We start from the raw sequence: 72,089 nt of genomic DNA on the forward strand, positions 1-72,089 counted from the left end.
CAAGGAGCCTACTTTGCAGGAAATTGAAGTTCCAATTTCATCACGTAAGTAATATGTCGTCTTCCAGCCTCCCTACTCTCCAAATATGGTTCCTTGCGACTTATGGCTGTTTTGAAATTGAAGATACCGTTGAAATTTTTCTCTACACTCAAAATCCCATTTTGATCCCAAGAGATATCGTAGAACGCAACAACCAGAAAGGAACACCATTCCAAAAGAAGTCTTCCAGGAGTGTTTTCGGCAGTGGAAGGATCGGTGGGCTAAGTGTGTGAAGGCACAAGGAGCCTACTTTGCAGGGAATTGAAGTTCCAATTTCATCAAGTAAGTAATATATTTTTCCTGCCCAAAGGTCGAATACTTTTTAGACAAGCCTCGTATATTGTAAACCAAAATGTTTTAAATATTAGCAATAAAAGAGTTTAACAAATCTTTTTATAAAGCACTAAATACAGAAAATAATTTTTGATTAGAAATATGAAAGTCAGCATAAGATCAGAGAACCTGAAAAACCTGAAACAGTGTTTTAAAAATAATTAATTAACACTCGTTATTATAAAAAAGAATATTTCTAATAACTCATTAAGTAATCTTGAAGTGTATCTATCAATGGCAGAAACTTTTGTTTTCAATTTCATATACTTAATTAAAAAAAATATTTTCTATGTTTTAGTGAATTATAATAAAAAGATATAAAAATAAAAAAATAATAATATATATTTTTTATACTATATGAAATTTTGTTCTATGAATGAGTATGATGATTAATAATCCTTTTAATCAGTTTATTATATAATCATTCATAATAAGGAATTATCTATCTATTATTTAACCAATCCTAATCATATAGAAGGGATTTCTGCATGAATTGTGATTTCATATAAATATACAATTGATAAAGGATTACTAAAAATAAAAAGCAAGAAAACTATGACCGTTTTTTTTTTCTTCTCTCACCTGAAAATTTTCAACCGTAAATGAAACGCGGTGTTGTCGTAGGAGTCAAAGATAAGACTTATCAGATAAGTTGAAAAAATCGAACTTTATCGATAGTGAGTGAAGGCTTTTGCTCGAGATATACCCTTTATTTTTCTTTTGAATTTACGAGTTTAGTGCTACTACTTGCCTACTTTTTTTTTTGAAAAAATTTATAAATTTGGAATTTAATTGATTTTTTTTTATTTTAGTGACAGCCGAACCATAAATTTGCATCAAAATGTATTTTAGAAATTATTTATTTAGTTTTTCTCTGATTATATTGATTTATTTCGCTTGTTATTGTGAATCAGGAATAAATGATATCTCTGAAAATAATTTCTTGGGATTCAATTCACCTGAAAGTTTGTTTCTAAAAAACAGTATGGATACGACGTTAAGTGCAGATGATTATATTGGCTGGGGTGATTCTAAGGAAGGTAAGTTGTTTATTTATTTCCTTATTACTTTTTATTCGAAGAAAAATCCGGAATGATGACATATGATTCAAAGTGTAGCTTATATCTAATAAACTCAATCGAGTTTCTTATGATTATTTATCCAAAATCAATGTTAGTTTTCGAACTTATGAAGTAAATTCTTTTTCTTCAAAATATAACATACATCTGTTATTGCTTTTGAAAATGATGTCTCGCTGTGTCTAAATTCATGACATGTAAATATATATTAAAAAAATCACCTTATACAGTTTTACTGAATATTTTCTTGAAAATTTAACCGTTTTGAAATGAATACTTTCTTTAGAGGCTGTTGACTAATGATTTTTTACAGAAAAGAGTCAGTTAAGTTCATACTTCAAAATGAGGTGTTACGTAAAAAAAGGACTATTGACCTAATTTAATTAATAAAAAAGTTAAATAAGTTTTTATTGAAAACATTTTTTATATCAATACTCATTATGAAATACATTTTCAACAAGAATTTTCATTATATTTAGAATAAAATATTCTTGCATATTATAAAAACATTTTTACAAGATACACTCGCATCCACAAAATGATAAAATATTTTGTAACTAGCGAAATAAGTTGACAATATTTAACGTGAAAACTTCCGTAACAATTGTTTTTAGATATTTAAAAGTAATTTCTTTATTCAAGATATACATTTTTTTGCATATAAAGCAATTAAATAGCAAATCATTCAACTCTTCACTACTTCTTCTGCCCATTCTGTCCCATGTTAGTTTTATATTAGTGGTCGGTTTTGGACCAGTTTATAAAGCAAATGAGGGGGGCAAGATGTATTACCAAGAATACATTCGGGGGAGAAATTAAGTCATATAGACTTAACAATGATAAATAAGAGGAGAGTTTAGGAGGAGGAAGGTTTCACTTGACCAATCCGTATGTAAACAAAGATTTCGTAAACAAATTTAAACGTAAACAAAAAATATCATTCAAGTTTTGACTACCTACAGGAGTCGGAAGATTAATGAATCAATTGAAATGATTAAGAGAAAAGTAAGTATACAACTTTCAGGAATTAATTTGTGGATGGAGGAATTTGCTATTATATATATTTTATTATGAATTTTAAAAAACAGCCTGTGATTATAAAAATAATTGCTAAGCTTTCTTTGAATATGCATACTTCCAGAAGCCGTTGATGATTATCTGGTTCACGAGGAATGTTTGTTGTGTTTAATTATACTTGAACTCGTATGTATAAATTAATGTTTCATGATTCCTTTATCAATTTATTAAGCACCAAATTATAATAGAAATGTCATTATATTCTGTTTATTGTGCCGGGAATTTTTGTTTTGTTTATCGTGTAATGAATTTCCTGATGGAATAAAGTCTCATGACATTTCAATGTCTACCATTTTTAATTTTCAGTTGATTTTACGGCATTTGTGTTCTCATTCTAATTCTTCAGAGAAACTGTGCAAATAATAGACACAATCGTCTTCTTTAGCTTTCCAGAATGAACGCTCTTACATATTTGAGGGGACCACGAAGATGGTTTGAATTTCAAATCAATAATGAAATTTACTATTGAAAATTAAACAGTAAAATATTTTTAAAAATTGTCAAAATGCATTTAAAAATCTGATGGCATCGATTAAAAAGATAATTCATTAAATTCTATTAAAATGTAACAATCCTTTTTGTATATTAATATTTTTGTAAGCTATTGCAGAAAATATCAAAAGATTAGATCCATTTCAATTAAAGTCGATATGTGCTACGGATTCCCTCTTCCAAAATATATTTGTACCACATTCGATGTCTCTTAAGTCAGAAGACCTGCTCTATAACATGTTATTATCAGTAGAGATATAACAGTATAATTTTGAGTGAGCGAAATTGACTGATTCTATCAATTTTGTGTTAAGAACAATGTACTATTTCTGTATTTAGCTTTAAACTATCAAAAACCAGACAGTTTTTTTATCGAGACATTTCAAAATGTCTCGATAAAAAAACTGAAATGGATTGAATAAAATGAAAAAAAAATATTAATAAAACTTTTAAGTATTTGTCTAAAACTCTGTTTTGATCTAGCTGAATATGTTTTTCAGTAATTGGTTATAAAAACAGACAGACATAATGCGAAAAATTTTCCAACACAGGAGGTCTCAAAAGCGAAGATTCGTCAAAATCCGAAAAAAATTCGTCAAGATCCAATCAAAGTTCGAAATTTTTATGATTACAGCAGTTTTCGATTCGTACGAAAAATACTTCAGTTGTTTTTTTCATGTTAAAAGAAGGTCATTGAGATGAATTTTAATATAAACGACAATAGTAATTTACGCCACATAAACATATTAAGGAATGCTGTTACGTAAAATATTAGTCAGAATGACAGTACTTTCTTATTTATCGAGGCAACGTAATTTTTATTGTTTATTCTTTTTGAACTCATATTATAACATAAAATTTGTATTACTGATTATAAATCTTATCTTTCGTGACGTGTTTGCCATTTCATTGCATGACGTCGAAGAAATTCAATGGAGATTTATAAACAAAAACTGATTGTTTTAGTTACTGTGATAGTACTAGCATCAAATAATAATATAAATAGAAGATACGATCAAGCCTCTTTTATACGTTTCTCATTTATACGTCTTTTCATCAAAATTCTGATTTATTTGTAAAATATAATATTAAAACACTTGGTTTATACGACGAAAAGCTTCGACTATAACTCGTTTCTGCTATTGAAGAACGAAATCTCTTGATAGCTGATATCACTTTCGATAAGTAAATTAATTCTAGTAAAGATATCACATTTTCAGAATAATTCTCAATTGATGGATTAAAATAAGACGAATTGTCTGGTGCTAATTTATACGCTGATAAAGAATGTTAAGACGTTATCCACTTTCTTTTAAAGGCGAATTGGATTCCAATGAAACACTGTTTGTCATATTGCTAGTCAAAGCCTTTTATTACATTATCTTGGTTCAGAGAGCTGCATTTAATACTCATCAACATATATGATTAAAATTTTTTTTAATTAAACGCCTACCTGCTTGCACGCAAATATAAAAACATAAATAATAAACATAATTTGTACTCAAAGCAGTTCGTAAAAGTGTGATTTTTTTTCACTTTTTTTATTCTTGTTTAATTTTAAAATTCAATTGCTGCTGTCAGTGCTCTATAGTAATACAATTGTACTACCTTTAAAACTGTTATTTGAAATGGAATTTGCATTAGTAGTAGTAAATTAGTAATTATCGGAGATGTTTATTAAAATTAGCATTCTGAAGACAAATAAATAGTGGCTTATTATAATTAAAATATATTTGAATATGCGTATATTGCTAATTAATAGCTGCATTAAGAGAAAAAAAAGATAACAGTAAGACCTCATCATGTATATGATTCTTCTTAATGGAATGGAGTTCTATGACATTATAGAATCATTAATTATAGACCTAATTATCTAGAAAATCTATCTCTTAAGTTCACATTATCTTTCATTGTTTTGAGACTTCTTTTATTTTTATATACAGAATGCCAATAAAAAAATATTATTTTACCTTAGCTTTTAATCACAAAAAATAATCTGTCGGTTAAATATTTAGAGAAACAATGAAAAGGGCTTGGAATTCGTCGCAAATATGAAATAAATTATTGAAAATTAATCAGAAAAAGGTGTTTTTATTTTAAATTATTGAAATGCAGGAAGATCTCGAGGTAAGTAAATTAATATCGTTAAAAAGAAAATTTATTGAATTTTAAAACGATATGAATTTAATTTTTGTACTTTAATGGTTTTGGATACATCATAGAACAACTGCGAAATGTTTACAAAATGTCGTTCAATTTTTAATTAATTATAATTTTTAAAAATTGTTTGAGGTGCACATTTGTGTTCTTCAAAGTTCATTTGTGTCAATTTTTATGGCTCTAAATCAAGCAATCTAACAAAAGCTTTCTCTTTTACTATTAACAAAGATTAAAAAAAAGAATTCGGTCATTCTGTTAAATATGGAATAAAATGAAAAATATTTGAATGAATGTCTTATATTATGGAAATTCTTATTACAAAAGTGTTCGAAGTTGTGTAAAAACTGATTACACACATATTATATTCTTTTAACACATTATATTGTTTATAGTTGATAAAGACATTCCATCAACATAACCTTTACTTTTATCTAGTCACATGCACATCAACAATTTAATTTACAAAAACGTGACTTTTGTTGAAACGTAATTTTATTATTTTTTTATCTTCTCTTTAACTTGTATTTGGATAATAATTATTTGTTTACAAAATTTAATTCAGAATGTTCGAGACAAAAATAGAATATGAATTACAATTGAATTGATTTTCGAACAAACTGCTTTTGGTTTTCACTTATTCTTTGAACAATATTTTTATTACTTAAATCTACAGAGTGGTTATAATTAAACTTTCCTATAAACAGCAACATACAACTCAAACGGTGGAAAGAATTGTAACGAAATTTGGTATACAGACTATACACGAGATGTACTCACGGAATTTGGAAAAAAAAAAAAAGTTCCAAAATTTTCACCAGATGGCGCCTTTTTCGGAAAAACATTAAATTGAACACAATAAACGAGTCAGACGGAATACAGAACCAATAGTAACGCTTATTGACTAATTCCTGATCATCTTGTAATCGAAACACATTAAGTAAAGGTAAGGAAAAAATATCTGTACGTGGTTTAAGGAAAAAAAAAAACAAACAAAAACAGTTCAGTTGCAAAAACAAGAACAGATTAGGACGAAATTGCACAAGAAGAGCTGTTGTTAATCGTATATAGGACGATGTAGGGAAAGATGCTCCATGTGACCACCCTCATTCACCTGCAAAATTTCAAGTCGATGGACAGTGTGTTCAACAGCAGATCGTAACTGATCAGTTGTGATGCTTCGCAAATGAAGCGTTATGGAGTACTTTAAGTCTTTCAACGTCGCTCGCAACACCTGCACGATACACCAGACTTTTTAAGTGGTCCCATAATCAAAATTCGCACGGACATAAAATATGACAACGTCTGCAAACGCTTCATACCCTAACCTGTTTTGCATAAAGCTTCCACTACTTCGCAAGCATGCAAATCTCAACATTTTTTTTTCTTCCTAGAACTGACAGATTTTTCCGGTTTTACATTTTATTCCCATAATTCTTGTTATAGATTGTTTATATTGTTTCTGCCTCATGTTTTGGTCTTTTATTGTGTTGAATTTAATGTTTTACAGGAAAAGGCGCCCTCTAGGGTACACATTGGAACTAAATTTTTTTTTTCCAAAACTCCACGAGCGCATATCATGTATAGTCTATATACCAAATTTCGCAGCAATCCGTTTACCCGTTTGCGTTGTAGGATACTGTTTACAGGGGAAGTTTAATTATAGCCACCCTGTATTACATAAATTATTATATTCATTCTATTACATCAACGTTTATCTTTCAACATTTATCATTATGCTTGGCGAGATTGACATACTTACAAACGATATTTCTTGGAAATAAAACGGCAAACGATTTTCTTGTATCTAATAATAATTTTGATGTGTAATAAACGAACGAATAATAGAAATAAAATTTATTCGTGCATGCAGATTATCGATAAATATTAAGATATAAAAATATCGAAGTGGAATAATGAGCACATATTTGCATTGAATTATATTTTTCGACGATAAAATGACGACAATCTAATCGAAAACATGTGTTATCATATTGAAAGCAACGGTGGTAGGAAAAATAAATGAAAACTTATTTCGAATACAAATGAAATTCGAAATTCATTATTTAGAATATATATATTTCAATTAGCGATTATGAACGTTCAAGATAGAAGAATTTTCTTTTTCTATTAGTAAAAAAGAAAACTTGCCTTTTTCGGTTTTTTTAATGTGCATTCTTTATGATTACATTTCTATTTGATTGGCTGAATTTTCTTTTAACAGAATATAAAAATCCCATTAATAAGCCGAATAAATTTTGAATTAAAAAAATGTTCTTAGTTCCGAATTGTGTTCGTAAGATAAGCTTATTATAACCTTATGTTTTTAACCATTTTTCAGAAATGTTTTTTTAAGATTCTTATTTCACTCGACGAAGTTTCTGCTACTTTATTCAATCTATACTTATATAAAGCTCAATGTGTGTGTGTTGGTGCTCTACAGAAAAGAAAATTTCACCTATAGCTACCAAATTTGGTAAGCGAATAACTTGGAGGTCGAGAATGTGCACCTGGGGTCCCTTTTTTTGAAATTTTAATTAAAATTTCAATTATTAATTAAAAACTAACTTTCCCGTCAAAAAAATCAACGTTTCCCCACCGCCAAATGAGTAAGGATTCAGTATTTTTACCCCACGCTAATGAGGCTTAGGCTTAACATTTTTCGGTCGATTATTTGAAACGATTCTGTTTATTTTCTTAATGTTTGATGCATTTAAAACTAAACGTTGTTAATTAATTGATCTTTGAGATTCATTCTGAAGTACTTTTGAATTAAAATAAAACAGAATAAAGGAAATTAAAAATTTCTAATCTGCATAGCGTTACCCCAACTGGCGTAGAAAAATTCACGCATTTGCGTTACCATAACTGGCATTGAAAATTCACGCATGCGCATTGTGATCTGATTGTTTACATATATTTTCAACCTAAGCGGACTTGATTTCAATTATTTTTTGGTTAGTTGTATGCTTTTGTAATTAAATTGTATTTATGTTAGTTTAAGTTCATCGTTTTTTAAGTAAATTTTTTTACCTGTTTTCGACCGATTATTTTAAACGATTCTGTTTATTTTCTTAGTGTTTGATGCATTTAAAATTAAACATTGTTAATTAATAGCCATGCTCATGATGAATCTGAAAAAATTTTGTTGACAAATTCTGGATATATTACATAAATTAAGAAAGATATTCTTTAGTGCCGATAAGGTTTAAATGCTCAGTGACTCTATTATCAGTAATCAGATTATTAAAAAAAATGCTTTGTTTTAGTAAAAAATATTATTATATTAATTGCAGATTAATCCTTTCCACTTTAATTTAAAGCATAAATTCTACGGGAGCTAACAGAAAATTAGAGAGATACAGATTACATTATGACTGAAGGCCTTTATAATATTATGAGTGAATTGAAATTTGAAGTTTTAAAATATTTTAATGAAGAAGCTATTAAAGTAGAAATTACATAAAATATTTAATTATTAAAATTTTAACGAGCATAAAAATCGGCGAACCGGCTGGTCGCCAAAGGCGGCTAGTCATAAATAAAATAAAATAAAATAACATAATAAAATTTTTTTTCCTTAATAAAGTTTGAACGCATTATAATATATAATTTACAGACGTAAACTGTACAACCGGATCCGAAGATTTATCTTACATCTGTAATTTTTAAGATGCTGTGTAAAGTTTTTTTTTTATTAAACATTGAGTACATATAATTTTAAAATTATTATAATTTTTATTACCGTTTATATTAAAATCACTTGATGTTTCATCATTTTTGTCAGAGTATTTATAAATTTTGTTGGGTTTCAAAAATGTATCTTTACTGTCATTTGTCATTTTAAAAATTTCATTTTCTTCTACTGTATTCATTTTTAGTGATTTTTTTTTAATTCTGATTTTTCGTTGCAGTTTCATCTGCAACGAATGAACGAAGATTTACTGTCCTATATGCTGCAAATTATTATTTCAAAAATGCTAGCTACCATTTTTTTGTAATTATAATCAATCAGTTTATTAACAAATTTATCTTTGTTTAGATTATTTTCATTTCTTATACTTGTTTTATATTATTTCTTGACATAAAAATCAGTTTTCTAATAATGCCGTCAATTTCTATTTTTGCAGTCTAATTGTTTTGTTTTGTTTTCATTCAGAATGCAAGTGTGAAAACGGAAAATGTGAAGTGGAATGTGCCGAATGGAAAGATGGTGCATGTCTAAAAACCAAACAAGTCTGTGTGTGTGACCCAGAGTTTGGAAAATATGACGATCATAGATGCATTTGTAATTATAATTTTCTTCTTATGACAATCATACCTACATTTGCAATTATGATTTTTTTTATTATAATTTTCTTCTTATGACGATCATGCATGCATTTGTAATTATAATTTTTTATAATTTTCTTCTTATGACGATCATGCATGGATTTGTAATTATGATTTTTTTTTATTGTAATTTTCTTCTTAGGACGATCATGCATGCATTTGAAATTACAATTTTTTATAATAATTTTCTTTTTAGGATGATCATATATGCATTTGTAATTAGGATTTTTTATTGTAATTTCAATCTTGTGACAATCATGCTTGCATTTGTAATTATAATTTTTTATAATAACTTTCTTCTTTTGATGAAGTCACATACATTTGCAATTATGATGTTTTATTGTAATTTTTCTAATGACGATCATACATGCATTTGTATTTTTGATTTTTTTTAATTATAATTTTCTTCTTATGATGATCATATATGCATTTGTAGCTAAGATTTTTATTGTAATTTTCTTCTATGTCTAACATACAAAGAGATTGTATTAGAAACATTTGAAAGATTTATCCTCGATGTTTTATTTAATTTATCCGTTTTTACTTCACTGAGAACATAAACTATAATATTGAAATTTTACCCCTGAATTGTTCTGTCCCGGTGCATATAATTGCACAATATAAAAACCTAGCAAATATAACTGATATGAAGACTTGACACTAATATCACTGATACGTATGAAATTTTAGATCAAATCAATTAACTCAGTATATTTTCTCTATGTGGTTATGAACTTTTATATAGGTTAGGGTCAATATAATTAATTAGTTATTATATGGACCTTTGCTAGTTATTAATAATGACAAGGATTAGTATCAATAATAGAGCGCAGTTATAAATAATAATTGTCAATTGTGAGAAATTAATGAATCGCTCTTATCAATTTTCTATAATAAAAATGCCCACCAAAGACTGTAACGCAGGACGGAGTAAAAAATATCCCTGCCCATTTGATTTGTGTCAAAACTGGATGCACAAATGCCAGTTTCGGTTTTAGCAATGACGCACACAACTGGCTATTATTTGATTGCCATATTAATTTAAATAGAAATTTCAAAAACCAGCAATATCACTCATGTACATATTATATACATTATATGACAAACAAATTCTAAAATAAATATATGATATTTAAAATCATACAAATAAAAAGAGCTAATATATGTAAACTATTATAATACATTTTTTGTGAGGAATTTTATTTTATACTTAATTTCTGAAAATTATGAACATTTATAACCGACAGTTTGAACGTTTGAAGAGTAGTGAGTGTTTGACAATTTGCTTCAATTATTATTAGTTATTCAAAGACGTTACATGCTATATGCTGTTACCGCTTCGTTGGCGCTTTTTGTTAAAGAATGTTGCAACCATGCGCTGACTTGGCTTCAGCGATAAAATTTATTGTAACCCTGCTGAAATGGGATCAGTTTTCAAAACAGTTTCGTATTGACTTGTTGCGGGGTCGGTAAACCTCGATGAAATAAAAAGTTGGCTTTTGAATTGTCGTTTGATTTTAAATAAGATTACAGTTCACTTATTAAAAAATTGAAATGAACCAGCTTAAACTTATGGTAAATTCGTACCATATGCTATTATATGTTAATTAATGCTGGAGATACAATTCATTCAATATAGATTCATTTAACTTCATTTCTTTCCTCTTTTGTATTTTCATTGCATTTTCGGACAAACATTTCATAACCAAAAAAAAAAAAAAAAAAAAAAACCCTGCTTATTTTAATCCCATATTATTTAGTTTATTTTAGTCACCTAGAATTTCTCAAGCATCCAATGTTTAAAATCAAAAAGATTATGTATACATTGACTGGTACGGTATGTAAAAATATGTTAATAGATTTTAAAGTGTAGACGATTATAGGAAATTCAAAATACTATATTAAGAACGGATTCTACAAATATGCTAATACGAAATATAAGTGTGAAATAATAAAACAATTTCATGTTAACAAGATAATGCTTATAGGCTGTCATAAGTATCTCCTTGACATATTGAAAATAAACATTAACATTCATGGTTATCTGTAAATGAAGCTGCGAAGGATGTAAAAGATCCTTCTAAACACTCCCATTGGATCTAGAGCTTTTTGAATAAAAAGTGCTCAATAAGAAAAAGATTTCAAACTTTTGATTAGATTTTGACTGAAAAATAATCGAAATTTTACTTTTTTTCTCAATAACTTCTAAATATATATTCGTTTCATTTTAAAATTCAAAGTAAAGCTTTTAATGATCTCAGTTTTAACTTCGTCTATTTTTTCCAAAATTTTAATAGAATTGAAGAAATGAATTTTAAGTATAACTTATATAATATAACTTATATTAATAACTTCCGTTGTTTTATTTGCTGGATTTATACTCACGCATGTTGCAGGGATATTTAATACGTTTTTTTTTACCTCTGATATTGTTGTTATAATGAAGAGAAACTTTTAAACATAAAACAAGGATAAACGAATCAAATCTAAAACGGTATTATTTTACGATGTTGCTAATCTCTTTTAATAGGTTATTTGTAATATTTACATAATATTTTATACGTTATCAAGAAATAAAAGTTTATAAAAATGCTACTTTAAATTAATAGAATTGCACAAATGAAACTTTTTCAGCATTTTTAAGTGTCGGAGTTTTTCAGATTGTGATTGTGGAAAAGGTTTCAATTGCACGATCGACAAAGAAAGCCGAGGTGATACCAGGATATGCACCTGTCCTGAAGGTTACTATGATTATGCTAAAGAATGCGCACGTAAGAAATTTTACTTACATATAATCAATAAAATTATTTGTAAGCTTTTTGTGATATTCGGCTTAACATACTTATTCCGTATCTAATCAATGTCTATAGAGTTCTCATTAGTTTGTGTCACGTACGGAATGTGTATGGAAGAAGAAGTTTTAAGAAATTTTATTTACATACAATCAATAAATTTATTATTTGTATGATTTTTGTAATTGTCAGTCTAACATACTTATTCCGTATCTAATCAATGTCTATTTAGTTCTTATTAGTTTGTCACATACGTAATATATAGTGAAGCTTCAAGATTATACTAATAATTATGGGGGCAGTAGACTTTGAACTAAGCAAAAATGAATGCAACTATGAAATTTTCTTTTTTAGTGTTCTTCAACAAAATATATGTTTATATTTAACTAATATAATATTATGAAATATATTATTCAATAATATTAATATTTGAAAGGCTTAGAAAAAAAGTAAATTTTAATGACTTTTTCCAAAACTATTTTCTAACTATTTAAATATTTTTAAATGCTCCAGATGTCTTAATTTTTGGGAAAATTAAATAAAATTATTAATGAAGATTTTAGTTCAACATTAAAGGAAAACTGTGTATGCATTTTATGTTTTGAATTTTTTTAGGTTTTTAGTTCAGAAAAATATAAAATTCTTATGAAAATTCAGTGCATACATATAAAAATATTTCTAAATAATTAACATTTAATTGAAATTATAAAATCATAAACAGTTTTGTTTCAAATATATTTATATGGTCTAATAGGGTAAAAAAGAATAGAAAAATGAAAATTTAACTCGACCTGAAATATTTTGAAATTGAAAAATTATATTTTTTTATACAATAAATTTCGTTTTGAAAATGTTTTTTTGAAGATATTTGACGCATGTATGCTTTAATACATATACATAAAAAAATTTCATAACCTTAAGTGCATAATTATGGAAAATGCCAAATGGAATCCATCGAATCCTTAAGGAGAAAGTTACAGAATTTCACGGCTAAATTTATAGTTATGGCAAAATTATCGTATTTACACAGAATGCCCAACAATTATCTTTAACATTTAAAAAGTTATAGATACTGACAAAATTGTACTTCGGTTTCCTTATTCAAAAAAGTATCAACATTTTATCATGAAGCACTGAATGGCGATAGTTCATTGGTTCTGTCATTATTGTTCTAGATTGGCTTTACTACAGGAAGCCGCTAAAGTCGTTACATGGTTTTTTTATAATTTAAACATGTCATACATGTATGTTATAAACTTTGGATCTCTGCCAGTGGAAATCCATCTTCAAACCTGATAATTTTTGAATTTATAACAGATTTCGTAGATGTGTCGATTCTGTATTGCTCCATAGAATCTAAGAGAAATATTTTTATTTTTTTATATTTTGTGTGGATTTAACAATGCAATTTTATCAACAATATTATGAAAAAACATTGTTGATAAAAACTTTGAAGCCCAGTTTCATGCATACAAAAAGTTACCGCACTCCTTTGTATTGTTAAATGTATTAAACAAAAATGCATTTTGTGCGTCTGTATACATATACAGATATTACGCACTTATAATCTTGTCATCCAGATGGATACATACTTCTCAAATCGCACATGCACCAGAATATACATAATACTTTTACTAAATTGTAGGGGTGGATAAGAATAATTAATACAAACTACGTCCTTTGACGGGGAGGTTTGAAGAGATCGAATCAGGCTCAAAGAGTCGCGAATCATGTTTTGCGTGTGGTGTTCTGTAATCGGTGCCTAGTTTTGTTTAGTTATATTACATCCTGCTTTTAAAGCAACACTAGGGCTATTTTGGGACGGCCCTCGTCATTTTGAACCACAGTCAGATGATGAGGTCGGCACATGAGCTCGTACACCCCTATCCAAACTTCCACATCATACCAGCGGGAGGTCGTTTGGACCCACGGATTTAACGTGCACCAGCCCCTCTTCGGTGGAATCGGGTCTCGAACCTGAAGCCCTCCGAACCCGAAGCCTTACTACCAAGCTACTGCGGCCTGGTGCATCTACTGGTTATATCTGTAAATTATTATATAAAGTCGTCAATTCTCTTTCTTTCTGTGTTTCTTTCACAATGCTTTTAGCTACAAATATTTTACGCCATCGATTTCCGTTATACGTATATTGCACCGATGCCATGTATGATTTTTCAATATTCTGATCAATTTACACAAAAAAAGGCATTATCCTTCAAAAATTGCGAAATTTTTGTTTGATAACTGTAATTGTGGCAGCTCTATAGTTTAAAATCATAGCGAACTTCTGTACATACCTTCAAAAAACAATATCTGAACTTTTCTTCCGACTGGTTGAGTGGATAGGCCAATGAGCTTTCATAACTAGGGGAATTTTGTTATCTGTATTTATCTGTGATATAGCATAGTAAAATGATAAATCTATTCCTTTGCTAAAACGGAATTTTTTTTTCACCTTTCAGCTTTTTGCAGTAAGAGTCGACCCTGCCAAAATGGAGGGACGTGCTTCAACGGGAGGTGTCAGTGCATGAAGAGTACGCATGGACCATTTTGCGAACGCATCTTCCATTGCGCTTTTGAGTGCAGGCCGAGGCTGATTGTGGATTGCGTCTACAATCAAAAGGACGAAACTTTTGCGTGCCTGTGCAAGAATCGATCCCTTGTGTTCGATTACGACGAATGGGTCTGCAAACGTAAGTGAAATAAATCACAACGATATTTATGAAATTGCATTTCTTCAATTTAGATTCCGGAGGTGAAAGTGTAACAAAAAATGAATAGATGTATATGGTAACTTTTATTTTTTAAGCTTTATATTGACGCCTAATACTCTGTGCATGTCCATTTATATCACATTTACAGAAAAAAAAAAACATTTTAATGCGGGTTGGTTGGTTTTATTGGCGCAAGAGCCATTCTTGGTTATACTGCGCCAAACGTATGGTAGAATTTCAATGCAGGATTACCTAGGCAGCTATTTAGTATCTCTGGACTTAAGAAATTACAGGTAGATCGATTAAAAAGATGTTTTTAGTCTGATTGTCAAATATATGAATTTATTTTCCAATATATATATATTTTTACGATTGAGTTTCAGTTGGCATTTTTACGTTTCATTTACTGTAAAAATTTATAAATTTATGAACATTGAGCCTTTGCCTTAATAATTGTATGTGACTGGATGTTTTACACAGTCATCTAATAATATAAATAAATATAATTATGACACACTCACACACACACAATATAACCAAATTTTGTGCACTTATTATTTAAGGCATGGAAAAGAATTGTGTCATTTTTTTCAAAAATTTAAAAAATTAATTAGAAATTAAAAATACTTTGTTTTTTAACAATTAGAACTATTCTATAGTTTTTTTTAAATTTCTCTTCCTCTTTAAAACATTTTTTCACAAGATTTTTCGTGATTTTAAAGGGCTAGTTTAACTATACTAAAATAAAATCTTAGTTTGAATTGATTTAATCTAATTCCTCATACAAAGACAACCTTTTTTATATTTCTATATTGATGAACAAATTTACTATGCTAATAAAACAAATATTAATTCTATATGGAGAAAATTAATTACCAACAGTCTTTAAAATTCGTTTGGTTCAATTGCTATTCAAATTTTAATTAAAAACAAAATATAAAAGGATTTTATATATTATAATATTTTATAAATAAATAGTTTTTACTTTAAAATTATTATTCACAAAAAACACATTACTTCCGGGCAACTGCTGGTGTATCAACTTTAATACCTAATAATAACATATACTTTTCACAAAGCTTCTAAAATAATAAAAAAAAATTATTTAATTAATAATATATCATTCAGTTCAAACTGTTTTGAAATGTGGCACCATTTTATTGAAACTGGAATCTCAAAACATGTACTGCATAGGAATGCAACATGCTTAAATCTACCACTGCACTTTTTATACAAAAAAATGCCAGCCTTTATATAATAGCATTTGAATAAACCATAACCATAACCGGCTAATTCGACCCTCCACTAAGTCACGTGGATAAATCTGACTGACCAGACAACAGCAACAGCAACACTGGAAGGAACTAAGGTTGAGTCCTAAGGGCCATCACCAGCCACGGTAAAACCCATCCAGTGGGAAGCATGCCCCATTATTAATAAGAGTTAGCCGACCCCCACCATTTCTATACCCACCAGGGTGGTGAAAACCAACCACCACACTGGAAGTTTCTTATCCCCCCCCTGATGGGAGATCATGTGAATAAAAGCGAAAGTGAAAATTCTGCTTTAGAATGAATGTCCAAAAAAAATTAGTTAATTGGTGTTTTTTTAGATAGTTATATCAAATTTAGCAAAAACCCGAGAGTAAAAAATTTAAAGTAAACATAAAAATGATTTTAATTTCTGATTTATTTAGTTTAATTGGTTTATTTTTCCATTCAGAAACTGTAGCTTTCACATTTTTAACTGCAAATGGTATAAGTCATATCACTGACTCTCTGACCCGCCCAAAGGCACACGGATTATGAAAACTGAATAACCGGACCACCGCAACAGCAACACTAAAGGGAACTGTGGTTGAGTCCTAGTGGCCGTCACCGGACACGGTACAACCTTTCCCGAAGGAAGTACGTCCCGTCATCGATAGGAGGAGCCAGATCCCCCTTTTTTGTGTACCCTCTATTGTGGCGAGATCCAACCACCATACCATGGGAATTGCTGGCAATGAGCAGGCGGATCATGCTGCAAAAACTGCGTCTTCTCTCTTGCATCACAGAATACCATATAGTGATGTAAAGAAATCTATTACCAATGGGATTTTCACTCTGTGGCAAGAGACATGGAATATGCAGACACAGAATAAATTGCATTCTATTAAACCTGCTTTTGACACATGGCCAGTTTTACCGATGCGTAGGCCTGATGTAAAATTATCTCGCCTACGTATTGGACATACTCGGATTACCCACAAACACATGCTTTTCGGAGAAAGGACACCTGCGGGCTCCTCATGTCACACCGAATTGACAGTTGGTCATATTTTGATTGAATGCCTAGATTTTGAATCTCATCGCCACCATTTTTTTCATCTATCAAATGTTACTCTCCCAGAATTGCTGGGAGAGAATTATCATCCAAATATTTTTAAATTTTTAATTGCTATACACCTTTTACCATATATTTAACTTCAACAATTTCCATTTTTATTATTATTTTCAGACAAAGATGTCATATTTCGTCTTAATCTGTTTTAGTTATTTTAGATTAGTTTACACATAAGCATACTTAATTTTATACGAAGTTCCAATCATCAACAAAGCTCTACTTTTTACCATAAGGATGGCGCAGTATGGCCAGGAATGGCCCTTGTGCCAAAAAACTCAAACTAACCAACCAACTACCATACCGGAAGCATCTCATCCTCATTTCGAGGTGCCCCCCCGGGGGTTACCGCTAATGGTATTGCAAAACATGAGAAACACAAATGTCAGTGTCGTGAAAAAGTGTGATTTCTTATCTGACGAAAGAACTTATGGATGAATGACACCACATTGAATATTTGTGAGCTACTAAGCCCTATCAATGTTTTCCTAACACTTTACCAACTAAACAGCTATTTATTTTATGCAGCCATTTATGCCAGGTTATTTATTTAGCATAATTATGCTCATAATAAATTTTGATTTCAAGACAAAGAATGTGCAGTAGCATATCTTCGTACTTACGTCTTCTTTCGTATTACATTTTTAATTGTATATTTTTTCTACAAAACATAATTTTTGGTATTGATCTGAGCATCAAAATTGCTGTGTATATCTGAATAATATAGAGGTAATCATTTTGGCAATCAAATTTGGCTACAGTTTTATTCTTAAATGCTTTTCTTTCTCTTAGCTTGTCCATGCGGAGAAGGGATTTGCACATTCGATTGGCATGAATTAAAATGCAACTGCAAGGAAGGATTTCAAGAATTTCAGAAACAGTGCAGAAGTAAGTTTGCAGTCATTTTGATGAATCGAAATTTGCGTGTTAGTCCAGAAATTTTCACTTTCTCCCCTCTCATTATTTAAAATGAAGCTCACATAATAACGATTTAAGGATTTCATATTTAAAGGATTATATTGTTATAATTTTTAATCGACTTTGTAGGAAAGGTTTCAATTTCTGGATCTTTTAACTTTATTTAGGTAAAAAGTAATCAAATTATATTTAAGTATCCAACTACGTTAAAAACACTGGTTTTCGACCACATTGGCGAATTCTTTTTTATTATTATTTCTTGTAGTTCAAGCTTTCCTCTTTCCAAAATAGTATTTTCTAGGAAAAGGAAGATCTGACCTATCATCCAGGAGAATTTTAAACAATATTTTTGCTAAAATTTTTCTTTAACTTCAATTTTCTCAAACTTTAATTTTCATAAAAATTATCCACCGTTAACATGATATCTCAAAAACTAATAAAGGTATTTACATAAAAATTTCAGCGTGTGTTTTAAATACATTGTTAAGTGAAATTAACCAAAAGTTTTTTTTTGTTGGTGAAATACTTTTTCATTTATAGGAGTTTTTAGAAAAATTAAGTTGTAAATTTATGGAAAAAATGCATATATACGTATATTTTTACCCATAATTTCTTTGCATCTCAAAATGTTTCTTAGATTTTGGTTCATTTCATTCATCATTATATTCTATAACTTGTGTAAAAAGAAAAATTGGATTGCTGCATTACAATATTGTGAAGAGTGTTAACCGTTTTGGTTAAATTCCATTAAAATTTACTACAAATTTTCCTATTTCTCAAAATATATTATATTTCCAAATAATTTTTTTTGTATTTATAGTGTTTATAATTGACAATACATCTAAAAACCATAAATAGTTTTAAAAAAATCCAATTTTTCAAAAATATTCCTTCGAACGTAGTCGGTTACCTTAAAACTAAAACTGTTGCTATTCCAGAAACATGAGTATCTGCCTTGTCATCGTCGCATGTCAGTATTTTTTAAAACTAAACATATTTTCACAGTACATGACTGCTGGACAACATCTTGATTCCAAGGAACAAGATGGAACAAACTAAATTCCTTGAACAAGGAATTTAGTTTTCATCTAGAACAATTTTTTTCGTAAATTATCTCAGGGAATACTAGTTACAAAATTAGAATTAAAGTGTTTCCATAGACATCTTGATAATTATCGTTTATCGTATTTCCGTGTGTAAGTGAACATAGCTACTAAAATGCGTTAAAAAATCTAAATGTATGAAATTTGGTATTCGCATCAACATCGTAAATCCGTACTGCGTTTTCTATCATGGTCGTCAAAAAATAGAGTTTCCGTGTCTCGAATCATGTGTATGAGGAAATGACTATTTAAATAAAAGTTGAATGAATAATATTTTAAATGTGATTCCTACATTTGATTTATATAATTGACTCAAATTTTTGACTAAAGAGATCCAAAAGAAATTACATGAGAAAATTTCATTCTTTATTATATGCTAAAAGCTAATTTTTTTATCTGAAAGTACAAGAGAATTTTATTAAGCAAAAATGCAAAAGTCTACCAATTTTTTGGTATAGAAGTTTATGTTCTAATTACTATTATAATATATTTTATTCTTTTATTATTTTTATGCTCTAAATAGATTTAAACCACATACTTGATGAAGTTTTCACTATCATTTCATTTATCAGTTAATCACTTGACAAAATCTGTAAAAAAAGTCAATGGTAATCTTTCGTTCATAATCTGATCAGATTAATTTTCAAAATCACGATAAGAATATTAACGGACTAAATCAATTATTTGTTATATAAAGGTTTTTATATGAAGAATATCGTATTCTTAATAAGCTCGATATTTGCGTGAAGAATTATTTGAACGTTTCCTTGATAATTATTTTAATGCCTCAGTTTTGGATGCTTCATTTTGAAATCTCTCTCTGAACTTTTCAGAGTGTGACTGTGGTCCTGGACATGGTTGTGAAATACTCAGAAGTGGAGAAAAGCAATGCAAGTGCCGAGAAGGGTTTTTTGCTAGAGAAGGAACATGTCTACGTGAGCTCACAATTTTTCTTTTATTTCGTTTACTTTCTTCAACATGAATCAAAAATATTGCAATCAATGAAAAATTTGTCATTCAAATTAAATGAAAACATTGCAATCATTATAAAGTGAAAATATTATAATCATCAAAAACCTTTTTCTTTCAAATGACATAAAATATTGCAATCATTATGAAATGAAAATATTGCAATCAATGAAAAATTTACTTTACAAATGAAATGAAAGTATTGCAATCAATAAAAAATTTACTTTACAAATGAAATGAAAATATTGCAATCAATGAAAATTTACTTTACAAATGAAATGAAAATATTGCAATCATTATGAAGCGAAAATATTACAATTCTCAAAAATATTTTTTAAGTGACAATAAAATATTGCAATTATCAAAAAATTTAACTTTCAGATTTTGATAGATTCCCATGTTTTAGAGTTCTTTCAGCGTCAAAAAAAAAAAAAAAAAAAAAAAAAAAAAAAGGAATAAAAATATATATTTTAATCAATTCGCACAAGTGTATGTGAATACTGTAGTTCAAATATTCAATATGTTAAATAGACGAAATTTAGTATTTGGAGAAACTCCAACATGGGTTGATTCTTCTATATATAACAGCATGTATTTGAACACGATATTTCATACACTAAACGAAAAAGATGAATGGTGCTGTTGCATAGTATTAAAGCCTAAAGTAAATTTAATTCCGCACAACACACCGAAAAGAATTAGCGGTTTAACATTCTATCTACGTTTCTGATAAATTGTTAAATAATAAGTACAGAGAGATCGATAGATGAAGCTCGGTCTATGATCCTGCATTTTAATTCTAGATATATACCAAAATTTGGTCTATAACTGTTCCTTAGAAGGAAAATAATCATTTTTGACAGCATGTAAAAAAGTTTTAAAAAGTTTAGACAGAATATCGTTGGGAGGACGCAATTAATTAATTAAATTTTTAATTACATTTATATTTAGCTTATAATTTAATAATATTTAAATTTTTAAATAATTTATGTTTAATGAAATTTACATTTAGCTTATAATTTCATAATATTTTAATTTTTTAATAATTTATGTTCAATTATGTTTATATTTAGTTTATAATTTATAATATTTTAATTTTTTAATAATTTATGTTTAATTAAATATTTAATTGTCTTAAAAACTATGAGTATCAGGGCAAATTCAGTTAAGTTATATCAACGTCTCATTTCAAAGCAATACTAGAGCTTTAAAACCTCGTAATTTTAAGATGGACCTCTTAATTTTGAACAGCGGACAGATGATGAGGATGACACCAAAGCTGGCAACCTCTCTCCAAATTTCCAGCGGGACGGTGATAGGTCTCGACGGATTTAACGTGCATCAGACCCGGTAACACGATGGTTTTTTTGTGCAATAAAGCCTCGAACCTGAAACCCTCCACCGAAATCTTACTACCATCCTAAATATCTATAAAAATATCAAAATTAAAAATTTGCATATTTTCAAACCTTAATGTGTATTGGGAATTCAAACTTATTGAAAGGTTATTCTGTCTATAATAGATTTCGAAAATTTTCTCAGTACCTTTTTAATACGGTTTGAAATAAATAAAAAATGTTGTATTATTCAAAAGTATGGGATGATTATCACTGTTATTCAAAAATTGTTGAAAAGATTTTGTATACATCACATTCAAATCAATGTTTAAATTTTTAAAAATTATAAAATAATAATATGACATATTTCTTTATGAATTACTCCAAAATTAACAAATCATCCAATTGAAATGGAAGGAATACATCTATCATAACTATATATTTTTTATACATAAAACGGACTATACAAAAAAAAAGCATTTTCTAAAAAAACCCAGAAAAACATTAGTAATATTTTTTTTTTCTGAATGTGTTTAAATCTAAAAAAAAGTCCTCAATAAAAACATTTGTAAATAGTGAAACAAAAAATAAACGCGTGGATTCTTAAAAGGTGCCCTTGAATTGTAAATTTCATTGTTTATTGGTTAAAGACATTTCGGTTTAAATAAGAACAGTCAAACAGTTCAGTGAAATAAAGTAGTACATAACTCAGATATGCTATTTCAAACTGTTATTTGAAACTAAATATCCCATAAATAGTCAACTTTTACAAACTTCTGTTACACACTTTTCTCATCTATGAAAAATCGTATTATTCCTTTTGCAGCATGCGAATGTGGTCATGAACAAGCCACCTGTAGCTTGGATCAAGTTAACAGAAAGATATGCAATTGCCCAGAAGGATTTGAAGATAATTTAGGTCAATGCGAAAAACAGAAAGGTAAAGCTTTTATATATGTGAATTCCATGTTTCTCAAAATGGCATTTTGTACTTTGTTTTTTATACTTTCCAACTGCTTGATTTCTATATCTATTTCTATTCTTCGTTAAGTTTTGTGTCCCTGATGACAATTCAATATTTAAAGGATTTCTAAACATAATATTTAAAGGATTTCTTTTATTTTAAATATACAAATAAAACTTATTTTTGAAACACTTATTTTTTAATATATACATTGCGAATTTCCTAGTAGTCTTACGTTTAACGTGTATTTTAAATGCTTTTTTCACTGTCTCTGTTTCAATTTATTGGCAAAATATTAAAACTGTTATATGCTCAGCTGAAGAAGCAATTATGTTATATGAAGTTATTTGTTTTATTCATTAGTGCTTATGGAAAGGACTCGATTTTTAGCTATTGTTAAGATATCTTTGTTATAACCATGGTTAGAAGGAAACACAATAGAAATATTATGGTATAAAATTAAAAAAGAAGAAAGTTTTTAGAGCTTATATAGATTCAGAAGGGAATTTTGCTGAGATAACATTTAATTTTTAATGCATATAAATTCTGCGTGGGAAAGTAGGAATTCGAAAAACCTTGACGTTAAAATAAAGTGAGAGTTTTAAGTAATTAGAAAGTAATAAAAACACTGATAATTAAAATTATTTCACTTACGTACCTATGCCCACGCATGTATATTTAAATACATGCAAGAGATGAAATACGCAGTTTATAGTACCAGAGATGAGTAATTGCAGGAAACGATGGAAAATAAGACAGATCATGACAGCAAAGAAAAGGAATTAAGAATTCCAGAATAATAGATCAGGTAATAAATCATTACTGTATCTAGAATTCTGATTATTTTTACTGAGAGGAATGAGGATCTACAGAAGAAAATTAGAAATAATGACCATTTGAGATGATATTACAAAAACACTGAACAGTGGTAAAGAAGAAAAACATTTATATAATACCATTGAGACTTTGTGCTGAAATAAACAAAGCATTGCATGCGTTTTGTGAAAAAAAGAATAATAGAGTTCAAACTGTTACAATTTGTAATTTATAATATAAAATTTCTTATACTGAAAGTCTGCTTACTTTCAAGAAAAATTCGGAAAGTTAAAACATAGTTTTTCAAACCAGGAATATCATATAATGGTGTATTCACTTAGATATAATACAATATTAATTGATTATTAAAATTCAATAATCAATTTTGAATTTTCAGATAATTGATTCAGTGATTTCTTAAAATTTATCTTAAAAATATATCTAATTAACTTTTGTATTTGCATATAAAGTTCAAATTTTGATAAGATCTTCACATTTTTAGCTCATTTTTCGTAATTTGGTAATAATGCTGGTCTTTTCTGCATAATCATATTTTTTATGCACTTATTAGCATTTTTTAAGATTCTGCCTATCATATTACATTTGGGACATTTGATTAAAGCTTGTATTCATATTTTGTAACTCAATGAATTTGAACAAAATTCTGGACATTATATGAAATGTTATGCTACTTTAATTACTCATTGAATTTGAACACAATTCTTGACATTATGTAAAATGTTATGCTACTTTAATTACTCATTGAATTTGAACACAATTCTTGACATTATGTAAAATGTTATGCTACTTTAATTACTCATTGAATTTGAACACATTTCTTGACAAGTAAAATGTTATGTTACTTTAATTACTAGTATTTAATTTATTTTGCAGAAAACTGCACTTGTCATGCCACGGCAAAGTGCATCGAGACAGCTGATGGTTTCACCTGCTCATGCGAAGACGGATACCGAGGAGAATTTAACGATCCCCCAAAACCCGAGGAAGCATGCATAGGTATTTTAAATACCAATAATAATAACACCAAATATCGCCAGTTTGGCGCTAAACGTGCCAATGTAAGAAACATGAATGAACTTCTACCTACGCGAAATGAACTCTTCCTATAGTAACCTGCTTCTTTAGAGACCGCCGTAATCATAGACAGTTGGCGGGAAGTGTTCTCCTGGTAGATACACAGTATTTTTCTTTGTAAAATAGAGGAAACATATCTGCTTCCTTATTTTAACATTTATTTTAAAAGCTGAGATTTACCAAGCTGAAATGTATCCGAAATTTTTTTTCTCATGTGTTTAAAGAACTTTTATAATAACGCATTAACGATTGAAGCAGCAACTTTTATCATTTAAATTTTGCTGATAAACATGCTTTCATTTGCAGATATAGATGAATGTAATAACGAAGCAACGTGTCCGCGGAGCAACAACCAGAAATGTATCAATTTCCCTGGTTCCTACATGTGTCAGTGCGGGACTGGCTACCAACCAGTCAGTGGGACTGGCAGTGGTGATCGTATTATATGTGAAGAGTGTAAGTGTCCTTACATCTTTTTAAATTCAGTTCGAATAATCATCGGTTTGACAGAAATGAGAAAGAAAAAAATAATGTTTAAATTCTGATTCCTGTTACTTGTTTTGATTCATTGGGCTGTAAAAAGATTGCTGTTATAAAATCTTTAATATTTTAATAAAATTATCAATTCAAAATTTTTAGATGAAGAAGAAAGCTATCAAATCGTATATTTTTTTAATTTGTAAACATGAACTTTTATAATAAATTTCCGGCTCAATTCCTAGTAGGATAGGAAATCGAAAATTTGTGCATGTATATATTGTCAATGACAGTCCAGTTTTTAAAAATATTTTTTAGAATTTAATCAGAATCGAATTTAAATTTTGAATAGATAATAGTGATCAAATCTGGCAATATGTTGAAAAGAGACAAAAGATATCTAGACTAAAAAGTTGAAAATAATTAAAATCACAAGGAAAAACCGGAATGACTGGATCGCCGCATATAACAACACTGGCGGGAACTATGGTTGAGTTCTAAGGACCATCACCGGCCACGGTACAACCCTTCCCTAAGGAAGTATATTCCGTCATAGACGGCACATAGCCATCCCCCACCCTTTTGTATACTCACAAGGGTGGCGGAAATCAACCATCCATGTCAGAAGCCTCTCATCCTCAATTACGACACCCCCCCCCCTGTGGGATCAAAAATAATTAAAATAAAAAAAAATTAAGTCGTTTAGTGCAATAATAAAAAAATGTTTCAAAATATAAACTATGTTTACTAACTCATCAAAGATCCCCAAAACAACCTAGCACAGAGGACTGCGCAGTAGTATCATATAGATTATTTAGTAAATATAGATTATTAAGTAAATAATAACCCAAAGAAACTATTTTTCATTCTTTACTTTTCACCACAGAAATCCCCGAAATTGGAATCAAAGGAAACTACTGCTAAGCTATTGCAGTTGCAAAGCAATGTCTTTTTAATGTATCTCAGAATAATTTAGAATCAAATATTTGTACATATAAGAGACGCTAAGAGATTTTGCATTCGCATAGAGCGTGATAATATTGTATATTATGTATAATAGTAGTCTTTTGGAAAATTGGTAACATTTTAGTAATTGTATAAAACTAACTGGTAAAATTATTGTTATTTGAACGAAATAATGCTTATTTAATTAATTATGTCTACTAAATTTCGTTCAAATCAGTCAAGAGACGTGGAATAGTTTAAGGTTCCCACATACAAACAAAAAACGGATTTTCAATTATATATATATATACCGGGTGGACAAAAAGTCCGTAAAAACTTTAAAAATTCATAAAACCCGTAAAATAAAGCAAAATAAAGTACGTTTTGCAGATTTAGCATCGATAAATCACGGGATTTTTTTGGGTGAGAAAAAAAAATTAATTCAAAAAACAACCGATAGATGGTACTGGTATGGCGCGATTCTGTTAGAAATATGCAAATGAGACATGCGATTATAAATACTTATGCTCTTGATCCAAAATCAGTTCTCCGTTGCATCCTATGCAAGTAAACAAGGATGCTATGTAGGAAAGATAAAGCTTTGTTGGTGAAGCTGTTTTACCTGAACCAAAAATCAGTGATTGTTGCACTGCGTAAATTCCGACTTCAGAAAAATGTGAAGAATGGGAGAGAAGCTTTAACAGTGGCAAGTCTCATAAAGCTTGTTCAAAGATTTGAGGAAACTGGAGTGCTGGAAGATCGTGTAAATTCCGGACGATCATGTCTAACGCAGACACATTTGGAGCGCGTTGCAGCCGCAATGGAATCATTAGAGTCAGAATTCGGTATTCCAGTTAAGGAATTCCTGATACAGACGTTCAGGGAAGAGAGAATCTTTTGCAGACGTTGCAAGTTTTCATGGCCTCCTCAGTCCCCAGATCTGACACCAGCAGACTTTTGGCTGTGGGAAAATTTAAAATCCGGGGTATATCGATCCCGTCCATCCAATTTGTAGGAATTGAAAGATGCAATCCGCCGAGAACTGGCATGTACACAGCCGGACATGTTGCATTCGGCCGTTGCTGGGTTTGTGACACGCCTGCAATGTGTTATCACCTGCTGGTGGAGGGCATGTGGAACACATATTGCTATAACAAATGGTTTTGTGACATTATTTTTGTTATTTGCGTCTCTTTTCTTTCACTTATGTACGAAACGGCCCCATCGGCTACTTTTTGATTTATTTTTTTTTACCTGAAAAAAAAACCCGTGACTTAACGATATTAAATTTGCAAACCGTTTTTTATTTTCTTAATTTTATGGGTTTCGTGAATTTTTAAAGTTTTTACGGACTTTTTGCCCACCTGGTAGATAGGTTTCAGTTGTTACAGGTTTTAGAAATGAGTTTATAGAAATTTGATAGAGGTTGTCCATTTTAAAAGTAATTTTATACTTTATTCAACTGAGAAAAATCATCCCTATACCACCTCTATTGCTAGGATGATTAAAGATTGTATAAGCAAGCGGTTTGAAGATATTTCATGCATTGCTGATTTGATGAAAATCCCCATTTCCCTGATGGCCCACACTACTTGAAGAAAACTACTAAGATCCATAATGAATTTCAAAAATAATTTGGCCATTGCTTGATGATCAATTAAGATTTTTCGCAATCTTTAACCTAAGGACCAAAAAACTTGTTATCTGAATAAAATTGTTATTTGTTTTATTTTCTTGGATCGACAAACAAATAAAAACAAATCGGTTTCTTGAATATTTGATGTAATCAAATTTGACTCACCTTGATATAGTATACTTCAACGGTGTCCAAATTTAAATATAATCTTCATAGTTGTTTCATCAATTGTATCTCTAGTGAAACATACATAGAAAACAAAACTTAATACTTTCTGAGTGTAAAAATAATCGCTTTTCTTTAGTATTCTATTATGCCAATCTTATGTGTATTACTAACACCATTAGTCTATCTATTATCAGTCGATTAGTATTCCAAATTTTATTTATTTCTGTTTATACTCAAAAGCTGAGATTTGCAGCTTGATTTCTTTTATTTTTTAACAAATGGATATTTTTTTTGTGTAAATTAAAAAAAAATTATATTTAAAAAAAAATTTCGGTTAAATTTTGGAAAATTGATCAAAAGCTTATTTTTGACATACTCTGATTCATAAATTTCTTATCCACGTTTAACATCACAAATGTTAACAGAGTTCTTTTTTTATTTTTATATTTTATTCTCTTTTTTTCAGATAAAGTATCGTGGCTTCCTACAGGTATAACGATTGGAGTCATTGTTGCATTTATAGCTCTTTCAGTGGGATTTGTTATATTCCTGAGGCAGAAGTAAGTATGCTTATTAAAACAAAAACAAAAATCGATTTTTTTGATTTCCTATATCTATTAAAGCTTGAAAGTTGTGTTTTTACATGCTAATTAACGGATCAATAGCGGAAAAATTATACTTTGAATCTTCAGATCGTGCTAAGCTATGGAAAAAATAAAGATTAAATTTACTTTTATGTTAAAATTATGGAAATGACTCATTTTGGATTCTAATAGTATCTAAGTTCTTCATTTTAATTGTATAATTACATCAAATTTATTATTAAAAACCTTGGCCACATTTAAATTTTTAGATTTGAGATTAGAATTGCTATTTTTGCTGTTAACTAAATTTTGTTGTACTTACAAAATATTGTCATTTTGGAATTTAAACCAAAGAATCGTCCATTTTTAAACATAAACCATTTATAAAAATATAAAACCATATATACATAAATCATTTATGAATCACTGAGTCCAGTATAGTAATAATTATCACATCAATGAGTATCTTCAAATTGAAAGTTCATTTTAAATTATCATTTAACAGCAACGTCTTCCTATATTTCAGCAAATTTAGTTTAAGTCATGATGATTGGATGATTTAATATTAGACAAATATTTTTATATGAGAGTTGTGTTGTGTTGAATAAATTTGAAATTTCTGAATAAATGTTTTGGATGTTTAAATGTGTAATGAATGTCTGGATGTTTAAATGTATAATGAGTATCTGGATGTTTAAATGTGTAATGAGTATCTGGATGTTTAAATGTGTAATGAATGCCTGGATGTTTAAATGTGTAATGAGTATCTGGATGTTTAAATGTGTAATGAATGCCTGGATGTTTAAATGTGTAATGAGTATCTGGATGTTTAAATGTGTAATGAATGCCTGGATGTTTAAATGTGTAATGAGTATCTGGATGTTTAAATGTGTAATGAATGCCTGGATGTTTAAATGTGTAATGAGTATCTGGATGTTTAAATGTGTAATGAGTATCTGGATGTTTAAATGTGTAATGAATGCCTGGATGTTTAAATGTGTAATGAGTATCTGGATGTTTAAATGTGTAATGAATGCCTGGATGTTTAAATGTGTAATGAGTATCTGGATGTTTAAATGTGTAATGAATGCCAGGATGTTTAAATGTGTAATGAGTATCTGGATGTTTAAATGTGTAATGAATGCCTGGATGTTTAAATGTGTAATGAGTATCTGGATGTTTAAATGTGTAATGAATGCCTGGATGTTTAAATGTGTAATGAGTATCTGGATGTTTAAATGTGTAATGAATGCCTGGATGTTTAAATGTGTAATGAGTATCTGGATGTTTAAATGTGTAATGAATGCCTGGATGTTTAAATGTGTAATGAGTATCTGGATGTTTAAATGTGTAATGAATGCCTGGATGTTTAAATGTGTAATGAGTATCTGGATGTTTAAATGTGTAATGAATGCCTGGATGTTTAAATGTGTAATGAGTATCTGGATGTTTAAATGTGTAATGAATGCCTGGATGTTTAAATGTGTAATGAGTATCTGGATGTTTAAATGTGTAATGAATGCCTGGATGTTTAAATGTGTAATGAGTATCTGGATGTTTAAATGTGTAATGAATGCCTGGATGTTTAAATGTGTAATGAGTATCTGGATGTTTAAATGTGTAATGAATGCCTGGATGTTTAAATGTGTAATGAGTATCTGGATGTTTAAATGTGTAATGGATGCCTGGATGTTTAAATGTGTAATGAGTATCTGGATGTTTAAATGTGTAATGGATGCCTGGATGTTTAAATGTGTAATGAGTATCTGGATGTTTAAATGTGTAATGGATGCCTGGATGTTTAAATGTGTAATGAGTATCTGGATGTTTAAATGTGTAATGAATGTCTGGATGTTTAAATGTGTAATGAGTATCTGGATGTTTAAATGTGTAATGGATGCCTGGATGTTTAAATGTGTAATGAGTATCTGGATGTTTAAATGTGTAATGAATGTCTGGATGTTTAAATGTGTAATGAGTATCTGGATGTTTAAATGTGTAATGAATGTCTGGATGTTTAAATGTGTAATGAGTATCTGGATGTTTAAATGTGTAAGGAATGTCTGGATGTTTAAATGTGTAAGGAATGTCTGAATATGTAATAATTTAAATATATCTCAATAGATTTTTTTGAAAGAAACGTGAAAATTTGTGTGAGTGTGAGCATAAACGAATGTAACAGAAGCATTTTATTAACTGACACAAGGTATGTCAGTTAATAAAATGCTTCTCTTACCCCCTATGACGTATAAAAATAAATGTTAAAATAACTGCCTTTATATAATTTTCCACTTTATTATATATATAACAAATAGAGAAAATGCCACTAGTAGGAGAAATAAAATTGTTATCAGAAAGGATTTTATAACAACTCCGCGTATTTTTTTTATAATTTTATCTGAAAACTCACACCAAAACTGTTCTGATTTCATTTATATGAAACCCAGAAAGAAAACAGACGACTTTCAAGGAAACTTCGGAAATTGAAATCAAAAACGGAATCTCATTTAAACTAACCGGATATAAAATGATTAGGAAAAAATTCTCAATATTTTCAACTATATAATTCAATATTCTTTTTAATTCTTCATTTATTAAAATTATTTATGATTTGCTAACTTTTTAAAAATATTTCCATCAAAAGTTTTATCTGAAAGTATTGCAACTTTTCTTTTGTTTGTTTTTTATTTATAATTAGGAAAACCATTTTAATTTAAGGATAGAATCTTTAGTTAAAAATCCTGAAAAGGCTATCAATCAATCAATCAGTTTCGCGTTGATTTAATCGCTAATATATTCTACCTGTCGAAAATATTGAACATACTATTCTTTTATTTGCTGCAAAGGTTCTCACATTATTAGTAAGAACTTTTTAAAAAAAAAATTGGAATTTTTTTCCATTTTCTTTCTCTTAGCTTTCTGAAGCAAATTTTGGATTCATAAATATATTTGAGAATCTTATATTTAAAAGAATTTGATTTTTGAGGTAATTAAATGAAGTCTTTAGACTTCATCGTATCCTCCCCCATGATATCTTTTTTTTAATGACTAGCTACATTTACTTGTCTTGGTTAAAAGATCCAAGAAACTATAATTATGTATTTTTTTTCTTTCAGGGAAGCATCGAGACATGCACCCAGGTTTGAATTGCGGGGAACCAGATGATGCCAACCATAATTTGTTTAACAAATGAAGCGGAAGGTAGCAATTTTTTGCAATTAATCTCAGCTATTAAAAATATAGGAGAGAACTCAATTTTATTAATTTAGTTTCAATGAATCAAGTTGGGCTTTGATTTGGAAATTACTAGTATTTCCCAAAGTCTGAATGATAAAAAAAAAAGCTTGCTTTCTTTGGTGACTTGTTGTCTTCTCACTATCTATATATTTATAAAAAGAATGTCAAAGCTAAAGAGCCAGTATCCCAAGCAATATCATCGAAAGCAAGTTCGCTAGTTTTTATTTTTTTATGAAAATTTTTGACACCTAGATAGGTCATTTATGGTAAGTCGTTTTACATGACAATACACATTCGGAGAAAATTTCGAAAACTTTATTTCCCTGTATGTTGTCTGTGGGGATGAAAGTATTGATGGAGTGACCCTGTCGCAATGACTGATTTCATCAATTTTTTTTCCTTCTTCGTATACGAAGTGCAAAAATTAAAGAAGTAAAAAATTCAAACCACTCGTTTTGTTTATTTTTTATATTTTTATTTCATAAAGTGAGTCAGTAATATTTTATTTCACTGAAATTTTCGAAATTTTTTTATTTTGTGAGTTAGTGATTTTTTATTTCATAAAAAGACCACTCGTTTTGTTTATTTTTTATGAAAATTGAAGACATGCACCTAGATAGGACGTGTAGGTGGGTGTCTCTTTATTCTTTTCATCACAGTTCAAATTTGGGGAAAATCTCAAAAATACTACTTTTCTGTATATTCTCTGTGAGGAAAAAGGACAGAGAATATTCATGACACAGTTATTAAAAAAATATCTACTGCACTGCTTTTGTCAATTTTTAATTCATATGAAAGCTTATTATTACCCCAAAAAATGCACCAAAATTATAGATATTTCGATTTGTTGTTATACATCAAAATTGTGAAACTCTCGAACTGGGGGCAAACAGAACTGGACAAGTTGCGGAAGCAGAGAAGCTAGTTGTCAAAATTTTATCTCTTGAAAGTGCGAGGGCAAGTGACTGTTGTTGACATGTCGAGGGAAATCGAAAGTACAATAATAACCCACAATTTTCATGCAAAATAAAAAATTATTAAGATCAGCTCAATGGCTGTGTTTAGGCTTCTAGTTTAACGGTTTCCGTTATTGTTTTAAACAAGTCGCCTCAATCGATCATCTGCTTCGTCTAAAATTCGGGCTTATCTTTGATTTCAAAGTCATTCATGTACACAATAAGTCATATCACTGACTCTCCGCCCCGCCCGAAGGCACACGGATAAATAATACTGAATGACCGGACCGCCGCAACAGCAACACTGGCGGGAACTGTGGTTGAGTCCTAAGGGCCATCACCGGCCACGGTACAACCCTTCCCGAAGGAAGTATGTCCCGTCATCGATGGGAGAAGCAGATGCCCCACTTTTTTGTGTACCCTCCAGGGTGGCGAGATCCAACCACCATACCGGAAGCATCTCATTCTCATTCCAGGTGCCCCCCGGGGTTTTCATGTACATGATTAATAAAACTTAAGCAAAGCACTTAAAGTAATAAAGCGTTTTTATCAGAGAATTTGGAATCATGGACATGGAATTATATCTAAACTTTCAACTAAAATCAAATATAACCAATACTTCAGGTGAATCCGCTGGTTGCCACATGCGGCTAGAATGGAATAATTAAATGAAGTTACAGTGCCTCGAAAATTAGAACGATGATTATAGCAATTATGTTTTTAATAGCTCTATGACGTCATGAGATTTGCAATAACTTGTTTGTTCCATGCACGCAATAAATAAAGTTAATGCAATCAGAAGCGGCTGGCGAATCATAAAATAAAAATGGTAGTCTTGTAATTCAATAAATTTGAATAAGTTATAACTATATTTGCATTATTTTATTTTAGGATTTATTATTTTTTTTCTCTTTTCTACAGGTAAAAGGCAACAAGATATATTACAACTTCATACGGGTTTCATCGTTGTTTCATTTTTGTATTCAAGTCTCAGGTGGATAATAAAAAAAACAAAAGAAAGATATTTTTATTTTACCATTGTTTTCAATTTATTAATATTTATCTTCAATAATTACACATTAAATTGTAAAACATAAGATTTTTTTCCTTAATTTTCATTCAATGCATAATCATTAGAGTAGAAAGTATTTGAAAAGAAACAAATTCTCAATTAAATCATGTAATATTAGAATTTTGGTTAAGAATTTAAGCTTCATTCTGTTAAACATGATGTAAATTTATTTCGTCAAAAATACATGAAAAACAGTATGCAGAGGTTATTTTCTAATTGTGATCGGTTCAAAAGTTAAAATAATTAACTCTAAAATAGTTAAATGTACGTATTACTTTCGATTGAAAAAAATGTTTTAAATATGAAAAATTATGTTTTAGACAGATTAAGTCAATAAGTGCATTGGTGAAGAAAATATGAAATTTAAATTCTAATACAATTCCCAAGTTTTATTGGTTATATTAAGAATTATTCCTGAACAGACTAATATTTAAATAAAGAAATATATTTCACTATGTTACGAAAAATGTTGATCTAGAAATAAAAATTTGAATTTCTTATTTTAGACCGAATCAGTAATTATTACTTTCTTAAAGGAATTTTTAATTGGTTAGTTTTCCTACAGGTGTCTTGAAATTCGTTCAAAATAGTGGTATTTGTAATTTTATAAATAGGTCCAGTGACAGGAGAATAAAATGTCCTTTGTTTAATATATTGGCCTGTATTAACAAATATTATTAAGAATGTATTAACAAATATTATTAAATAGGACCTAAGAAGTACCTAAAATTTAGACTTCTGAACTTTTTCATAAAAATCTTTATTGATTCAAACAATATAAAATATTATGATTTAAATAACCGTAAGTATTTTTTCATTTGGAAGTATGTATGTATTTTTAATGTTTTAGAAATTAGCTATTAGAACCATAATTAGAATAGGCATAATGGTGGTAAAATATTAGTTAATACACCTCAGTTTAGTTCTAATAATCAGACCGTCTGACGTGTTACTTCGGCTATTTGGGAAAGATCTTCGATATTTTTCAATCTTGCTTCGATGGCAAACATGAATTTGAATCAGCAATTATTTCTTTAAAATTCCATGCCACATCAGAGAATTAACGTTGAAATAAAACAGATTTAATTAGAAGAATCCTCTTGTCAATTATATCTATATACTAGGTTATTTTTTTTTTGGAAATTATTTGTTTTTTCTAATAATATTTTTACTTAAAGAAGTAAAAAGAAAGTAAAAATAAATAAAAATCGTAAGTTCTAAAATAATTTTATCAGCTGAAATCAGTTTTTTTAAGAAGTAAAATTGTAAAATGAAAAGGAATTGAGCTAAAATACGTTATTGAGTTTCAAACTGACGATGAACAATGTATTAAAGTTTCTTACTGTTAGAAATATTGTAATTCAAATTTCTTGCAGTGACTGAATTCTTTAACTTAATCGGTTGGAATTGTTAATTTTTTTTTAATTTGAACTAAAATTTAACTGAAAACATGACGTAATGAAAACATAATATATTTCATTTCTTTAAAAATAAAAATATTGAAAAAAAAATATTTTTTCTATACATAACTGATATTTCCTTAAAACTCCTTACAACTTTATGTTTTCCTTTATAACCATTTTATCGTATGTTGGGAGAATGACAGTAAATATATGCGAAGAAAATTTTATATATTTTCATAGATACTATTTCTGTTCAAGGTGATATAGAATTGCCATAGTTTGAATTTTATGACTGTCCAATTATCGAAATAAATTAAAGTCATTTGAATAATCCACTAAACCAATCATACCTCATGTTTATCATATTATACTGATGAATTTCAAACACTGACTTAACCAATAAAGCTAAAAGTTGACTCTAGACTAAAGAGCCTATATTTAATAAATATGTTTTGAAGTCAAATTCACTTCAAGACAAAGCTTCTTTTTTTTTTTTTTTTTTTTGTAAAAGCCAAACTGGAACAGACATGATGTTCGAAATTTGAATATGATTCAAAATTATGAGATCTTTCAGTAAACAGTCTTCACGTAGCTCTAAATTTTTTTTCTCTTTTGAATTTTTAACTTCAATTTTCTTCATCCGGGAGGCATATTAGGTACAAAAAGCGATGATGACGTCCGTTCGCATCGCAATACAAGTGCAAAATAATAATAATAATAAAACGAAAGAGACCGAAATTTTCCCTTCAATGGTTTTTACGATGAGATTTTGATAGGAATTTATTTGACACGTTTCGATTTAGGATCTTAAAATATAGGTATCTTTAAAATAATGTTGCAAGCATTAAATATTTTTATCCTTTCACTCGGAGCGTGAGAAAATACACTAGTAAACCCTTTTATAGAGCGCTTGTGGCATTAATTAAATAAAAAAGTGGGAATTGGATCAGGAAATAAGAGAACATTTTAGAATGAAGTAGATATGAGTTAAATTAAGATAAAAATCAGGAAATTAATTAAGACTTAAATTAGTTCAGACAGATATCATTACACACACACTTGCAATTGCTTCCAAACATGCCTCAGTGGAAGTAATTAAATGATTTTAACTATAATTACAGATGGTTGATAAACATCTCTTCCAACAAGGGAAGAAGAAAATTGAATCTCTTCATCATACAACACACATATATTAAAGCATAGAAAAAGAAATCCAAAAACGGACCAATAGTTTAAAGCTTTCAATAATTTTTTTTGTGCAAATAAATTCTAAAAGAAGAAACATACATCTTGTAACTCAGAAAAGTATTGGTATTAAATTTTTGAATAAATTATATAAAAATGATTCTTATCAGAATCCTCAGCTTTATTTTAATTTTTATTAATAAAAAAAGATTTTCATGATAAAATTCTGGAATTTAGACCAAAAACAACTATGGAAACAAATTAATATATAAATAATCAATCACTGATATAAATGAGTTTAGAATAACAATATTGTCTTCTTTTATTTTTGAAATCCTAGTAAGACATTGGAAAGTAATCAACTCTTTTTAAAACTGTGATTCAATAGTTAATCATTTTGATGTAAACTTATTTCGAAGAAGTCTCTCTAGTCTTATCACAGGAGATTCTAATAATAAAGACACTACCAGAGAAAAGGCATAAGAAATGATGAGGAATCCCATATACATCATAAACTGAAAGAAAAAGTTGGTAAAAAAAAAGAGTATCAGTACAATAAATACTTTTAATTCATCTTTCAATATTAATTCATTCAAATAGTTTATTAATGGATTTTAGTTCATATAAAATATCTCGCAAATATTTTATAATTTATCTCAAAACTATTTTATAAATAGCTTAATATTAGCATTTTACTTTAAACTTGTTTTGTTTATCAATAAAAATGAAAATTAATTTATCATCTTTGTTTTAGATGATAAATTAATTTTCAATTTTATTGATTAAATCACTACATTATGGTCGATGAAATTGTCAGTTAGAGAATCACATTAATGAATCCGGGTAAATAAATTTAATTTTAAATTAATTGGCGTATTTAACTGATGATTCGAGGAAAATAACTTCTCTAATTGATGATAAACTAGTTAGAGAATTTAACTGATAATTCACGGGAAATAAATTCCCTAATTGATAACAACTTTTTTTTACTATGAAAATCATTACATTGTAATAAATTAAATAATCAATTAGAGAATTTCTATCGCAGAAAGAAAGTAAATTGATTGCACTGGAAAAAAAAATTATAACGAGCCAAAACAGTTTAATTTCAATTTATTACAGTAGTTTCTTTTTAAGTTGTTTACTCGTATGATGTATTGCTTTTATGCAAGTTCGCTAATTTTATTCCAAAAAAATTTATCATACAATCGTTCTGTAGGTAATTTTAAAGCCAAATATTCTGTTATATATAAATACCACTTACAACTGTTATCGACAAAGTGTCCGTTGTTGATAGTTAAAGATAACTTTACCGTAGAATGTTCCAAACGGAGAAAAGATTATTTTGATGAATAAATGAATGTTTAGTCTTACAGAAAAGTTAAAAGCTGCCAGAGTCTAATTAAATTTAAAAATAAATTCTATCCTTTTTAGAAAGATTTACACAATGTTCCTTTTAATCCCCAATCAATAATCCCTTTTAATCCTCATTAATTTATATAATATCCTTTAATTCACGAAATAAATGGATAACATATTAATATAAATGTAAAATCAAAATATTCTTGTGGTATACGACAAGTATCTAATATAAAGATATACATACCATATTATTATGATTAAACAAAATCAACGTTCTCAGAGAATTGTAATAGGCTGTCTGTACAATCGGATGGATCAGATAGGCGCAAAATGTTAAGCGACTCAATGGAATCCATGGCTTCCAAGAAAGAATACGGTTTACAATATCTGAAATATCAAATTGAAAAATATGTAGATATATCGATATGCAGTAAAAATGCATAAAAGAAATTGTAATAAATCTACGTGGATAGTTAATTGTTCTAGACTCTATGATACCGAATAAATATGAATTATTTTACAATTTGCTGTCATGAACATTTGAACTAAGCTTAAGGAATACAACACACCTAAAATGTGGCTTTTAAGAAAGGATTCAGCTATTAATAGTTACAGTATTACCAGAATTACACTTATTTTTAGAAAGTAAAATGTTTTTAAAAAATTACTATTGCATAGACATTTGATCTCTAAATTGGATTACATATATCTATTTAGATGCTTTTAATATATGTTTATATCCATCTAATTTATAAATAAGATCCATAATTTCTTTAATAATTGTTATATGTATCCAAATTAATCTCATATTAAATAGTAAAATCAGAGAGCATTGTATAAAAGTAGCTATTTACTATATGCTTTAAATATTGAAATATTACTAGTCAGTATGAATTGTACATTTAGCACTTAAAATAACATTCCAAGTAAAGAATTTTTTTACGTGCATCATCTCATTTACAAATTTTACAAGAAATTATTGCAAATTTTCTTGTAAAATTTTACAAAACATTTTTCTGATTGATTAAATTAATTGTGAGTTGCATGGCTTATGCAACGTACTAAACTCTATTGTGACAATTTAAATGATATCAATATACTTTTATTAAAAAGAAAAAAATGCGGGGGTTCGAGACAGAGTGTTATGTTTAATAATTATTTTTTAAGAAACAGTTATTTTACAATTTACAGGTGTTAAATTCCATATTAGTTATTGATGTTATTTTGAAAGAAAATATAGTATGCGCTATTAGGATACTGAAATGACATCACTTTTAAACATAGATACCACTTTTATTTGCATGAAAGACTGAAAATTAATATTTGCTAACCAATTTTTTTAATTCGTTCTGCACTAATTATAATGCGTAATCTATCGAAGAAAATCTCTTTAAAAAGTCCGTGAAATTTTGTATGGAAATTCGTGTAAATGCATATGAAAATATTTAAAAGTTATATTAAAATTAAATTTTTTAAATAAAAAAACATTTTTTTAAATTTCATATTTTTTGTATATTGTATAATGAAGATAAGAAATAAACTGTTTGTATTATAACTAAACAAATTATCAATAAACTATATAAATTTAAAGTTTTCAAATTTATTGATCGAATTATATATATATATATAAATTAATATATGAATAGAAATAGAAAATATTAGATCAAAATAATTTTTATCCAGAATTACCAAAACGCCGCGAATAAATATATAGTATTCGATATTAAAGAAATAACTATGTATAAAGCCAGAATTTCCTTTCTTTTGATTTCTTCGAAAATTTCAAATTCAAGTTCAAATATTTTTTTTTTTTTTTTTTGGTTTTGTCATACTGGTATTATGTGACCAAACCAAACTCTAATGCAGTTGGGGCCTAACAATTAGAGCATTCATTTTTATATTCTATTTTTCAAAAAATTAACCAAAAAATCGATCACTAAAGCTTATTATTGTAAGTTAAGTTATTTAATCAATATATCAATAATATTAAATGTTAGTAATGATTTGATTTAATCATTATATTGATTATTCGTGCTTTTTCTGATGAATTAGTGACTGTATCAGTATCGTGTTAAAGCTTAATAAGCAGTAGGCATTGATAGTAATCATTGTTTATAACCTTTTCTTCGCTCTTGCTTTCGGTTCTGATAAGAACGCTGAAACTGTAGGCACATTAAATCTATCAGCTTTAAATAAAGTTCAAAAATACAAGATATGCATTGAAAACTCACTCGCTTGACCTTCAATGCATACAAAAATGACCCATGCCAAGCCAAAGCCAAAAATCGTGCGGCTAAAAGCGTTGTAAAATGAGGCTCCAACTGGAGTGAGGCGCTGATGGTAGAGGCCAAACTGACAAGTCAGCGTTAATCCTGATGCAACTATCCAACCCACTGTTAAATGAATCTATAAAAAGCAAGTGACAAATAAGTTTATACATAGTTACGTTGCTCTAATAAAAAATTATGCAAGTATTTGGAATTTAATAGTGGAATCCATATAATTATCATTAATAGTTTAAACTATTCATAGTTCTTCGATATAGTAGCCAATGTTTAACATAAGGTGTTTCAGGAGAAATGTTAATCTTAAAATATCATCTGCTTAAAACATCATCTGCTGATCATCTGCTTAAAACATCATCTGCTGATCATCTGCTTAAAACATCATCTGCTGATCATCTGCTTAAAACATCATCTGCTGATCATCTGCTTAAAATATCATCTACTGATATTTCGATGTAGAAAGTTATTTGAAAACAACACTAGATTAATATTTCTCCTTTATTGACTTAGAAATTGCTGCATCTCGATTGATTTCCTTTGTGGTTAAGATTTGATTCCAAAAAATAAGGAACTATTTCGTACTATTGATTATTGAACGAACCAGGGTTCTTAAAGCAATGGATCGTTCTATCCTAGCCATTAATAGGGCTGGTGCTAGCTACTTCAGGTATTTTATAGCGTTTCTGTTACTAGGAACAACGCTGGTGCAGACAATGAAGGAATTTAAACGTTTCGAAATAATGCATAAGTTGCATAGACTGTAATTAGACGGCTGCAACTATTTTTCTAATTTTGTGCATATTTAGAATATAATTATAACTTGCACTCTTTGATGACCCGTTGATTGAATGGAAATATTGATTGCATTTAATTTCAGTAATATCTTTTATGTAAATAAATGCTAATAGTTCCCTTAATAAGATATTTTGAGCTTCATGCCATTATGGATATGAACTTTCTTTACGGATGTTGGACAAGAATGTTCCAAATGGTGTCAAATCCTTGACAATTTTTTTTAGGCAAAAACAAAATTTTAATGTGATTGTCGCAGGTCAACCCATTTAGGGCTTAGGCGGAACCCCATTAGGGCTTAGGCGGAAATGAAAAACGTACGTAGTTTGTTCTAAAGGTAACAACAATGTTGTCGTATCCGTGAAACAAGCGCCCCCTTCACTTATCCTGCTTTGCATGTAACATAAATTTAATTGTTTTAATCGCTTCAAAAAATCATTATCATTCTTTATGGAACAGATTTCATATCAAACTCTTCAAGAATTTTTTTCATGATAATAATAATAATCTTTAATATTTATTGAATACTTTCACAAGTTTTGTTTCTGTTTTCGATGTTAAAGAGTTTTTAATCACTTAAACATTATGCTGCTCATTTAGTGACTTACCCGGCTGAGCTTATCGGCATTCTCCTTTTTCCTTTTATGCAAATAATATGCGAGCAATATTCCAACCAAGTAAGGACCAATTCTTGCGTAAGGTTTGAAATATATCTTGTTGAAAAACTCGTTAATTCTGAAAAATAAAACAATTTATAAATAATAGTAAAAGAGTCTAAATTTGATAATGCAAAATGAAAATGTAGACTTATTATGTTATTATTATTAAACATTAATGTTATTATTGAAGGCTTTTATTAAAAATCATGTTTTTAATGACTGACACTAAAGTGCTTGTTTCTTTTTACTCTTGCTAACACCTTGCTTTGTTTTAAAATTACACTGTCGCTATTATAGGTCTTATAATTTTGAGTCAAGTTCAAATGAGGGTAAGAAATCGGAGGCGGCATCTCCTCTTTCATGTCAGATTGAAAGAGCCAAAGAACGTCATCCCACGGAAATGCCCTTAAAAAATGAATTTTTGTCGAATCTGGTTTGAGAAACTGATTTCCTCATTCTGAAGCTAAGATACATCCAACATTCCAAGAATTTAACTTTAATGAATTAAGATTTGATATAAACTTTAATTTCAACTTTAATGATTTAAGAAAATAAAAATGAATCCATATTTAAAATATGTAACTACACTCGGGATGAATTAAAAAAGAAACTTTCGAAAATTATTACATTTTGAGTATTCGAATATAAAAAAAAATGAAAAAATATCTGTAAAACCAAAATATACCTATTAAGTGCCAAATGTTCTTCGAAAATGGGGAAAAAGGACATTTTTTTGGCTATAAACAGGCATAAAGATAAAATCTTCTAGTTTAGCGATATATCAATTGATTTGTTTAAAATTTTGCATATAGCTTCATGAATATATCATCTGGTTCCTGAACTAAAAAAATAAGCTGTATTTTTATCCATTTTTTAAATATTGGCTTTCAACTGATAAATAACACAAAATTTTCACTTTTTTTCACATTGAGAAGCATTAAAAAAACCATAAAATATTTCTAAATGAATACATTAATTATTCTCTAGTTCAGAGACTGCAGAACATATTGAGAAATTATAACACCAAATTTGAACAAAAATTACGCATTAGATTTTAATTTACGAAGTTTTACGTGAGAAAATTCTATATTCATATATTTGAGAAAATAGTGTCTAAACATCTAAAACAGCATTAAAAAGTATGCAAATGCAAATATAAAAATCAGTGTAACTTCCCCAAAGAATAGATTTAGAAACAAAATTCAAACTGTTTTATAACGAAACCTGTTCAAACATTAAGAATATTGAGTTTTAAAAAAATCATTGCTTTTTCAAAAAATCGACTTTTTAACGTAGACACCTTTAAAAATAAATAAAATTACTCAAAACGATCGCTAAAGTTTAATTTTGGCTAAATATCCCTTCCCCACATTTTTAAAACTAACTTTAGGTATAACATTTAGTATGCTATTTAAAATTATCTTTCAAAACATATATAAAATTTATACATAAATATATATAAAATAATATATAACAAAACATATATAAAATAATATATTTCAAAACATATATAAAATAATATATAACAAAACATATATAAAATAATATATTTCAAAACATATATAAAATAATATATTTCAAAACATAATATTTATATATATTATTAATACATTAATTCTATGCATATTGAAGGTATTGTACTTAGATTTAAGAGGATGTATCAACAATTAAAGCACATAATGCTGTACATAATGATAAAGGATTGCAACGAATGACATTATGAAATAGAAAGGAATTTATTACCAATTTCTTACTTTTCGGCGCCTTACTGCCATTTATTTTTAGACTAGAATCACCAAGATCGTCAATTTGACGGTTTTCAAATTTCATTGCTTAAAATTATTTTATATAATTTATGCATTGTCCTAGAATTTTATGACGACTTTTAATGAAATATAAGAGCAATTACATATTCCTATTCAATTTCTAGTCAGCCATTTTAATTTCCATAATCTGTCTGACCTATACCTAATTATTCAAAGGCCCATGAAACGACAGCTTTAGCAATTTCAAAGTTTATAATTTTTTATGGATCATCTATGCAAGGATGGACAACAATACTTATTTACATTTATTTATACATTGTTTTCAGATACTTCTTGGAAAATTTGAATTACATCTTTCATATGAAATTATATTGATTGATCCGAAGTGTTCGACAGCCGTTTTAATTTGATCAATTTTATTCCGATTTTTATTAAGTTCAGAACTAAAAGCTCTAAATGGTTCCTATAAATGCAAATGAAAATTGTTTACTTGGTTTTTTTTAATTAATAATTAATGAATTATTACATTAAATGTTGTTTTTGTTAAATTATAATCATTTGTTTAAATAAACCAAGTCAAAAGTTACAATGAAATCCATTATGAGCAAAAATCCTTCAATTTGACGGGTGTGATAAAACTAGGTATATATTTAACATCCGTAGTTCTATCGTTAAGGCATTTCTTCCGACGCTATATTAGTTTGAAATTCTAGGTCTCACAGAAAGCAATCGGCTGCCAGTAGAGACGTTGTGGCATGGCCTATCGGAGGTTATCGTCGAAGTCAAACTTATAACCACTGATGAGCCTCTTCATGGGTACAAATAGAAGAAAACCTGAGAACTCCATGCTCGAACTCCATGATGGATGCTCCAAACTTTCCAAACCGAATTTTTGCAGTTTTGACGAACGAGAGAAAACTGCTCCCGGAACGTGCGGACTACAGTTCAGGCATATAACCTTCATCTGTTTGAACCCATGAAGTCGTTTCTTGACGGTTAGAAAATTGACTTTGATGACGACTTCAAGCAGACTGTTAAACAGCTTTCTACTCGCAGTTGACTGCATTCTGAGAAATCTGAATTTTCAAAATGATCCAGTGCTGAGCAAATGTCCCAACATGAGTAACAGAAAATAGTCAATTGGCGATGCTTTCATTTTCGTTTCACATTGTCATTCATTGCCTTATTTTTATTATGTGAGAACATGATGTTTTGGTTCAGAGATCTTGAAGCCTCAAAATGCACGAGCAGAAAATTGGCGATTAATCGCTTTTGAAAGATCAATTTTTCACTTTTAGGATTTTTTTTTCAAATTAGAAAATGATAAAGTGAAGATAATCACATTTGGAGATTTATCGCCAATAAAAAGTTACAACTTGGCGTCAATGTCCACCGTGTACCTATTCTTCTGTGTGGCCAATAGAGGGTAGTGTCGTCAGAAGTTATGGCCCGATGAAACATAGAAAACAAAATGGGAAGGAACGCGAAACAGCTAGGAGAAGTATCGAAAGTTATGTATGTTACTTACTGATATTCCCAAATATAAAAAATGACCCATAAAAGAATTCCTTACTTGTTTTGAAAACCCAAGATATCGTTTGAATATTCAATGATGTTGCCCAAACCGGCGATCAGGTTGTATTCAAGAGTAAGAACGAAATTTGCGATAAATGTGATAGAAAAGAAGGCTCCCAGCATTGAGTATCCAATTTTTGGCCATCTAAAAAAATAAAGAAAAAGTTAAAGAAAGTTATATTATTAACTAATTCTCGGGAAATTTCGCTTAAAGAATATTATTATCTTAAACGTATGAAACAGTACACCGTGTGATTCCATTAGCATTACACGACGAACCCCATTTCACACTTCGAGGGTCTGCCAACTCCCGCAATTGCAAAATTTGGACTACCAAAAATCCTAGAATTTTCATGGAAATTCCATATCACGACATTGGTTGTGAGATTAGTTAAAGTCGCAATAGTTCGACCTCATTAGAAATGCAAAAAGTCGACATTTGACCACACTTACAGAATACGCTGCACAGTGCTGTTCACAACAGCTCCTCGACTACTGATATGATTGGCGAATGACGGTCGACATGTTGAGCATTTGTTGTAAAGAAAATAGCTTTAGCTAAAAATCAATTGTGCTCATTGTTAATTTTGTTACCATATGAAAGCTAGCTACTGGTCGTTTTTTACATTTTTTTGGTTTCAATAAAACTTCACATCATTACAAGCATGTGCGCGAATTTTTACCTATTTATCTACATTACTCCATAAATTAAATTACCAGGTCATTAACTTTACAAGACCTGGTGGGTGAAAAATTCCACCCAAACATTTTTAAATTTTTAAAAACCATTGGTTTGTATAGTTGTATTTAGCATTTTTTAACTTCTGTTCACACTCGACAATTCACATCAATTCATTGCAACGTTCGCATTTCGAATCAGTATTTCATTTATAAATGCATTAACCTTATATATTGCTGCACTTTCATTTTTCCCATTTTTTGATACATTTGGCTTTTATATTTTAACATGTGTGTTTATATAAATTATTTTTGTTTTTTTTTACCATCTGCTTGGCGCAGCATAGCCAAACATGGCACTTGCGCCAAAAAAACCCGAACAACCAACCAACCATAAATTAACGAATTTTCAAATTTCCTCGGATTTTTGAATCATTCAATATCATTAAGAAATAGATTAAACCAATATTTTATTAAAACTACCGAAATATTTGAACATTTCAGATGAATTAAAAACTAGAATGAATTTATTGCATTATAGAGATAAGTCACTTTGTAGATAAAAAACGTACTACAGCTCTAACACACTATAGAGATCACTCTCTGTTTAACATATAGGCACGTGTATCGTTTAGTAATCACTTGATGAACCTCAAGTTACTCGAGTTTCATGTTTGCGAACTCGTAATTGTAGAATTCTGATCGGTCGTACCGTTCTCGCGAGAATGGCACATCACCTGATTGGAATAAAAAAACGATGACTTTAACCCTTCAATTTTCCAACATTTATTGATATTTCACTGAGAAAGTCAAGATATTCAGGGTTATCTCAAGCAATAAAACGCTTTTATTTTTCTACGGTGAGAAGTATGACAAAACTCAGACCACACTCACCAAGACGTTCGTCGGGAGAACAAGGAAAAACCTGTTTATCTCCTTTAGATCCATAGATATTCAATATATGTCAGCATATATTTAAATGTGCACAATCTAAGAACTAAAATACATATGGCGTTGAAGTGTAATTCCATCAATTTAATTGATTTATTTCGATGAGAATCCTATACTTAATATTAAAGATTTTTCTCATATATATTATTGCCGTGGCTGGTTCGTGAGTGCTTTGAATAAATAGGCAAATAGAAAACTTAACAAATGTATTGCAGATTCGTTCGAGTTACTCTGCTCAGTTACTCCTTCTCCTCCAAGAGCAAACACTCGAATGACATCACTCTTTGAATTACACTCGCGCTAGTTGTCTAGCGCCATCTATGAACGTTTATTTCCTAACAATTCAAAATCCAATCACTACAATTATAATGGCTAAAAATTACAGAATTTTAAACTTACTTTCTTTTTTAAAAATATTTATTAGGTATTTTTTGTAGCGCATTATACCCAGCATTGAAATTTTAATCAAAACGTAGATCTTGCTCAGAATATTCTAGTAAATAAGTCCTAAATACAATCAATGACTCATTATAGTTCATAAAATTTCTTTTAAAAATAAATTTTTTATCAAATTTTATATTCAATTAAGCGTTTTTTTTTAAATCCCAATTTTTTTTAAACTCTAGATTCCTAGATACAATTTTCGTCGATTCTCGATTTCAAATAATAATATTTAAAGTGTGTACTGTGTTATATGTAAATATTTATTTTTATTTCAGTTAGATAGTTTAGTTTTGCTTCAATAAAACCTTCTTTTTCAAATTTGTTATTTCTTTGTTTTTACATCACATCCGTAAAGACTCATTGGCATATAATTTTTATGCAATTTTACTATGAATTTATTATGTAATTTTCCACGATGGATAAAAAAGAGAAATCAGAGAGACAGTACTTGGATTTTTTTTTTCACATTTGTAATTTTAACATTATTTATCTTCACTCTATCCAGCTTTTTGTTGTTGTTGTTGATTAATGATAATTTTTCAATAAATTTTTCCTCCATAGAATTCACTCCAAAAGAATTTTAGCTAATTATAAATGCATTTGGAAGTCGTAGTAATAATAATTCAATAGTAGTAACCAGATAATTACGACCAATACATCATTAGTAACATTTTGAAACACTTATAGTTTTACTACTCCCAGTGTTATCTTCAGTTTGTTTCTCGTCCAGTAAATGTCAAAGAATACTTGAAACAGCATCAATTTTATTGATGGTTCGATTGAAGAACCCCTTGGATAATTTGGAGACAACCCGAAACTGAATGTGTATTGTTTTCTGGTAGTTATTTTAATTGAATGTACGCTTTTGCGAATATGATTTGATTTCAACGAAGAAGAGCCATTTTCATGGTTTATTGCTTTATTCAACCTTTTTCACTTCCAAATTGTTCAAGAGATTCTTAAGGCGACAGACACAGTTATGCCAGACGCATCAATAGAACAGAAATTAATTAAAATATATTGCCGCACTGAAAAAAAGCAATCGACTCTCCATAGCCGAATGGTCATAGCACTGATTTCACAATAAAGAGATCGTAAGTTTGAATCACGCTAGAGACAATCCGATTCACAGTCTGTGTAAATATTTAATTCCTTGATTTTATGTTTCCCTTTATTTCATGTTCCAGAAGATTCTGGACATCTCTTCAGTTTACCAGACAAGTGTTCTAGACTTTTCTTACTGTCTCCAGAAAAGTATTCTGGAACTTTCCCTGCTAGTATAAAAGCAGAAGATCCGTCAGTCACTGTGTTCTCAGTTCTGAGTTGAATTAATAAATTGGTTTAGCTCTACTTCTTGTGTGTGTCATTGAGTTCCACACTAAAGTACCTATGTGACAATATTACAACTACCATATTCCTGAAAAAGATTCACGGTAACCTGACATCAAAGAACTATAAACTTGTTGAAATTTATTCAAATATATGACTACCATATGGCTGAAAATAGACTGTAGATGACTCTGTGGGCAACACTGAAAACTATAAGTTAGCTGGATTTGATTCAAGATTGTATTAATGTTTTAAAGTTTGAAATGATATGTTTTACAATATCATTTTTCTAACTCTTGTACAATGTCATTCAACGTTATTTTCTTTTGAACATATGCTAAAATGAACACGTCTTATCAATGTTTAGATTTCCGAATATATACTATCTTTAGCATTTTTGATGAAGGATTGATAAAAAAATATATCGTCTTTAATACTTTTGATATTTTTTGTACAAAACGTATACCGTCGTTAATACCTTTCCTGATAGTTTATGAAAAATAAATCCTTTTTAACCTTTCGATAACTGGTTTACATGAAATGAAATATTTAATAGTTTTGATGTAATGCCCAAATTATTCAGTTTAGACATGTTTATTCTGTGTATTTTATAATTTAGGAACGATAGAGTGAAGGTTATATATATATTTATTTATTCTTATATTTATTCAGTAATTTTGGTTCCATTTAGAACTTTATTAAAGAGTATAAATAGGAAAATGAACGTCATACCTCCACAATGTAATTAAGAACAAGGGGCTGATAATATAAAACTGCATATCATTCGCCAGATACCAAGCCACGGGAAAGCACTGTAAAATTCAAGAAATTATAAATAGCAATTGATCATTATCATAATTTCATTTTTTTAGTTAGGATGCGGAAGAAAAAATTCCGGATATTATAAGAAATATGAGCACCAAGATTTTGAAACATTTCTTCATATCGGTTGTTATTGTTTATAATGGCACTTGATATGGAAAAGCACGCTGATGAAGTCAGCAATTTTAAGCCAAGGGAGCGTCTCTTGTTTTTATAGTAGCGCCAACTAGGGCTAAGACTACGTCTTAGCTACTCACGCATCACATTCGCTTGCATAACACCTTTTTACAGGGGAGAGGGCACATTCACACATCTCACAGAGAGAACAGATAAAGAACAACCACGCCCGAACCGACACTCGACGGACGTTCGTCTTCCCCGTTACCAGGACGCCCGGGTAACGGGGAAGACGTCCTACCCCTATGCCATGACGCCGGCTCTTCATATCGGTTAGAATATAAAACAAAACAAAACAAAACAAGAGCCATACAATTGTTGCACTAATACAAGAATGTTTTATTTTAATGCTCAATCATTTGTTTTCGATATTTTTCTTTCATTTTGCTTATTGATCGTTAGAAGTAACATCAGAACTATTGTTGTTTCAATAGTGCAAGATTACCATGTTTCAACGATTCTACCTCCCTAAGGGGTGAGAGGCAGATGGATGTGTGCATTTACAAAATTTTTCATTATTTTTTGACCTTGATTTCCATTTTATTAGATACTTTTTCAATCAATTTTTTTCTTCCTCTCACGTGTATGTGAACCTCGTGTCGTTTCTGATCGAACTGTTTTATTTTAAAATTTCGTTTTGATTGCTTATATGGTTAGTTAAAGTGGCAAAAATATAATCTCATTAAATCTGACAGACATTATCTGCCGTTGTTAATTTCAAAATATTAAAAATATTCAATAACAAAAAAAGAGGTGTTTTAATACAAAAAATTATTACTATTTTGTAAAAAAGTGAATTATCAAATTTTAAGAACAGAACTCTTCCATTTGTTTATCATAATTTAGACCTTATAGTAAGTAAAAAACTGTTCTAAAGTATTTTATTGTGAATTAGAATCTTTTCCCCCTAACATTCGAGATATCCGCAATTTTTTCGATTTCTAAGTCAGAGAATAATCCGAGTTCATTTTGCCGTTAAACATATTTTCTTTCCATATTTCCTCTCATCCCTATTAATAAAAGCATCCTGATGCAGACGCGAAAGTTTGGAGAGTTTTCAAATCAATGAATGAACAGTGTATTCGGATACACAACTTAGATCAATGGCCATATGACAAGAACGCCAACTTTGCAATGGCATAGCACAACATTTTTCATGTCACATCAATGGGAGGATGTCTGATTCTCGACAATAGATTTAATGTACGGGTGCTCGCGCATTGCGAAAATTTGAGTTAAATCAGGTTTCGAACTAGCAATAATCCAATCTCGTAAACGGAGATTTTGCAACTAGAAGTACTTTTGCAAGTACGAAATATGCAACCTTTTCCTGGCCGCATGAATTTATTACGATTTATGTCCTTCAGTAAATATTGTAGACCTTTTAGAATAACACTAAATATCCTTACATAGCCAATGTAACAAAATTTCTTATGAGTGAAAAGGTGTTTTTATTATATTTTGCATTATGAAGCTTTTGCTTAATACGTATAGAAAATTAGAATAACATACTAACTTCACTAATACAAAATATTATTTTAAATAATATGTTGGATATTATTTCACATGATAGTATAAGTTTCATCTGTATGAAAAATGAAAAAAAATTATTAAAAGAACAAAAAAATCACAAATACTCCATAGATCTTGATTTAATTTTAATTGCTGTATTTTAAATAATGTATAATTACTTTTGAGTTTTATAAATACTTATATGTAACGGTACATAAAACACAACTTGACTAATAATAGGACAGTATTATATAGTTGTATTACTAGGATGAAATAAACTTGAGCAAAACAGTCTAATTTAAAAACTAAGAAATATCTAAATGATATTTCGTTGTATTTTAATACGTCTTTACCTTACCTGTTCACCTTGCGGTACGAAATTATTGATATAAAGCAAATTCCACCACCAGTTCTTTCTACAGAATTTATCAGCAGCATCGTCGGGCCATAGAGGGCCAGAACCCACATATGGCAAAATGAAAGTGTGGATAAGTATAATCATAAAATATACGATTGTGAGTCTGCAAATAAATGGAATAAGAAACCATTAATAATTTTTAAAAATAATATCAGTTGAAACTAATCAGAAAAGTATCAATAGCAAATAGCATAATATATCTTACTATATTATTACGAATTATAAATATTAGGGGTCGTATATTGTGCAATATAATTAAACCTCTCAGGAATCGATTGATCTTATAGAACATGGAATAAATGACTGAAATAAAATGAAAAATAAAGATATAGTTTTGTATACAGTGAAACTGGTGTAACTAATTTGAGACTTCGAGTAAATTAAATTAAAACCAGTCAATAAAATAGATTGGTTTAGGTAGGAAAATATTTGGTCAACAAAGATATCAGGTAAAAATTTAAAAAAAAAAATCAATAAAGATCTGATGAGGTTAAAAGGTTTAAAAAAGCGAGAAACTTTTAACATTGTTGTAATTATATTCATTGCCCAACAGTGCTGCAGTTGAATGAATTATCATATTGTTACGGATTTCCGGGTTCGTTTGGATAACGGTAGTGATAGGGTGTGGAGAACACAATCAGCAGGCCTCAGTTGAAAACAAGGACGTTTATTTGCACAAAGACAGGACAGCACACAGACGACAAATATTTACAGCAGAGACGAACACAGTAGACGACAGGATTTGGCACACAGCACTTCAGTACTCGCCCCACACAACTCTGGCAATCCGCCGCTACTTCGCTATCCTCTCCAAGACTTGTTACTTGTCGGTGACTCCGACTACTCAACACGCGACTTCCCATAGCTTGAGAGTGCCGATTTCTTATAGTTCCCGGGAGGCGGAGCTAGAAGCTTCTACACCAATCAGAGCGCATTTGGGTGTATCTCGGTTCTTAGTGGATGGATCGTGAAAGTTCTCGAACTTTCCAGCATTATCCATTTTGTCGTCAAAGTCGCCATATTCGTCACCAAATATTCGGCAAGTTTGTCGCCAAGCTCTGAGGTCATTGACACGGCACCCGCTCAGCATGCACAGGGCAGATTTACAACGGTCTTTCTTACGATGACACTATTCGTGCTGGGAAGCAAATTACAGATTTGTAACAATATGTTTTACTCGTAAAAAGAATATTGTACTTAGAAACCAGGAAGTGTCTTTTTAATGGAATACCTAAAATAAAATAATCAAAACAAAATGTTTAATAATAATTTAGTAAGTGAAGCTACAGGCATTTAAGAAATGGCATTAAGGAGTATTTTAAAATTTGCTATTAATGTCAATACAATTAGAGACAAGTTGAACCCCAAATGAATAACAAAAATTGCATTTTTCGCTAGTTTATATGTGATTCTTCTTTGCACACTAAGAGATTTAAAGCTAAGATTCGACTTGCAATGAAAACCATCCCGAAGTAGCTTTTTGATTTCAGTTCAGTTTTTCATGAAACAACGCAAAAATTTTGTTGACAGTCAAATTAGATGATGTAATTAACAATTAAATTTTAAAAAATAATGGAACTCCGAGGGAGACAATTTTGGTAAATGTTAATAAAAGATGAAAATATTGAAAAATTACAGTAATGTTATTATTCTGCAGTCGAAAAGCACAAGTTACTGGAAAGCATTCGCATTTCTTTTCATAGAGGTAGAGTCTTAGCAGAATGGTATTTTAATAATTAATCTTAATTAAAAATATTATCGTGACTCATTATTGGTAAATTCAATGATTGGCAAGAAATTTAGCAACATTATAAACTTAAAGGTAAAAAAATATAAAATCATACCTTACGTATCGATGGATGTAAAAGTAAAGCCATGGAATTTTGCCATCAGTCTTATCGGCCTGCTTGAAGAATACGTAGGCCACTAAGAATCCGCTGGAAATAAAAATCTACCATGAGTGTTGAAATAAGAAATATGTCTATGAAATATGATTGAGAGATTATAATATAGTATTTTTAATAAGAGTACAATATATATATATATATATATATCAAGGTAATAAAGAATCACCATAGAATATAGGATCCCAAAAGACGTTTAGTAGGTAAAAATCGCAAAAATTAAAAAAATCCGAGAATTTGCGGAAACTGAAAAAAATAAAAATTTGCTTGAACTATGAATTTTACTTAAGTGAAAGCACAATTTTAAAAGTTTTTTTTTTTATGTAGATAACATGCCGATTTGATGCTCTAGAGGGTCATAAATTACTGGAAAACGAAAAAGTAATTTAGAATCCTTATTTGCAAAAATATTAAAACTTGAAGAAAAATAAAAGCTTGAAAATGTAAGGAATTTTGTATTCGATAATTTTATATAAGCTTGTAGTGTGAAAACTGGGAAGTTTTAAAGATATTGAAGGAAAACTAAAATGGACACCCGAAAACTTCGCTGCAACGTTGGCACCGATGTTTGCAGAGGGTGCTGTCAAATTCGAGAGATAAATTCAGAGAAAGGATATTAGGCATTAAGGAGATGGAAAATTAGCAGAAAACATAGTGTTGCAGGTAACGTTTATTCAGTGAAAATTGCAAAAACAGACGTCGAAAAGACAATGAGCCTGGTGAAGAGAATGATCCTATGAATGCCAGGATTAGGAACGCAGTAATCGAAAAGAAGCCTTCTCGTATGTAAATCTTTTATGCGTTCGAGGAAAATAAAAGCAGCGAGCATGTATTCATTAATGAGCATTGCAGAATGGATGGTTGTTAAACTTTATTTGAAAACAGCAAGTCAGATTTCCCGAATACAATTAAAATGTGCTGGTTTTCCATCATTCATTAACCAAATGTTCTTGCGTATAATTGTCGGTGTTCCCTGCAATAAATCCGGAAGGACGTGCTGCAAGAAAACAAAGTACCTAGAGCCGCTGATGCATTCGAGCAGAAGACACAGTCTAATTAGATGACCCTTCCCAGATGTTAATATCAAATTTGTGTTGTACGTTCGGTGAGATAATGATGTGGGTATTTTCTAATGAACAAATCTGCGCATTGTGCGTGTTGCTGACACCTTCTCTCGTAACGAAGGCTTCATCTGAGACTAAACCTCTAGCAGAAAAGTATGCATCTTCCTATGTGGCATCAAGCATCCAGCGCGCGAATTCTACCCCATTTACGATTTTCACTATATAAACATTACATGAAACCTTATGTTTTCTGCAAATTTTCCTGCTCCTTAATGCCTATTATCCTTGCTCTAGTTTATCTTTCGAATTTAACAACATCCTCTGCAAACTTTGGTACCGATATTGCAGCGATGTTTTCGGGTGCCTATTTTAGTTTTTCTCGAATATCTTTAAAACTCTTCAGTTTTCACACTAAAGGCTTATATCAAATTATAGAATATAAAATTCCTTACATTTTCAAGCTTTTGTTTTCTTCAAGTTTTAATATTTTTGCAAATAAGGGGTCTAAATTACTTTTTCGTTTTCAATAAGTTACGCCCCCTTAGAGCATCAAATCGGCATCTTATCTACATGAAAAAAACTTTTATAAATGTGCTTTCTCTTAAGTAAAATTCATATGTGCTTTTTTTACAATATTTCGGTACATTCTAGGATTCCTTTTATTTTTGCGATTTCAACCTATTAAACGATATTTGGGACTGTATGTTGTATGCTGATTCTTTATCCCCTTGATGCCTACTATCACCCCTCTGAATTTATCGGTCGAATTCGGCAACACCCTGTATATAAATATTTTAAAAATGAATAATTGACTTGAATATTCTAATTGCAGCTGCAATTCATGATAAATGATATAGAAAGAGTACGTTTAAGTTAATAAGGAATATTATCTGAAAATTTTGCTCCGGAAAGCTTAGCAATTATTCGTAACAAATGGGGATATAATCTATCGGCGTTTTTGATACGCTGGTCCTCTTTTTTGAAATATATACATTCCAAATTGGACCAGACGTAAATGGAACTATGAGATGTATCTTTAAAAAACAGGGTCAGTGTGAGATGGAATGCACTAGATATACTATAGAAATTTACATTTTCTTTCAAGTTATGTTTTTCAGATTATTATTTTATTGGATCAGCAATTTTTATGTCGCATATTTAAATCACATCATCATCTTTATTAAAATTTTGAATACGAGTGAAAGTACTTGTATAAAGTTTTAATTCGCACCAAAAAATTGTCCAAAAATTAAAATTGGTCGGTTCAATGCATTATTAGGTAAAAATTAAGATATTCCAATGCTTGGTAAACAAATTTACTTCTTACATAAAGAAATAAAGTTTACTGGAATTTCATACTTAAGAATTGTTTACAAATAATTTTTTTTTTTGAAATTTGAGATAAATTTTAAATGTATAGCTAAAATTTTAGTTTTTAATCGACTGAATTTAAAATGGCACATTAAAAATAAAAACTGGTTAAAAATTTACCTGAGTAGAAAGAAGGAGTCAACAGAAAAGAAGCCATTCAGAATTATTTGAAAGATCCAGTGGTCGATATATTTAGCAAAGTCAAAAGCATTTTCTGTAAAATGGGCCCCAATACAAATTAAAGAAACAATAAAAAAAAGCTGAGAATTGAAGTTATAATCAAAATAAAAGTGTAAACAAATAAAAAAAATTAAAAACATAAATAAAGTAATTAAAAATTTATTCAAACTAATTATTTAGTTTACACTTAAAAGTTCAAATGTTAATATTACATTTTCGGAGATTACTTCAAATGCTGCTACCAAGTATAGTACGCATTTCATACATATTACATAAAAAAACTTTTTTGAAGGATTGTAGACATAAAAATGTTGAACATTTATGGCGCTGGCGACTTTTTTAAGTAATCCGAAATTTTTTGCTGAGTAATTGCACCATTATTAGGGAGTATATGTATAAGTCGAATAAGTCTCAGCCTGGTATATCCCCCTGTTTCGTTGAACGAAATTAATTCGAATTGTTTTCACCACGGAAGCAGCTGAAACAGTGCTTGCACCATGTCTTCCAACTTAAAAAACCCGAATAAATGAATAAAAAATTCCAAGATCAATTTTAAACTTTTTTTTGAAGATCATATATATATATATATATATATATATATATATATATATATATATATATATATATATATATATATATATATATATATATATATATACAGAAATTGCTCTTATTACTTATTGTCAGATGTAAAGATTGCAATACCGGGATAAAGAATACCGGTATTTTGAGCCATTTGTACAATTTTGTAATACCGGTATTCACAAGTTTAAATAGCGGTTTTTCGGTATTTACCAGAAATTTTTAAAATTGTCTTTACTATATATTCAGGGATCGCCAACATAGCAAAATAGTATACTTTTTTGTTTTTATGTCTCCCTAACAGCCGAAATTAAAACTAATTAATTGCTTAAATCTAAATTAGCGAAACATGGATTATCCCTGAAAGAAGATATAGTATCCATAATGACTTATGGAGCAACAGTTATGAAAAAAGTTGGAAAGTTGATTGGTGCAAATAAGCAATGGTGCTATACTCATGGAATTCAATTAGGAGTAATAGATGTATTATCCCCAAAAAATAAAGAAGAATCCAAATACTGTGGATACAGAAACTTCGGATTCTAACTTTGAAGAGAATAAGTGTGAGTGATATTGACAATGAAGATAATGACATCGTAATTGTAAGAAGTTATTGCTAATGTGGATGAAATATTAACCCATCAAGAATTGCGTCCTATAATTTATAAAGTTCGAAAATTTTTAAAGATATTTAAAAGTTTCGCTATAAAAAATGACATATTACAAAAATATATACTTACTGAAAATAAAAAAGAATATATGTTAATATTAGATTCCAAAACACGTTGGAACAGTTTACTCCTAATGATGGAACGATTTTTGAAACTGAGGAATCCAACCCAAAAAGCAATAATCGACCTAAACCTGTAAATTAATTTTTCAGATAGTGAATTCGACTTAATATCCAGAACTGTATCATCTCTACTTCCAGTAAAACTGACTATTGATCCATTATGTCAGAGAGATTCCAATTTATTAACAGCTAATGCAACAATAATTTCATGTTGCAATCACTGGAAGAACAGCACACATCACTATCTGAAGAACTAAATATTACATTGAAAAATCGCACAGAAGAAAGGCATATCGAAATAGAAAATGTCTTATGGTATTTACATAATTGTAATGACTTTGAAAATGAAAATGAAAAAGAAGAAAAGAAAATAACCAATTCAAATCTGATCAAGTTTATAGCAAATTTTCTTAAGAAGATTTTTTTTACCCACAAGCCTATACACATTTAAAAGAATTCGGTTCAGTTATCGAAGATTATGATGATACTAATGTCGATAGTGAAAAGGAACTATCTCTTGAACAAAAATTAGAATTAGCGGTAAATAAAAAAAATGTTAACGAACCAAAATGCAATAAAGAAATCAGCTATATCCAAAACCATCCGATGAGAAATCGATTTATTTGAAGGTGAGGGATTTAGAGGTAAATACTTAGAAAAAGTATATCGCGCATTAAGAATAGTACCACCAACAGGCATAGATGCCGAAAGAGTGTTTTCGACAGCTGGTAATTTTTGCACAAAATTACTTTAAAATTACTTTCTTTTTTTTTACTTGACAATGGAATTGATTCATTATGTTTTTTAGATCACTTTTCAAAAATTTGCAATAGTACCACAGACTGAATAGTGATATTTACAGTTTTTTGTGATTTAAATAAATAAAATGCTCCTTTACTTTTTTGGGATTCTTTATATAGTGTTATAATTTATAGGTTACAAGTTATTTTTTGAGATATTTACACTCTCTAATAAAACTGGCAAATTAAACAAAGAACACCTGTGTTTTCGTTCTTTTTCCAAAATTTCTAATACCGGTTTTAAAACCGGTATCCCGGTATTAAGATCTAAAAAATACCGAATACCGGTATTGAAATTTTGGTCCGGTATTACAATCCCTAGTCAGATGGCAACTATCAAATATAAACAGACCATTATGTTAGTTTCAAACTTCTTGAACATTTTTATAATTGCATTGAATCAAAGGCTTTGCTTAGCAAATTTATGAAGCAGCATCATATTATTAGAAATATTCTGGAGATGGTTAACCGCGTCACTAAAAAGATCATTAAGTCAGAGAAAAGAAGATATAAAAGAAATCAAGGATAGCGGAAAATTTAATCGAACGAAAAAAACAGGTTTAACCATCGCCAGATAAACAATCGTAAGGATTTGCCTATGGAAGTACATGTTCATATTTTAGAAAACAATTATTTTATAAAACTAGTCTTTGTATTATACTAAGACATAAAAAAATTACCATTTAAATGATATCAAGTTCATTATCGTACAATTCTTCGCTAAATTTTAATAATTTTATTATTTAAATTTGATACACTATCTGTAAGTATCAAATTGTTGTTTAATGCTGTGATGGAATGTAAATTCCTCCATCAAAACATTCAACACCGTGTTTTGATTAATCATCAACTCCGAAGTAGGATTTTAGATTTCCACTTTATTTTGTAATATATTCTTCAATTTGCAGTACATTTATTTATTCAATTAAATTCATATTTTTCAGTGGTATTAAATAATAAAGTGAAATATTTTTTAAATATATTCCACATTATATATTTAATTGTATAAGAAAATCAATAATTTGGGGGAAGAAGTCTTTCGTCAGAGGTGGCTAATATGTAGAAAAGTCTTGAAGACACTTACTTATAACTAGTGCTGCAGATAAGTAAGTGTGGCACAGGATAATCCACGTCATACTCAGAAACCGAATTCCATGAAGGCAAGGAAGCTGCCCTTCGGAATTATCAGTATTCAGTAATTTTTCGCCATTAGTAAAAATGCAGAAGCAATTTAAAAACGGCTTCAATTTTTCTAACCAGTCTGAAAAAAAAAGAAAGAAAATTCGTTTTTCTTCAACAATAAACTGTTAATAACTTAAAAATAAGGAAAAATTTATTTTTTCAGCTCAAATCAAGATGAGAAAAATCGTTCTTTGTATCTAATTTCGGATGTAAAAAAATGATGAATAACTATTTTTAAGATTACGAATGTGGTGGAAAACAGAATAAATGCATTCACTCAAAGTATTAACTCAAATTTTTGAATAATCAGTCTCTAATGTAGTTTTAGTTTTATGATATATGAAACAAATAATTATTAATAAGTAAAAAGGATCAAATGAAAAATTATGCAAATTTTCAAATAAAATTCTATTTCTGCATTAAAATATAGAAAATAATTTTGTCATTGATTTAAAAACCAAATTAGAATAACAAAAGCATTAAATGCTAATAAAGAAATTTTCAATAAATTTGAATTTTTATCATCTTTACAGCATATATTTAATTTTTAAGGAGTATTTAGGAATTTTTTAAATATTCTTTTATGAAATACTTCTCTTATAATGCAAGTCCACGCAATTCGTCCTCTTGCGCAAGCGGAAAATCTCAGCTGTTTTTTCATTTGAAAAATGAGAATTATAAACAGCAAAATTTTTATTGTATCCTATTGTCAGCAAAGAATGGGAATCGGATTCAAGAAACAGTAGAGAAAATTCATTTGGCGAGCCAAACGATAACAATAGACACACTAGAAAATGGAGGAAGTAAGATGTGATGAAAATTTAACACAAGGTAGTTTTCACAAATTATGAGCGAGTTAATATTTTGTTCGTGTCGTCCTCGCTCATTTTTTTGTTATATGGTTTATCATGAAGGATTAACATTCCATTTTAAAAACCTAATGGTGTTGCAGGTAATTTGGTTTTCTTTCTATGCTTTCTTTTAATGGTGTGCAGTAATTTGCTTTTCTTTCTTTGCTTTCTTTTAATGGTGTGTAGTAATTTGCTTTTCTTTCTTTGCTTTCTTCTAATTGTGCGCAGGTAATTTGCTTTTCTTTCTTTGCTTTCTTCTAATTGTGCGTAGGTACTTATTTTTGCTTGTACTTGCCTCACTTTTTTTTTTGTTATATGGTTTATCATGAAGGATTAACATTCCATTCTGAAAACCTAATAATGTTGCAGGTAATTTGCTTTTCTTTCTTTGCTTTCTTCTAATGGTGTGCAGTAATTTGCTTTTCCTTCTTTGCTTTCTTTTAATGGTGCGCAAGTTATTTGCTTTTCTTTCTTTGCTTTCTTCTAATTTTGCGCAGGTAATTTGCTTTTCTTTCTTCTTTCTTCTAATAGTGTGCAAGTAATTTGCTTCTGAGGATGAACCAACATTTAAAAATAGTTTTATTAAATAATTATTTATAGAATGAGCTTATTGTTTGAAATCACTTTATTTTTCGTAATTAAATCACAGATAATTTTATGAATTATATGTACTTTATATTTATGTGAGTTATCAATCTAACAAAAGAAATATATCATTCTAAAAAAAATTAAGTCTAATTAATCTAATAATAATATTTACCAGAAAAAATAAAAGTAAATACATATTTTATTAAGGTTTCTTTGATAGTGTAATAAAAATCAGTCATTTACCTGGCAATGTGATTTGTATCTTGGTGCCAGTATCCTGAACCGTATTTTTTACTTCTCCGTTGGTGGTAAGTTCAATAGACGTGTGTGATGCGTCACTAGATTCTGCAGGAGCATTTGCATTTGTGTAGTATTCAAACGCAGTTATTGAACTTCCTAACACGGCCAGAAAAATAATTAGAGCTAAAATTAATCTGAAAAGATAATGTAATTCATTTTGAGCACAACAGAGTTAATATTAGTAAAAGATGAAAAGTATATTAAAAAAATAAAAGATATTTCTTTTAGAAAAAAAGGTATAAAGCTTTTTGGGAAATATCAAATATATTCATGTTTTTTTTTCTGTAAAAGTTTCCTTTAAAAATTTTCAAATAAAAAACAGCTTCATTTTTTTTTACAGCTATATTATTTTGTTAACTTTTCTAGTTCCTAGTCGAAAAGGAAACACGTTTTATTCGTCAGATCGTTAGATCAAGTTCTCTTTATCACCTTCAGCTTTTACATTTAACTAATAATAAAACTTCCTCGGCAATAAGAAATCTTTGTGTTCAATACATTAAATAAACCAGAATGTGTGGTTTCCCCAAAACTTTCTCGTATACTCTCTAATAAAGGTGTTATCCCCTTTCACTTGCATAAAATTATGGACCTTAAGACAGCCCGCAAATGTCTTACCATGGCTAGGAAACCTTTTCCTAGTATTTTTATGAGGGAATAACACACATTTTTTTTCTAATTGGTCGTTTTGACTGAACTCCTTTTTGTTTTATGAATTATTATTGTAACTTTCTTAATTCGTTGCTAGGTGCACTGTCACATGTCTCGACATTTTCACTTTACTATATAAATTTATTCATTACTTCCCTAGCTGTACAAGGCCTAGTTTCGATATGAAATAGTTTAAAAGGACTTTACGGTAATTCTGTATATATATATATATATATATATATATATATATATATATATATATATATATATATATATATATATTCAAAAGTATTAAAATCAAGTTAATAGAAAAATCAAATAAACCAATTTTAAAAAAAAAATCCAGCCTGAAGACTTTTTCAAGGGTCACCCTCTGGCAGGGATTCGAAAAAAGGGATTTTTTCTGTGAGGGAATGCAGACAAAAAGTCTAATAATGATTCCTTCCAGGGTATCCGAAAATCCCCTGAAATTAGGCCTAAGAGATATACCATTTTAACAGCAAGGACAATACAAAACAACAAATTAGCAGAAAATAACCACAAATAAGTAAAAAACAATAACAAAATATCAATAAACACTAAAAGCACTTAAACCATTAAAGAAAAACAAAAAGGAAAGGACATACCACCACCAGCAAGGACATTTTAAGCTATTGATTGTGATTCCCGCTTTTTAAAAACACAAAGCTAACGTATTAAAGGTAAATAATAATTGTAGTCTCCCAGCGCCATCTATTGAGTGATCTAATATGCAAGTAAAGTTCTATTTAATTTTAGGTAAAGGATTAATCCCAAATCATATTTTGTTTAATCAAAAAGTTGATATCACAGTAGTTTATTGGAAATTCATTATTAATTAAATTTTTTATGAGGTTATTTGATGCTTCAATATAGGAATTTTTATTATTGCAAACCCTTTTGATCTTGTTAAATTGTGAAAAAATTAGATTTTTGAAAATTTTAGAGTTTAGATTGGAATGATAATTACAAAGTTTTGTTATTTTAAAGTTGAGTAAAGTAATATATAAAATCTTCTATAATTTTCTATTATATATTTCTATAATATATTTTTCTATAATTTTAGATAAGGAAAAATGGCAAATCTTGGATGGAAAGGACAACTTTTTGAATATCCTACTTCTTATTCTGGATAAAACAAATCAGATTAAACAGAAGAAATAATTTTGAATAATATGAAAATAATTACGCTACAATAACAGCTCCAGCAGTAAGTTTTCTTGAAGTAGATTTGCACGTTATGGTGGCATTACCAAAAAACGATCCGAAATTCATGAAAGAACCTGAAAAAGAATTTATTTTGATAAAAAAAATTGTAGAATTCCAAAAACATTTCTACTGCACAGGTTCAAGTGACAGAAAAAATAGCAAAATCTATTTCAACAAGTAATTTTTTAAAGAATATTGAATAGAGGCTAGCTGCTAGTTGAAGCGCGTGTACAAGGAAAAGATATTCATTTTATTAATTTGACATCGATGCTCACTGACGAAGCATTTATAAAAAAAAAATTCTTTTACAGGAATTTTTATATTAATAATTCGAAATTAGATTCATTATCAAAGGTTCAAACTTGATAGCATCAATTAATTAATTAGTTTAATATTTCAATTTCTATTTATCTCGTGAATGTATAACAGCTGGCCCTAATGTTCGATCTCTGTAGCCATTAACAGAGTTTGTTCAGAAACTGCATTCCAAGTACTCTATCAATCTTCCTAATATGATGTTTGTGAATAATGTTTTATAGTAAGCACTTCTCAGAAGAACCACTTATCGCTGATGGTGTAAGAAAACAATTCAATTTTTTTTATTCATTCAAATATCTTGTATTTCGCCTCAATGAATCATTTGAATTCTTTCATTTCTATACCAAAAGTTGTTCTTGAAGTATAATTTATCACTTTTTTTTATTTCTTCCAATGAATTGTAAATTCGTCGTGATACGCCAAATAGCATTTGACAAACATTGGAATTAACGACAAATATATAATAATTAAAAAGTAACCAATGACAAACATTGTAACTAATGGAAATATTTCAATTAATGACAAGCATCTTAGCTAATGGCAAACATTGCAAATAATGACAAACATATAATAACTAAAGAGTAATTAATGTCAAATATCGTAATTAATGGCAAACATTGCAATAATGACAAACATATAATAACTAAAGAGTAACTAATGTCATTTCATTTCTGATTCTGCCAGCGGTTCGGGTTTACCTAATGACATGGTCCTCACTTTGTGACCGAAAGATAACAAACTTGAAATCTGATTCTACTAATGGTATATCATATACATGAGACTTTTGAATTTCTAAGTTTCTATATCAAAAGCTGTTCGTGAAGTATATTCTATCCCTCTTTTAAGCTCTTCCCACGAATTCTAAATTCCATTCTTTGAATTCTTCCATTTGACAAACTCTAGAATTAATGAGAAATATATAATAACTAAAGAATAACTAGTGATAAATATTGTGACTAATAGCAAACATTGCAAATAATGATAAACACATAATAATTAAAGAGTCACTAATGACAAACATATAACTAAATAGTCACTAACGACAAATATATAATTAAAGAGTCATTAACGACAAATACTATATTATAACTAGAGAGTAACTACTGACAAATAGGTACTATATTGTTACAGGATTTCTCTCCTCGGGTTCGCTTGATAGTGTAGTGTATGGTGTGAGAACACAATCAGCAGGCCTCAGTAGAAAACCATGACGTTTATTTACACGAAGACATTAACACAAAGAGGACAAGTACACAGACGACAAATATTTACAGCAGACACGAATACAGGAAAGCACACAGTAGCACACTACAGACGACAGTAGCCCACAAGTAGTAATCGTCCACTGCACACGAAGCGGCTAGACAGAATCCAGCAGGAGAGGGGATGCTCGGAGCTTCGCTCTACGGTCTCTCCAAACGGCTGAACTTCTCGCTGTCTCTTCTCGCTTTAACTGCCGACTCACTACTTCTCACAACTGCTTACTACACAAAAGATACGACGCTGCTTCCACAGTAGGCAACAGGATTTGGCACACAGCAGTTCAGCACTCGCTCCACGCAACTTTGGCACTCCACTGTTAATTCGATTATCTCTTGAAGACTCATAGACTCATTACTTGTTGGGGAGTTCGACTAGAATTCACGATGACGGCCCACAACGACTCCTACAGCTTGAGAGTGCCGGCCTTTTATAGTTCCCGGGTTGCGGGTCTAGAAACTTCTAGACCAATCAGGCGTATCTCAGTTCCTAATGGTCGGATCGACAAAATTATCGAAGTTTCAAGCATTATCCATTTTGTCTCCAAAGTCGCCAAGCTCTAGGATCACTAGCTCAGCATCCAGCAGCATCTAATACGAATGATTGTAAATCAGTCTTTCTTATGATGACAGTATTCGTGCTGGGAAGCAAAATTACAGGTTTGTAACAATATTATAACTAGAGATTAACTACTGACAAATATATAATAACTAAAGAGTAACTAATGACAAATATATAATAACTAAAGAGTAACTAATGAAAAATATATGATAACTAAAGACAAACTAATATCAAACATACAATAACTAGAGACAAACAGGTGATAACCAAAGGGTCTCTAATGGCAAACATTTTAATAAGTCATTTCCGAATATGCTAGTTTTCCGAGGTAAGATCTCCTTAAGGTTACAGGATTGAACCCGATTTCATTAAAGATCCGTCATATACGTGAGCTCGGTATACACCTTTGTGTCAAATGCAATTCGGCTGGTGTAGTACAAAAATTTAGAATGCCAGCTGAAGTATAAACCTCGTCCCCTGAACGAGACTCAAATTTGTGAAATGTGCTCATTTTTACATTTGCGCTGTTTCAAAATGGGAGATTAATGTTTCTAAATTACACAGATTTTGTGATCACCGATTTCACGTGCTAAATATATCCCACCGAGAGGCACCTCAGATATGAGGATGGGAAGCTTCCGGTATTATGGTTGGTTCTCGCAACCGGTGGGTACAGAAATGGTAGAGGTCGGCTACCTCCTACCGATGACTGGTTATACTATTCACAGAAGGGTTATACCGTGGCCGGTGATGGCCCTTAAGACTCAACCTTAGCTCCCGATAGTGTCTGGGTCAATCAGATAAATCCGAATGCCTTAGTGGCGGGTCGGAGTGACCGGTTATGGTTGTGTACTAAATATTTTTTTGTACACTACACGCTTCTAAAGTTTCGTTCTTCTTTTCTAACCAGCTTTTTCAAAGCCGTGTGGAAATTAAATGGAAAATTAAGTTTTGGATAGCATATGTATCGCATTTCCATTATAATGGAACGGGAACAAGATCAATGTTAAAAGATCATATCCGTTGCAACAGTTTTCATACTAAAAATGGTAAGGTTTATAAAAAAAAAAAAAAAAAAAAAAACTTTGCCATCTAAATCCAAAAATGTTTTTGAAAGGAATTAAAGACTCTTACTTACCAGCTGAGTTTAAAATCTCTGGTGCATCACTTTTCTGGTTCTTCTTTGTATTACAAGAATCTGGCAGGCAGGCTGCCAAAGACAAAGGCAATGACTAAAAGAAATTAAAATCATTATTTAGATTATAAAAAAATAATTCTAGAGAAGACAAAGGCAATGACTGAAAGAAAATAAACTAATTTATGAAACAAAAATTAAAATCATTATTTAGATTGGAAAAAAAGTAATTCTAAAAAAGACTAAGGAAAGACTAAGGAAATGACTGAAAGAAAATGAACCAATTTATGAAACAGAATTTATAATTATTATTTAGATTGCAAGAAAGTAATTCTAGAGAGGACAAAGGCAAGGACTGAAAAAAAAAATAATAAGCCAGTTTAGGAAACATAAATTAACCCTTTCTAAGGCCGCGGGAAGTATGCTTCCTACCAAATTTATCAATCTTTGTATGAAATTATGTAGGTTGGCATAGGTTCTGACAAATGTTTTTAGAAAGACATAAACTTGGATACTGCAGTTCTTTATCTCACACAGAATGATGTGTCTTGGTTTGTCACTTAATTATTAATTAACCAAATAAATTAATCAATCAAATTAAATGTATCTAATAAGCTAAATGAATCCCTTTTCTTATTCTAATTTCAAGCCTAAAAATATTTTAACATAATATGACTAGAAAAAAAATGGCCCTTTAAAGGGTTAAAATCATTATTTAGATTGGAAAGAAAGTAATTTTATAGAAAGACAAAGCCAATGACTGAAAGAAAATAAATCAATTTATGAAACATAAATTAAAATCATTATAATCATTGCAAAAAGTGCATTCAAGAGAAGATTACCACATTTCCCAATATTAAAGGAACTTGAAGGGTACAGTATCTTCCATGAAAATTCCCAACAGTGATATTCTCTTGATTGCCTTTGGCAGGAGCATAAATTCCAACGCATTCGTCATAGTCTCCAAGCCATCTCAGATTCCCCAATAAAATTCCACTCTCAGGTTTTCCATAAGAATCCAGCACTGAAAAATTCAGAGTAAAAAATTGCTCAATCTCATTTTTCTTCACCTATCTACGTAATTTGGGAAAATTAGAGTTGGTACTTGCAAATTAATGCAACAAATTGTTTTGTTTGACTGAACATATTGTTTAATATAGAATATTGTTTTGTTTGACTGGATACATTATTTTATATAAAATATTGCTTTATTTGACTGAATACATTGTTTTATATAGAATATTGTTTTGTTTGACTGAACATATTGTTTAATATAGAATATTGTTTTGTTTGACTGAACATATTGTTTAATATAAAAAATTGTTTTGTTTGACTGAATACATTGTTTAATATAGAATATTATTTTCTTTAACTGAACATATTGTTTAATATAGAATATTGTTTTGTTTGACTGAATACATTGTTTAATATAGAATATTGTTTTGTTTGACTGAACATATTGTTTAATATAGAATATTGTTTTGTTTGACTGAACATATTGTTTAATATAAAAAATTGTTTTGTTTGACTGAATACATTGTTTAATATAGAATATTATTTTCTTTAACTGAACATATTGTTTAATATAGAATATTGTTTTGTTTGACTGAATACATTGTTTAATATAGAGTATTGTTTTGTTTGACTGAACATATTGTTTAATATAGAATATTGTTTTGTTTGACTGAACATATTGTTTAATATAAAAATTATTTTGTTTGACTGAATACATTGTTTAATATAGAATATTATTTTCTTTAACTGAACATATTGTTTAATATAGAATATTGTTTTGTTTGACTGAATACATTGTTTTATATAGAATATTGTTTTGTTTGACTGAACATATTGTTTAATATAGAATATTGTTTTGTTTGACTGAACATATTGTTTAATATAAAAAATTGTTTTGTTTGACTGAATACATTGTTTAATATAGAATATTATTTTCTTTAACTGAACATATTGTTTAATATAGAATATTGTTTTGTTTGACTGAATACATTGTTTAATATAAAATATTGTTTTCTTTGACTGAGTACATTGTGTAATATAGAATATTGTTTTGTTTGACTGGATACATTGTTTTATATAAAATATTGTTTTGTTTGACTGAATACATTGTTTTATATAGAATATTGTTTTATTTTTATTTAACTTTATTTATTATTTTTATATATTATATTAAAATTTTATATATTTTTTATTTCGTTTTTACTGTAGCCATTCGGCAATATGTGACAAATAATAAGAGAGATTTCTGTGCCACGTATGTTAGGTTTATATATCGCTATATATAAAAATTAGAATTTACATTAAGTTGATAAATTTCTTTTTTGGGGGGGCAGGGGGAGATTTTTTTTTGGACTGATAATAGTTTTTTTTTAATTTCTATGAAAAAGCTCAATAATTTTAAAGCACATGATTAAATATAGGATTATTCTTAATAAATCATAATAATCCGACATATAATATGAACATCATATAGAATCTATATTTGATATAGATGATCTATCAACAAATTTTTGATCCGTCACATTTTTTACAATAACATCCATTTACAACAACCTGAGCATGCATACATCTTTATATCCAACTGTAATCAACAAAATCCAATAATTTTTAAACCATTATTCCAAAGACATTACAACACAAAAATAATTTTTGCAAAGTTTTAGATTTTATTATATTGGCATTTTAATAATATCAATTTAATTACCATGAAATTTTTTCTGAACAAAAGAACCATGCAATTTTTTTTTCATAATTTTTAGCAATGCATTTCATTTTTACATTGAAACTCAAATTTTCTTCAATCTTTTATAAAATATTCATTTACACAATCGTGAAATATTACTTTATATATATTTAAAATATATGGAATTCCATATTTTTATTGAAAACAATAGAGAAACCTGATATTTTTTTATCTCTACTGTTTACCTGAAGAATAAGAAATGAATTTACGGTATTTTTTTTATCTCTGCTATTTGCATGGGAAACAAGAAATGAATTTACGGTATTGCTAAAGATAGCTTTATGATGTCATAGAATTTGTCTCCTTTAGGAAATTTCAAATTCATTTCAATTTCCTTCTATGAGCAGAACAGGTGTAAGGCTATTAAAATTACGCAATTCTTATATTTGTCAAAGCTTGAGTTTTTAAAATTTAACTTTTACATTTCATTATTTCATATTTTTCAAATTTTTACAGTTTATTATTTCACATTTTCCAAATTTTATAGTTCATTATTTCACATTTTTCAAATGTTACTGTTCATTATTTCCATAGCAACATCCGTTACTGTGGAAATAATGAACATCGACTTCACATAACAGAATAATTGAATTTAACCGCAACCAATATTTTCGGTGAATTAGTTAGTCGACACTAAGGCAGCCGTATTTATTAAACATAGATACATTATTCTTTCAATTTATTTTTTTTAATATATTTCTTATAATGAACAATGGATAAAAGGATCGTTCCAAACAAAGCATTTTTTTTTCTTCAAAGTTTACTTATTTATTCAGATGTAAAATAAAATGTAAACTAAAAAAAACACACCCTACATTTAAAATTTTACTGAAAAACAAATTAATGAATGCTAAAATAAAAAAATAAATTGTATTTTTGTTTCAATACAAGAAGATTATCTATAAATTAAGTAAAAAATTAATAAAACATAAATAAAATTAATAAAACATAAATAAAATTAATAAAACATAATTAAAATTAATAAAACATAAAACATAAAAAAATTAAAATAACATAAATAAAACAGAAAAAAAAATCAGTATTGCGAAGAAATTAATCGAGTAAATTTAAATTTTACATATGTTAATCAAATAAGATAAATAAAAAGTTGTGCAAATGACAGTCAAGTCAATAAAATCATTTGTTCAAATATTAAGCAATTAAGTAAAATAAAATATTATCCAACTATCAATGAAATAAAGAAAATCACTTCTATAAATTTGAATTAAGAATCTTTTACAGTTATATCAACTAAGAAACTAAAGTATATATTCGTATGCCATACAAAAAAACAAAATCAAATAGTTATGTAGATATAAATCAAATTATTAAAATGAAATATTTCTAAATATGTTTTTAAAAAATCAAGTAATGAAAGACAATTAATGATTTTTTTAAACTTATATTTAAAAAATCAAGTAAGGATTGGTTGAAACTTTAAGCTAAATTAGTTTTTTTGTGTGCGTATTAATTTATATCAAAATAAAACATTTGTATGAAAGCATATTTAACACAATTAAAACTTTAATACAATGGAAAAAATTTCAATCACAGGAAAATTATTATATGTAAATTATCAAATGATAATACACTTACTTTTCATTGACCAGCCTCCGGGACTAAAAATATTCTCAAAAACATAATCTAAATCTTGTCCACATTTGCTTGATTCAGATTCCGAAAGCACTTCACGTAACATCCGACTGAAAGGAAGCGGCAGAACAAAATTTGGAAGTCCATTTAACAATTTAATATCATCTTCAGACATGTGATCCAATTTTTCTGATTTCCCAACGTAATCCACAGTTTTTTGTATCCAATTCACTAAATCATAACTCTGAGGAGTGTCCATTTCCTCTTCATTTTGACAATACACCGAGGAGTTAAAAATCACGCTTAAAACAAGAAAAACCAAAAAATATTTAAAATTCGAGCACATTTTTATGCTTTTTCAAAATTTTACGCATTTAGTATTAAATAGTCCTTTCAGTGAATATCATAAATTTATGGTCATATTTAAGAGGAGATGCAGGGAGTTGTTTTAGTTATTTCACAAACTATAGTAAATCGTGTAACAATGAGGCGATATTCTTATCTCATGAAATTAAAAACAATGAGCGGGTGGCTTGTCATGTTTTAGAGCGCCAGTTATCATAACCTAAAGCTGATTAAAATTCGTTCAAACGAAGGACTTTTGACTTTAAAATTAGTAAGCAAGGTGAGCTGATTCTGTCTCTTTTGTAACACTAGCCGCCTTTGGCGACCAGCTGCTTCGCCAATCATAATGTTCGTTAAAATTTTAATAATTAAATATTTTATGCAATTCCTACTTTAATAGCTTCTTCATCAAAATATTTTAAAACTTCAAATTTTGATAGCCATATAATTCATTCATAATATTATAAAGGCCTTCAGTCATAACGTAATATGTATCTCTCTAATTTTCTGTTAGCTCCTGTAGAATTTATGCCTTAAATTAAAGTGGAAAGGATTAATCTGCAATTAATATAAAAATATTTTTTACTGAAACAAAGCATTTTTTATGATTTGATTACTGAAAACAGAGTCACTGAGCGTTTAAACTTTATGGGCACTACTTTGAGTCATAATAAAATGGCACGGGAAGGAATCTTGTCACGCCCTTAATATTGTTTTGCCTTATTAGTTAGACAAAATTGACAATCCAGATACTTTTGCTGTAATTCCGTTGCCTTCAGAAAAAAAAAAAAAAAAGAAAGAAATTTTCTCACTTAACATTTTCTCTCATACACACAATTCTTGGTAAAAAAATATATCTGAAAATTAAAATAAAACGTAGAGTCTTTTAAGTATCCTAAAATTTTATGGATTATTTAAAAGATCTTGTTAGATACTCTGTTTTCGTCGAAAGAAACCTAATAAAATATTCATATTGAAATGAAAAACTCTAAAAATAGATCTATGTGGAATTTATCTGAGGGCTCATTCATTTTAGCACCATTTATTATTTTATATTTGTTCTTCAATTGTAATTTATTTTAAACTAGCCGCCTTTGGCGACCAGCCGGTTCGCCAATCTTAAAGTTCGTTAAAATTTTAATAATTAAATATTTTATGCAATTCCTACTTTATTAGCTTCTTCATCAAAATATTTTAAAACTTCAAATTTTGATTGTCATATAATTCATTCATAATATTATAAAGGCCTTCAGTCATAATGTAATATGTATCTCTCTCATTTTCTGTTAGCTCCTGTAGAATTTATGCCTTAAATTAAAGTGGAAAGGATTAATCTGCAATTAATATAATAATATTTTTTTACTGAAACAAAGAATTTTTTTTATAATATGATAACTGAAAACAGGGTCACTGAGCGTTTAAACGTTATGGGCACTAAAGAATATCTTTCTTAATTTATGTAATATCTCAAGAGTTGGTCAACAAAAATTCCTCAGATTCATTATGAGCAGATCGATTCATTAGCAATGTTTCATTTTAAATGCATCAAACACTAAGAAAATAAAACGAATCGTTTAAAATAATTAGTTGAAAACAG

At 29.0% G+C, this 72,089-nt stretch overlaps 2 protein-coding genes across 2 annotated transcripts; one reads left to right on the plus strand and one right to left on the minus strand.

The window, feature by feature from the left end:
• Window positions 1–1,104: 1,104 nt before the first annotated feature.
• LOC129981422 (neurogenic locus notch homolog protein 3-like) lies at window positions 1,105–33,624 on the plus strand. Its single transcript, XM_056092262.1, has 12 exons — window positions 1,105–1,412; window positions 9,337–9,465; window positions 12,170–12,280; window positions 14,764–14,994; window positions 18,190–18,285; window positions 20,252–20,353; window positions 22,551–22,664; window positions 24,399–24,521; window positions 24,906–25,055; window positions 28,292–28,385; window positions 31,526–31,610; window positions 33,524–33,624. The coding sequence occupies exons 1-11, from the start codon at window positions 1,214–1,216 to the stop codon at window positions 31,572–31,574; spliced, it is 1,398 nt and encodes a 465-aa protein (XP_055948237.1). The 5' UTR covers window positions 1,105–1,213; the 3' UTR covers window positions 31,575–31,610; window positions 33,524–33,624.
• A 2,858-nt stretch (window positions 33,625–36,482) lies between these two features.
• LOC129981152 (O-acyltransferase like protein-like) lies at window positions 36,483–70,618 on the minus strand. Its single transcript, XM_056091856.1, has 15 exons — window positions 70,151–70,618; window positions 66,639–66,820; window positions 65,800–65,893; window positions 62,503–62,596; window positions 60,591–60,781; window positions 58,811–58,987; window positions 55,492–55,585; window positions 52,877–52,969; window positions 50,973–51,135; window positions 48,836–48,915; window positions 44,700–44,846; window positions 41,310–41,436; window positions 39,856–40,030; window positions 37,869–38,011; window positions 36,483–36,777 (listed from the first exon to the last, which is right to left on the minus strand). The coding sequence occupies exons 1-15, from the start codon at window positions 70,491–70,493 to the stop codon at window positions 36,655–36,657; spliced, it is 2,226 nt and encodes a 741-aa protein (XP_055947831.1). The 5' UTR covers window positions 70,494–70,618; the 3' UTR covers window positions 36,483–36,654.
• Between the last annotated feature and the right edge of the window lie 1,471 nt (window positions 70,619–72,089).

Source organism: Argiope bruennichi, chromosome 8 (genome assembly GCF_947563725.1).
Source record: "Argiope bruennichi chromosome 8, qqArgBrue1.1, whole genome shotgun sequence".
Taxonomy (NCBI): Eukaryota; Metazoa; Arthropoda; class Arachnida; order Araneae; family Araneidae; genus Argiope; species Argiope bruennichi.

Excerpts from the sequence above, each read along its gene's own strand:
- LOC129981422 (XM_056092262.1), top strand. The coding sequence starts at position 1,214 with ATGTATTTTAGAAATTATTTATTTAGTTTTTCTCTGATTATATTGATT. Across the intron at positions 12,281-14,763 it reads TTATGCTAAAGAATGCGCAC|CTTTTTGCAGTAAGAGTCGA; the intron begins GTAAGAAATTTT and ends TTCACCTTTCAG. Across the intron at positions 22,665-24,398 it reads TCAATGCGAAAAACAGAAAG|AAAACTGCACTTGTCATGCC; the intron begins GTAAAGCTTTTA and ends TTTATTTTGCAG.
- LOC129981152 (XM_056091856.1), bottom strand. The coding sequence starts at position 70,493 with ATGTGCTCGAATTTTAAATATTTTTTGGTTTTTCTTGTTTTAAGCGTG. Across the intron at positions 52,970-55,491 it reads GACTCCTTCTTTCTACTCAG|CGGATTCTTAGTGGCCTACG; the intron begins GTAAATTTTTAA and ends TTTTATTTCCAG. Across the intron at positions 51,136-52,876 it reads TACATCCATCGATACGTAAG|ACTCACAATCGTATATTTTA; the intron begins GTATGATTTTAT and ends ATTTATTTGCAG.